This window comes from Saimiri boliviensis, chromosome 5, assembly GCF_048565385.1.
Source record: "Saimiri boliviensis isolate mSaiBol1 chromosome 5, mSaiBol1.pri, whole genome shotgun sequence".
Taxonomy (NCBI): Eukaryota; Metazoa; Chordata; class Mammalia; order Primates; family Cebidae; genus Saimiri; species Saimiri boliviensis.
Genome location: NC_133453.1, coordinates 155,785,058 through 155,857,146, shown reverse-complemented (window position 1 = coordinate 155,857,146; position 72,089 = coordinate 155,785,058).

Genomic DNA, 72,089 nt, shown 5'->3' with positions numbered 1-72,089 from the left:
CAGGTGTCGTCCCTGCTGACTGAAGAGGACTCCCATTTCCCCGCGAACCCAGAGACACAGCAAAAGTAGCTTTCTCTTTGAAGAGCACACAACTTTTTCAAAATACACAGCTAAAACGGTCCCCGCTTTAAGTGCTAAAGCACTTAAAGCAAGGACCGTTTTAGCTGTGTATTCAGAAAAACATGTCTGGCATTCGAAGCACGGACAGTTTTAGCTGTGTATTTTCAAAAAGTTGTCTCTACCTGCCATAGCTCATGAAGACAAAACGAGTGAGCTGTGTCCCCTTGATTTGAGCATTCTTTTAGTAAGAAAGGATTAAGTTCAATTTGAATTTTGGAAAACTGCTTCTCATCTTGTCAATCAGCTGTCAGTTTTGTGTGTTAATTTCTAGGAGATGTAATAGAGTCAATCCAAAACCAAAGGTGTATTCAAGTCCAGATTGACAAGTCAAACCAAGAAAGCAGGCACTGAGCTGGTAGAGGGATCTTTTCCCAGTGGGCGTTAAGGCCCACATAAATCCCTGTGAAGGAATCGGGAATCAGAGACAGAAAGGGACTCGCCTAAGGCTTGTCACATGAAAGTGCCTGGCAGACTGACTGGCAGAGTACTGGAAATCAAATCCAAATCTTCGGACGTGTAATTTCACAGGGGGCACCTCCTCTCCTAGGCCCAATGTGACACTTCAATGGCTTAACAAGGGCTTGACGGGATGGATGTCAACATGAAAAGACATTCGATTCCATCGGACCTGTCTTTGGCCCATTGTCTCTAAGGAGAATGTGCCTGGTTCAAATTCTCACTTTGCTTCTCACCTGAGAGATGTGACCTCAGTGGTCAATGGGAAATGAGCTGGTTTCAGTCACCAACCTCTCACTCATCACCAAGAAAATTTCCTTCAACCATACATGGATTGTGTTTTCAGGAGTGCTGGGCTTCATCCACAGTTGTGAGTAACATGCTAAAAGAGGAAAAAAGATTTGCTGCTCAGGCATGGAGACAGAAATACAGACACACACACCCAGACACACACACACACACACACACAACACAAAAATCAACGAAACACAGGCCGCACACACAACTGCTCGTGTTCAGCAAAATACTTAGTGGTATGAGGTGGGCGTTGAACCCGTCCATGCTCCAAAGGAAGACACACCTTTTGCTATTTCACCCGTCTATTCTCGTAGGGAATGTGAATAATTCTTTCAGACATGGCTCATGATGACAGGGACCACTCTCATTTCACCTTCAGAGGCAGACAAGAGGACTGCAAAGGACTCAGGTGTCGTCCCTGCTGACTGAAGAGGACTCCTATTTCCCCTTGAACCCACAGACACAGCAAAATAGCTTTCTCTTTGAAGAGCACACAACTTTTTCAAAATACACAGCTAAAACGGTCCCGCTTTAAGTGCTAAAGCACTTAAAACTGAAAAACATGTCTAGCATTCAAAGCACGGACAGTTTTAGCTGTGTATTTTCAAAAAGTTGTCTCTACCTGCCATAGCTCATGAAGTCAAAACGAGTGAGCTGTGTCCGCTTGATTTGAGCATTCTTTTAGGAAGAAAGGATTAAGTTCAATTTGAATTTTGGAAAACTGCTTCTCATCTTGTCAATCAGCTGTCAGTTTTGTGTGTTAATTTCTAGGAGAGGTAATAGAGTCAATCCAAAACCAAAGGTGTATTCAAGTCCAGATTGACAAGTCAAACCAAGAAAGCAGGCACTGAGCTGGCAGAGGGATCTTTTCCCAGTGGGCGTTAAGGCCCACATAAATCCCTGTGAAGGAATCGGGAATCAGAGACAGAAAGGGACTCGCCTAAGGCTTGTCACATGAAAGTGCCTGGTAGATTGACTGGCAGAGGGCTGGAAATCAAATCCAAATCTTCGGAGGTGTAATTTCACAGGGGGCACCGCCTCCCCCAGGCCCAATGTGACACTTCAATGACTTAACGAGGGCTTGACGGGATGGATGTCAATATGAAAAGAGATTCGATTCCATTGGACCTGTCTTTGGCCCATTGTCTCTAAGGAGAATGTGCCTGGTTCAAATTCTCACTTTGCTTCTCACCTGAGAGATGTGACCTCAGTGGTCAATGGGAAATGAGCTGGTTTCAGTCACCAACCTCTCACTCATCACCAAGAAAATTTCCTTCAACCATACATGGATTGTGTTTTCAGGAGTGCTGGGCTTCATCCACAGTTGTGAGTAACATGCTAAAAGAGGAAAAAAGATTTGCTGCTCCGGAATGGAGACAGAAATACAGACACACACACACAGACACACACACACACACACATACACACATGACACAAAATACACCCAAACACAGGCCGCACACACAAATGCTCGTGTTCAGCAAAATACTTAGTGGTATGATTTGGGCTTTGAACCCGTCCATGCTCCAAAGGAAGACACACCTTTTGCTATTTCACCCGTCTATTCTCGTAGGGAATGTGAATAATTCTATCAGACATGGCTCATGATGACAGTGACCACTCTCATTTCACCCTCAGAGGCAGACAAGAGGACTGCAAAGGACTCAGGTGTCGTCCCTGCTGACTGAAGAGGACTCCCATTTCCCCTCGAACCCAAAGACACAGCAAAAGTAGCTTTCTCTTTGAAGAGCACACAAATTTTTCAAAATACACAGCTAAAACGGTCCCCGCTTTAAGTGCTTTAGCACTGAAAACGGAGACCGTTTTAGCTGTGTATTCTGAAAAACATGTCTAGCATTCAAAGCACGGACAGTTTTAGCTGTGTATTTTCAAAAAGTTGTCTCTACCTGCCATAGCTCATGAAGTCAAAATGAGTGAGCTGTGTCCCCTTGAGTTGAGCATTCTTTTAGTAAGAAAGTAAATACAACCCCAAGCTGTGTTATTTTCAAAAATACAAATACAACACTTAGCTGTATCTTGGAAAATGATACAAATACACGCCCAAGCTGTGTTATTTTCAAAAACACAAATACAACCCTTAGCTGTATCTTGGAGTATAATACAAATACAAACCCGAGCTGTGTTATTTTCAAAAATACAAATACAACACTTAGCTGTATCTTGGAAAATAATGCAAATACACACCCAAGCTGTGTTATTTTCAAAAACACAAATACAAGCCTTAGCTGTATCTTGGAAAATAATACAAATACACCCCCAAGCTGTGTTATTTTCAAAAATACAAATACAACCCTTATCTTTATCTCAGAAAATAATACAAATACACCCGCAAGCTGTGTTATTTTCAAAAATACAAATACAACCCTTAGCTGTATCTTGGAAAATAATGCAAACAAACCCCCAAGCTGTGTTATTTCCAAAAAAGCAAATACAACCCTTAGCTGTATCTTGGAAAATAATACAAATACACCCCCAATCTCTGTTATTTTCAAAACTACAAATACCATCCTTAGTTGTGTCTTTGAAAATAATACAAATACACCCCCAAGCTTTTTTATTGTCAAAAACACAAATACATACCTTAGTTGTATCTTGGGAAATGATACAAATACACCCCCAAGATACGTTATTTTCTAAAACACAAATACAACCATTTGCTGTATCTTGGAAAATAATACAAATACAACACAAGCTCTGTTATTTTCAAAAATACAAATACAACCCTTAGCTGTATCATGGAAAATAATACAAATACACCCTCAAGCTGTGTTATATTAAAAAACACAAATACAACCCTTAGCTGTAAATTGGAAAATAATGTAAATGCACACCCAAGCTGTGTTATTTTCAAAAACACACATACAAGCTTTAGCTGTATCTTGGAAAATAATACAAATACACCCCAAACCTGGGTTATTTTCAAAACAAAAAATAAAACCCTTAGCTGTATCTTGGAAAATAATACAAATACACCCCCAAGCTGTGTTAGTGTAAAAAATACAAATACAACGAAAAGATGTATCTTGGAAAATAATACAAATACACCACAAGCTGTGTTATTTTCAAAAATACAAATACAAACCTTAGCTATACCTTGGAAAATAATACAAATACCACCACAGGCTTTGTTATTGTCAAAAATACAAATACATCCCTTAGCTGTATTTGTAAAATACTACAAATACACCTTCAAGCTGTGTTATTTTCAAAAATACAAATACAACCCTTAGCTGCATCTGGAAAATAATACAAATACACCCCCTAGCTGTGTTATTTTCAAAAATACAAATACAACCCTTAGCTGTATCTTTGAAAATAATACAAATACAATCCCAAGGTGTGTTATTTTCAAAAATACAAATACAACCATTAGCTGTATCTTGGAAAATAATTCAATTACACCCCCAAGCTGTGTTATTGTCAAAAATACAAATACAACCCTTAGCTGTATCTTGGAAAATAATACAAATACACCCCCGGCTTTGTTTTTGTCAAAAATACAAATACAACCCTTAGCTGTATCTGTAAAATAATACAAATACACTTTCAAGCTGTGTTATTTTCAAAAATACAAATACAACTCTTGGCTGTATCTTGGAAAATAATGCAAATACACACCCAAGCTGTATTATTTTCAAAAACACAAATAGAAGCCTTACCTGTATCTTGGAAAATAATACAAATACACCCCCAAGATGTGTTATTTTCAAAAATACAAATACAACCCTTAGCTTTATCTGGGAAAATAATACAAATACACACCCAATCTGTGTTATTTTCAAAAATACAAATACAACCCTTAGCTGTATCTTGGAAAATCATACAAATACACCCCCAAGCTGTGTTATTTTCAAAAAAGCAAATACAACCCTAAGCTATACCTTGGAAAATAATACAAATGCACCCCCAAGCTGTGTTATTTTCAAAAACACAAATACAACACTTAGCTGTATCTTGGAAAATAATACAAATACAAACCCAAGCTGTGTTATTTTCAAAAATACAAATACAAGCCTTAGCTGTATCTTGGAAAATAATTCAAATACACCACCGGCTTTGTTATTGTCAAGAATACAAATAAAATCCTTAGCTGTATCTTGTAAAATAATTCAAATACACTCCCAAGCTGTGTTTTTTTAAAAAACACAAATACAACCCTTAGCTATATCTCGGAAAATAATACATATACAACCCCAAGCTGTGTTATTTTCAAAAATACAAATACAACCCTTAGCTGTTTCTTGGAAAATAATACAAATACAACCCCAAGCTGTGTTATTTTCAAAAACACAAATACAACCCTTAGCTGTATCTTGCAAAATAATACAAATACACTCACAAAATGTTTTATTTTCAAAAATACAAATACAACCCTTAGCTGTATCTTGGAAAATAATGCAAATGCACACCCAAGCTGTGTTATTTTAAAAAACACAAATACAAGTTTTAGCTGTATCTTGGAAAATAATACAAATACTCCCCAAAGCTGTGTTATTTTCAAAACTAAAAATACAACACTTAGCTGTATCTTGGAAAATAATACAAATAAACCCCCAAGCTGTGTTAGTGTAAAAAATACAAATGCAACTCAAAGATGTATCTTGGAAAGTAATACAAATATACCCCAAGCTGTGTTATTTCCAAAAATACAAATACAAACCTTAGCTATACCTTGGAAAATAATACAAATACACCCACAGGTTTTGTTATTGTCAAAAATACATATACAACCCTTAGCTGTATCTGTAAAATAATACAAATACACCTTCAAGCTGTGTTATTTTCAAAAAGACAAATACAACCATTAGCTGTATCTTGGAAAATAACACAAACACAACCCCAAGCTGTGTTATTTTCAAAAACACAAATAGAACCCTTAGCTGTATTTGGGCAAATAATACAAATACACTCCCAAGCTGGGGTATTTTCAAATATATAAATACAACCCATAGCTGTATATGGCAAAATAATACAAATACAACCCCAAGCTGTGTTATTTTCAAAAATACAAATACAACCCATAGCTTTGTCTTGGAAAATAATATAAATACACCCCCAAGCTGTGTTATTTTTAAAAATACAAATACAACCCTTAGCTGTATCTCAGAAAATAATACAAATACACCCACAAGCTGTGTTATTTTCAAAAATACAAATACAACCCTTAGCTGTATCTCGGAAAAAAATACAAATACTCTTCCAAGCAGTGTTATTTTCAAAAATACAAATACAACCCTTAGGTGTATCTCCGAAAATAATACAAATACAAACCCAAGCTGTGTTATTTTAAAAATTACAAATAAAACCCTTAGCTGTATCCTGGAAAATAATAGAAATACACCACCAAGCTGCGTTATTTTCAAAAATACAAATAAAATCCTTAGCTGTATCTCAGAAAATAATAAAAATACAACCCCAAGCTGTGTTATTTTCAAAAATACCAAAACAACCCATAGCTGAATCTTGGAAAATAATTCAAATACACCACCGGCTTTGTTATTGTCAAAAATACAAATACAACCCTTAGCTGTATCTTGTAAAATAATTCAAAAACAACCCCAAGCTGTGTTTTTTTGAAAAAAATAAAAATTACAACCCTTAGCTGTATCTTGGAAAATAATACAAATACAACCCCAAGCTGTGTTATTTTCAAAAACACAAATACAACCCTTATCTGTATCTTGGAATATAATAAAAATACACCCCCAAGCTGTGTTATTTTAAAAAAGACAAATAAAACCCTTAGATGTATCTCTGAAAATAATACAAATACAACCCCAAGCTGTGTTATTTTCAAAAATACAAATACAACCCTTAGCTGTATCTTCGAAAATAATACAAATACACCCCCAAGCTGTGTTATTTTCAAAAATACAAATACAACCCTAAGCTTTATCTTGCAAAATAATACAAATACAACACCAAGCTGTGTAATTTTCAAAAACACAAATAAAACCCTTAGCTGTATCGTGTAAAATAATACAAATACACCCACAAAATGTGTTATTTTCAAAAATACAAATACAACCCTTAGGTGTATCTTGGAAAATAATGCAAATGCACACCCAAGCTGTGTTGTTTTCAAAAACACAAATACAAGCCTTAGCTGTATCTTGGAAAATAATACAAATACACCCCAAAGCTGTGTTATTTTCAAAACTAAAAATACAACACTTAGCTGTGTCTTTGAAAATAATAAAAATACACCTCCAAGCTGTGTTATTGTCAAAAATACAAATACAACCCTTAGCTGTATCTTGGAAAATAATACAAACACATCGCCAAGCTGTGTTAGCGTCAAAAATACAAATACACCCAAAGATGTATCTTGGAAAATAATACAAATACACCTCAAGCTGTGTTATTTTCAACAATACAAATACAAACATTAGCTATACCTTGGAAAATAATACAAATACACCCACAGGATTTGGTATTGTCAAAAATACAAATACAACCCTTAGCTGTATCTGTAAAATAATACAAATACACCTTCAAGCTGTGTTATTTTCAAAAATACAAATAGAACCCATAGCTTTGTCTTGGAAAATAATATAAATACACCACCAAGCTGTGTTATTTTCAAAAAAAAAATACAATCCTTAGCTGTATCTCAGAAAATAATACAAATACACCCCCAAAACGTGTTATTTTCAAAAATACAAATACAACCCTTAGCTGTATCTCGGAAAAAAATACAAATAGTCTCCCAAGCTGTACTTTTTTCAAAAATACAAATACAACCCTTAGCTGTATCTTGGAAAATAATACAAATACACCCCCAAGCTATGTTATTTTCAAAAACACAAATACAACCCTTAGCTGTATCTTGGAATATAATACAAATACACCCCCAAGCTGTGTTATTTTCAAAAAGACAAATAAAACCCTTAGCTGTATCTCGGAAAATAATACAAATACACCCCCAAGCTGTGCCATTTTCAAAAATACAAATACAACCCATAGCTGTATCTGGCAAAATAATACAAATACAACACCAAGCTGTGTTATTTTGAAAAATACAAATAGAACCCATAGCTTTGTCTTGGAAAATAATATCAATACACCCCCAAGCTGTGTTATTTTCAAAAATACAAATACAACACCTAGCTGTTTCTCAGAAAATAATACAAATACACCCCCAAGCTGTGTTATTTTCAAAAATACAAATACAATCCTTAGCTGTATCTCGGAAAAAAATACCAATACTCTCCCAAGCTGTGTTATTTTCAAAAATACAAATACAACCCTTAGCTTTATCTCGGAAAATAATACAAATACACCCCCAAGCTGTGCTATTTTCAAAAAACAAATACAACCCTTAGCTGTATCTTGGAAAATAATACAAATACAGCCACAAGCTGTGTTATTTTCAAAGAAGCAAACACAACCCTTAGCTGTATCTTGGAAAATAATACAAACACACCCCCAAGCTGTGTTATTTTCAAAAACACAAATACAACCCTTAGCTGTATCTTGGAATATAATACAAATACACACCCAAGCTATGTTATTTTCAAAAAGACAAATAAAACCCTTAGCTGTATCTCGGAAAATAATACAAATACACCTCCAAGCTGTGTTATTTTCAAAAATACAAATACAACCCATAGCTGTATCTGGCAAAATAATACAAATACAACCCCAAGCTGTGTTATTTTCAAAAATACAAATAGAACCCATAGCTTTGTCTTTGAAAATAATATAAATACAGCCCCAAGCTGTGTTATTTTCAAAAAAGCAAATACAAACCTTAGCTGTATCCTGGAAAATAATACAAATACACCCCCAAGCAGTGTTATTTGCAAAAATACAAATACAACACTTAGCTGTATCTTGGAAAATAATTCAAATACACCACCGGCTTTCTTATTGTCAAAAATAAAAATACAACCCCTAGCTGTATCTTGTAAAATAATTCAAATACACCCCCAAGCTGTGTTTTTTTGAAAAAAAAAATACAACCATTAGCTGTATCTTGGAAAATAATACAAATACACCCCCAGCCTGTGTTATTTTAAAAAAGAACAATACAACCCTTAGCTGTATCTCGGAAAATAATACAAATACACCCCCAAGCTGTGTTATTTTCAAAAATACAAACACAGCCCTTAGTTGTATCTAGGAAAATAATACAAATACACCCCCAAGTGCTGTTAGTTTCAAAAATACAAATACAACCCTTAGCTTTATCTTGGAAAATAATACAAATTCAACCCCAAGTGGTGTTATTTTCAAAAATACGAAAATACAGCCCTTAGCCGTAATTCAGAAAATAATACAAATACACACACAAGCTGTGTTATTTTCAAAATACAAATACAACCCTTAGCTGTATCTCGAAAAATAATACAAATACACACCCATGCTGTGTTATTTTCAAAAATACAAATACAACTCTTAGGTGTATCTAGGAAAATAATACAAATACACCCCCAAGCTGTGTTATTTCTCAAAAATACAAATACAAACCATAGCTGTATCTCGAAAAATAATACAAATACACCCCCATGCTGTGTTATTTTCAAAAATACAAATACAATCCTTAGCCTTATATTGGAAAATAATACAAATACAATCCCAAGCTTTGTTATTGTCAAAAATACAAATACAATCCTTAGCTGTATCTTGGAAAGTAATACAAATACACTCCCAAGCTATGTTATTTTCAAAAATACAAATACAACCCTTAGCTGTGTCTTGGATAATAATACAAATACACCCCCAAGCTGTGTTATTTTCGAAAATACAAATACAACCCTTAGCTGTATCTTTGAAAATAATACAAATACACCCAATTGCTGTGTTATTTTCAAAAATAAAAAGACAACCCTTAGCTGTATCTCGGAAAATAATTCAAATAAACCCGCAATCTATGTTATTTTCAAAAATACAAATACAACCCTTAGCTGTATCTTGGAAAATAATACAAATACACCCAAAAGCTGTGTTATTATCAAAAATACAAATACAACCCTTAGCTGTATCTCGGAAAATAATACAAATACAGACCCAAGCTGTGTTATTGTCAAAAATTCAGATACAACCCGAAGCTGTATCTCGGAAAATAATACAAAGACACCCCCAAGCTGTGTTATTTTCAAAACTACAGATAAAACCCTTAGCTTTATCTCGCAAATTAATACAAATACACAAACAAGCTGTTTTATGGTCAAAAATACGTATACAACCCTTAGCTGTAACTCGGAAAATACTACAAATACACCACCAAGCAGTGTTATTTTCAAAAATACAAATACAACCCCTAGCTGTATCTTGGAAAATAATACAAATACAGCCCCAAGATGTTTTATTATGAAAAATACAAATACAACCCTTAGCTGTATTTTGGAAAATAATACAAATACACCCCCTAGCTGAGTTATTGTCAAAAATACAAATACAATCCTTAGCTGTATCTTGGAAAATAATAAAAATACACCCACACGCTGTGTTATTGTCAAAAATACAAATACAACTTTTAGCTGTATCTTGGAAAATAATACAAATACACCCCCGGCTTTGTTATTGTCAAAAATACAAATACAACACTTAGCTGTAACTTTGAAATTAATACAAATACACCCCCAACCTGTGTTATTGTCAAAAATACACATAAATCCCTTAGCTGTATCTTTGAAAATAATACAAATACGCCCCCATGCTGTGTTATTGTCAAAAAAGAAATACAACCCTTAGCTCTATCTTGGAAAATAATACAAATACACCCCCAAGCTGTGTTATTTACAAAAATACAAATACAATCCTTAGCTGTATCTCGGAAAATAATACAAATACGCCACCAAGCTGTGTTATTTTCAAAAATTCAAACAACCCTTAGCTGTATCTCGGAAAATAATACAAATACACCACCAAGCTGTGTAATTTTCTAAAATACAAATACAACCCTTAGCTGTATCTTGGAAAATAATACAAATACAACTCGAAGCTGTGTTATTTTCAAAAATACAAACACAACCCTTAGCTGTATCTCGGAAAATAATACAAATACACCCCCAAGCTGTGTTATTGTCAAAAATACAATTACAACCCTTAGCCGTATGTCAGAATATAATACAAATAAACCCCCAAGCTGTGTTATTTTCAAAAAAACAAATTCAACCCTTAGCTGTATGTCGGAAAATAATACAAATACACCCCCAAGCTGTGTTATTTTCAAAAATACAAATAAAATCCATAGCTGTATCTTTGAAAATAATACAAATACACCCAAAAGTTGTGTTATTTTCAAAAATAAAAATAAAACCCTTAGCTGTATCTCCGAATATAATACAAATACACCCACAAGCTGTGTTATTTTCAAAAATAGAAATACAACCCTTAGCTGTGTCTCGGAAAATAATACAAATACACCCACAAGCCGTGTGATTTTCAAAAATACAAATACAACCTTTAGCTGTATCTCGGAAAATAATACAAATACACCCCTAAGCCGTGTTATTGTCAAAAATACAAATAAAACCCTTAGCTGTATCTCGGAAAATAATACAAATACACCCCCAAGCTGTGTTATTTTCAAAAATACAATTACAACCCTTAGCTGTATCACAGAAAATAATACAAATACACCCCCAAGCGGTGTTATTTTCAAAAATACAAGTACAACCCTTAGCTGTATCAGGAAAATAATACAAATACACCCCCAAGCGCTGTTATTTAAAAAAATACAAAAACAACACTTATCTGTATCTCCGAAAGTAATACAAGTACAACCCCAAGCGGTGTTATTTTCAAAAATACAAATACACCCTTAGCTGTATCTTGGAAAGTAATACAAATACACCCCCAAGCTGTGTTATTTTCAAAAATACAAATACAACCCTTAGCTGTATCTTGGAAAATAATACAAATACACCCCAAAGCTGTGTTATTGTCAAAAATACAAATACAAACCTTAGCTGTATCTTGGAAAGTGATACACATACACTCCCAAGCTGTGTTATTTTCAAAAATACAAACACAACCCTTAGCTGTATCTTTGAAAATAACACAAATACACCCCCAAGTTGTGTTATTTTCAAAAATACAAAAATACAGAACTTAGCTGTAATTCAGAAAATAAGACAAACACACCCCCAAGCTGTGTTAATTTCAAAATACAAATACAACCCTTATCTGTATCTCGGAAAATAATACAAATACATACCCAAGCTGTGTTATTTTCAAAAATACAAATACAACCCTAAGCTATATCTCGGAAAATAATATAAATACACCCCCAAGCAGTGTTATTTTCAAAAATACAAATGCGACCCTTAGCTGTATCTCGGAAAGTAATACAAATACACCCCAAGCTGTGTTATTTTCAAAAATACAAATACAACCCCTAGCTGTATCTCGGAAAATAATACAAATACACCCCCAAGCTGTGTTATTGTCAAAAATACAAATACAACCCTTAGCTCTATCTTGGAAAGCAATACAAATACACCCAAAGCCATCTTATTTTCAAAAATACTAATACAACCCTTTGCTGTATCTTGGAAAGTAATACAAATACACCCGAAATCTGTGTTATTGTGGAAAATACAGATAAAACCCTTGGCTGTATCTTGGAACATAATATAAATACACCTCCAAGCTGTGTTATTTTCAAAAATACAAATAAAACCCTTAGCTGTATATTGGAAAATAATACATATACAGCTACAAGCTGTGTTATTTTCAAGAATACAAATACAACCCTTAGCTGTATCTTGGGAAATAATACATATACACCCCCAAGCTGTGTTATTTTCAAAAATACAAATACAACCCTTAGATGTATCTTGGAAAATAATACAAACACACCCCCGAGCTGTTTTATTTTCAAAAATACAAATACAGTCCTTAGCTGTATCTTTGAAAATGATACAGATACACCCCCAAGCTGTGTTATTTTCAAAAATACAAATACAACCCTTAGCTGTGTCTTGGAATATAATAAAAATACACCCCCAAGCTGTGTTATTTTAAAAAAGACAAATAAAACCCTTAGATGTATCTCTGAAAATAATACAAATACAACCCCAAGCTGTGTTATTTTCAAAAATACAAATACAACCCTTAGCTGTATCTTCGAAAATAATACAAATACACCCCCAAGCTGTGTTATTTTCAAAAATACAAATACAACCCTAAGCTTTATCTTGCAAAATAATACAAATACAACACCAAGCTGTGTAATTTTCAAAAACACAAATAAAACCCTTAGCTGTATCGTGTAAAATAATACAAATACACCCACAAAATGTGTTATTTTCAAAAATACAAATACAACCCTTAGGTGTATCTTGGAAAATAATGCAAATGCACACCCAAGCTGTGTTGTTTTCAAAAACACAAATACAAGCCTTAGCTGTATCTTGGAAAATAATACAAATACACCCCAAAGCTGTGTTATTTTCAAAACTAAAAATACAACACTTAGCTGTGTCTTTGAAAATAATAAAAATACACCTCCAAGCTGTGTTATTGTCAAAAATACAAATACAACCCTTAGCTGTATCTTGGAAAATAATACAAACACATCGCCAAGCTGTGTTAGCGTCAAAAATACAAATACACCCAAAGATGTATCTTGGAAAATAATACAAATACACCTCAAGCTGTGTTATTTTCAACAATACAAATACAAACATTAGCTATACCTTGGAAAATAATACAAATACACCCACAGGATTTGGTATTGTCAAAAATACAAATACAACCCTTAGCTGTATCTGTAAAATAATACAAATACACCTTCAAGCTGTGTTATTTTCAAAAATACAAATAGAACCCATAGCTTTGTCTTGGAAAATAATATAAATACACCACCAAGCTGTGTTATTTTCAAAAAAAAAATACAATCCTTAGCTGTATCTCAGAAAATAATACAAATACACCCCCAAAACGTGTTATTTTCAAAAATACAAATACAACCCTTAGCTGTATCTCGGAAAAAAATACAAATAGTCTCCCAAGCTGTACTTTTTTCAAAAATACAAATACAACCCTTAGCTGTATCTTGGAAAATAATACAAATACACCCCCAAGCTATGTTATTTTCAAAAACACAAATACAACCCTTAGCTGTATCTTGGAATATAATACAAATACACCCCCAAGCTGTGTTATTTTCAAAAAGACAAATAAAACCCTTAGCTGTATCTCGGAAAATAATACAAATACACCCCCAAGCTGTGCCATTTTCAAAAATACAAATACAACCCATAGCTGTATCTGGCAAAATAATACAAATACAACACCAAGCTGTGTTATTTTGAAAAATACAAATAGAACCCATAGCTTTGTCTTGGAAAATAATATCAATACACCCCCAAGCTGTGTTATTTTCAAAAATACAAATACAACACCTAGCTGTTTCTCAGAAAATAATACAAATACACCCCCAAGCTGTGTTATTTTCAAAAATACAAATACAATCCTTAGCTGTATCTCGGAAAAAAATACCAATACTCTCCCAAGCTGTGTTATTTTCAAAAATACAAATACAACCCTTAGCTTTATCTCGGAAAATAATACAAATACACCCCCAAGCTGTGCTATTTTCAAAAAACAAATACAACCCTTAGCTGTATCTTGGAAAATAATACAAATACAGCCACAAGCTGTGTTATTTTCAAAGAAGCAAACACAACCCTTAGCTGTATCTTGGAAAATAATACAAACACACCCCCAAGCTGTGTTATTTTCAAAAACACAAATACAACCCTTAGCTGTATCTTGGAATATAATACAAATACACACCCAAGCTATGTTATTTTCAAAAAGACAAATAAAACCCTTAGCTGTATCTCGGAAAATAATACAAATACACCTCCAAGCTGTGTTATTTTCAAAAATACAAATACAACCCATAGCTGTATCTGGCAAAATAATACAAATACAACCCCAAGCTGTGTTATTTTCAAAAATACAAATAGAACCCATAGCTTTGTCTTTGAAAATAATATAAATACAGCCCCAAGCTGTGTTATTTTCAAAAAAGCAAATACAAACCTTAGCTGTATCCTGGAAAATAATACAAATACACCCCCAAGCAGTGTTATTTGCAAAAATACAAATACAACACTTAGCTGTATCTTGGAAAATAATTCAAATACACCACCGGCTTTCTTATTGTCGAAAATAAAAATACAACCCCTAGCTGTATCTTGTAAAATAATTCAAATACACCCCCAAGCTGTGTTTTTTTGAAAAAAAAAATACAACCATTAGCTGTATCTTGGAAAATAATACAAATACACCCCCAGCCTGTGTTATTTTAAAAAAGAACAATACAACCCTTAGCTGTATCTCGGAAAATAATACAAATACACCCCCAAGCTGTGTTATTTTCAAAAATACAAACACAGCCCTTAGTTGTATCTAGGAAAATAATACAAATACACCCCCAAGTGCTGTTAGTTTCAAAAATACAAATACAACCCTTAGCTTTATCTTGGAAAATAATACAAATTCAACCCCAAGTGGTGTTATTTTCAAAAATACGAAAATACAGCCCTTAGCCGTAATTCAGAAAATAATACAAATACACACACAAGCTGTGTTATTTTCAAAATACAAATACAACCCTTAGCTGTATCTCGAAAAATAATACAAATACACACCCATGCTGTGTTATTTTCAAAAATACAAATACAACTCTTAGGTGTATCTAGGAAAATAATACAAATACACCCCCAAGCTGTGTTATTTCTCAAAAATACAAATACAAACCATAGCTGTATCTCGAAAAATAATACAAATACACCCCCATGCTGTGTTATTTTCAAAAATACAAATACAATCCTTAGCCTTATATTGGAAAATAATACAAATACAATCCCAAGCTTTGTTATTGTCAAAAATACAAATACAATCCTTAGCTGTATCTTGGAAAGTAATACAAATACACTCCCAAGCTATGTTATTTTCAAAAATACAAATACAACCCTTAGCTGTGTCTTGGATAATAATACAAATACACCCCCAAGCTGTGTTATTTTCGAAAATACAAATACAACCCTTAGCTGTATCTTTGAAAATAATACAAATACACCCAATTGCTGTGTTATTTTCAAAAATAAAAAGACAACCCTTAGCTGTATCTCGGAAAATAATTCAAATAAACCCGCAATCTATGTTATTTTCAAAAATACAAATACAACCCTTAGCTGTATCTTGGAAAATAATACAAATACACCCAAAAGCTGTGTTATTATCAAAAATACAAATACAACCCTTAGCTGTATCTCGGAAAATAATACAAATACAGACCCAAGCTGTGTTATTGTCAAAAATTCAGATACAACCCGAAGCTGTATCTCGGAAAATAATACAAAGACACCCCCAAGCTGTGTTATTTTCAAAACTACAGATAAAACCCTTAGCTTTATCTCGCAAATTAATACAAATACACAAACAAGCTGTTTTATGGTCAAAAATACGTATACAACCCTTAGCTGTAACTCGGAAAATACTACAAATACACCACCAAGCAGTGTTATTTTCAAAAATACAAATACAACCCCTAGCTGTATCTTGGAAAATAATACAAATACAGCCCCAAGATGTTTTATTATGAAAAATACAAATACAACCCTTAGCTGTATTTTGGAAAATAATACAAATACACCCCCTAGCTGAGTTATTGTCAAAAATACAAATACAATCCTTAGCTGTATCTTGGAAAATAATAAAAATACACCCACACGCTGTGTTATTGTCAAAAATACAAATACAACTTTTAGCTGTATCTTGGAAAATAATACAAATACACCCCCGGCTTTGTTATTGTCAAAAATACAAATACAACACTTAGCTGTAACTTTGAAATTAATACAAATACACCCCCAACCTGTGTTATTGTCAAAAATACACATAAATCCCTTAGCTGTATCTTTGAAAATAATACAAATACGCCCCCATGCTGTGTTATTGTCAAAAAAGAAATACAACCCTTAGCTCTATCTTGGAAAATAATACAAATACACCCCCAAGCTGTGTTATTTACAAAAATACAAATACAATCCTTAGCTGTATCTCGGAAAATAATACAAATACGCCCCCAAGCTGTGTTATTTTCAAAAATACAAACAACCCTTAGCTGTATCTCGGAAAATAATACAAATACACCACCAAGCTGTGTAATTTTCTAAAATACAAATACAACCCTTAGCTGTATCTTGGAAAATAATACAAATACAAACCGAAGCTGTGTTATTTTCAAAAATACAAACACAACACTTAGCTGTATCTCGGAAAATAATACAAATACACCCCCAAGCTGTGTTATTGTCAAAAATACAATTACAACCCTTAGCCGTATGTCAGAATATAATACAAATAAACCCCCAAGCTGTGTTATTTTCAAAAAAACAAATTCAACCCTTAGCTGTATGTCGGAAAATAATACAAATACACCCCCAAGCTGTGTTATTTTCAAAAATACAAATAAAATCCATAGCTGTATCTTTGAAAATAATACAAATACACCCAAAAGTTGTGTTATTTTCAAAAATAAAAATAAAACCCTTAGCTGTATCTCCGAATATAATACAAATACACCCACAAGCTGTGTTATTTTCAAAAATAGAAATACAACCCTTAGCTGTGTCTCGGAAAATAATACAAATACACCCACAAGCCGTGTGATTTTCAAAAATACAAATACAACCTTTAGCTGTATCTCGGAAAATAATACAAATACACCCCTAAGCCGTGTTATTGTCAAAAATACAAATAAAACCCTTAGCTGTATCTCGGAAAATAATACAAATACACCCCCAAGCTGTGTTATTTTCAAAAATACAATTACAACCCTTAGCTGTATCACAGAAAATAATACAAATACACCCCCAAGCGGTGTTATTTTCAAAAATACAAGTACAACCCTTAGCTGTATCAGGAAAATAATACAAATACACCCCCAAGCGCTGTTATTTAAAAAAATACAAAAACAACACTTATCTGTATCTCCGAAAGTAATACAAGTACAACCCCAAGCGGTGTTATTTTCAAAAATACAAATACACCCTTAGCTGTATCTTGGAAAGTAATACAAATACACCCCCAAGCTGTGTTATTTTCAAAAATACAAATACAACCCTTAGCTGTATCTTGGAAAATAATACAAATACACCCCAAAGCTGTGTTATTGTCAAAAATACAAATACAAACCTTAGCTGTATCTTGGAAAGTGATACACATACACTCCCAAGCTGTGTTATTTTCAAAAATACAAACACAACCCTTAGCTGTATCTTTGAAAATAACACAAATACACCCCCAAGTTGTGTTATTTTCAAAAATACAAAAATACAGAACTTAGCTGTAATTCAGAAAATAAGACAAACACACCCCCAAGCTGTGTTAATTTCAAAATACAAATACAACCCTTATCTGTATCTCGGAAAATAATACAAATACATACCCAAGCTGTGTTATTTTCAAAAATACAAATACAACCCTAAGCTATATCTCGGAAAATAATATAAATACACCCCCAAGCAGTGTTATTTTCAAAAATACAAATGCGACCCTTAGCTGTATCTCGGAAAGTAATACAAATACACCCCAAGCTGTGTTATTTTCAAAAATACAAATACAACCCCTAGCTGTATCTCGGAAAATAATACAAATACACCCCCAAGCTGTGTTATTGTCAAAAATACAAATACAACCCTTAGCTCTATCTTGGAAGGCAATACAAATACACCCAAAGCCATCTTATTTTCAAAAATACTAATACAACCCTTTGCTGTATCTTGGAAAGTAATACAAATACACCCGAAATCTGTGTTATTGTGGAAAATACAGATAAAACCCTTGGCTGTATCTTGGAACATAATATAAATACACCTCCAAGCTGTGTTATTTTCAAAAATACAAATAAAACCCTTAGCTGTATATTGGAAAATAATACATATACAGCTACAAGCTGTGTTATTTTCAAGAATACAAATACAACCCTTAGCTGTATCTTGGGAAATAATACATATACACCCCCAAGCTGTGTTATTTTCAAAAATACAAATACAACCCTTAGATGTATCTTGGAAAATAATACAAACACACCCCCGAGCTGTTTTATTTTCAAAAATACAAATACAGTCCTTAGCTGTATCTTTGAAAATGATACAGATACACCCCCAAGCTGTGTTATTTTCAAAAATACAAATACAACCCTTAGCTGTGTCTTGGAATATAATACAAATACACCCCTAAGCTCTGTTATTTTCAAAAATACAAGTACAACCCTTAGCTGTAACTTTGAAAATAATACAAATACAAACCCAAGCTGTGTTATTGTCAAAAATACAAATACAACCCTTAGCGGTATCTTTGAAAATAACACAAATACACACTCAAGCTGTGTTACTGTCAAAAATACAAATACAACCCTTAGCTGTATCTTTGAAAATAACACAAATACACCCACAAGCTGTGTTATTGTCAAAAATACAAATACAACTCTTAGCTGTATCTTGAAAAATAATACAAATACCCCCCAAAGCTCTGTTATTGTCAAAAATACAAACACAACCCATAACTGTATCTTTGAAACTAATACAAATACAACCCCAAGCTGTGTTATTTTCAAAAATACAAATACAACCCTTAGCTGTATATTGGAAAATAATACAAATACACCCCCAAGCTGTGTTATTTTCCAAAATACAAATAAAACCCATAGATGTATCTTGAAAAATAACACAAATACACCCCCAAGCTGTGTTATTTTCAAAAATACCAATAAAACCCTTAGCTGTATCTTGGAAAATAATGCAAATACACTCACAAGCTCTGTTATTTTCAAAAATACAAATACAACCCATAGCTGTTTCTTGGAAAATAATACAAATAACCCCCCCAAGCTGTATTATTTTCAAAAATACAAATACACCCCTTAGCTGTATATTGAAAAATAATACAAATACACCCAGAAGTTGTGTTATTTTCATAAATACAAATAGAAACCTTAGCTGTATCTTGGAAAATAATTCAAATACACACCCAAGCTGTGTTATTCTCAAAAATTCAAATACAACCCTTAGCTGTATTTTGAAAATAATTCAAATACACTCCAAAGCTCTGTTACTGTCAAAAATACAATTACAACCCTTAGCTGTATCTTTGAAAATAGCACAAATACACCCACAATCTGTGTTATTGTCAAAAATACAAACACAACCCTTAGCTCTATCGTGTAAAATAATACAAATACCCCTCCAAGCTCTGTGATTGTTAAAAATACAAATACAACCCATAACTGTAATTTTGAAAATAATACAAATACACCCCATAGCTGTGTTATTTTCAAAAATACAAATACATCCCTTAGCTGTATCTTGGAATATAATACAAATAAACCCCCAAGCCGTGTTATTTTCCAAAATACAAGTACTACCCTTAGCAGTATCTTGGGAGAAAACACAAATACACCCACAATCTGTGTAATTTTCAAAAATAACAATAAAACCCCTAGCTCTATCGTGGAAAATAATGCAAATACAACCCTAAGCTGTGTTATTTTCAAAAATACAAATACAACTCTGAGCTGTATCTTGGAAAATAATACAAATACAACCACAAGCTGTGTTATTTTCAAAAATACAAATACAATCCTTACCTGTATCTTTGAAAATAATACAAATACCACCCAAGCTGAGTTATTGTCAAAAATACAAATACAACCCTTAGCTGTATCTTTGAAAATAATACAAATACACCCCCAAGCCGCGTTATTGTGAAAAATACAAATACAACCCTTAGTTGTATCTTTGAAAATAATACAAATACACCCCCATGCTGTGTTATTTTCAAAAATACAAATACAACACTTAGCTATATCTTTGAAAAAAATACAAATAGAAGCCCAAGCTGTGTTATTTCCAAAAATACAAATACAACCCTTAGCTGTATCTTGGATAATAATACAAGTACATCACCAAGCTGTGTTATTTTCAAAAATACAGAACTTAGCCGTAATTCAGAAAATAAGACAAATACACTCCAATCTGTGTTAATTTCAAAAATACAAATACAACCCTTAGCTGTACCTTGGAAAATAATACAAATACAACCCCAAGCTGTGTTATTTTCAAAAATACCAATACAATCCTTAGCTGTATCTTGCAAAATACTACAAAAATCCCCCCAAGCTCTGTGATTGTCAAAAATACAAATACAACCCATAACTATATTTTTGAAAATAATACAAATACACACCAAATCTGTGTTATTTTCAAAACTGCAAATACAACCCTCAGCTGTATCTTGGAAAATAATAGAAATACACCCCCAAGCCGTGTTATTTTCCAAAATACAAGTACAGCCGTTAGCTGTATCTTGGAAAAAAACACAAATACACCCCCAAGCTGTGTAATTTTCAAAAATACCAATACAACCCTTAGCTGTATCCTGGAAAATAATGCAAATACAACCCCAAGCTATGTTATTTTCAAAAATACAAATACAACCCTTAGCTGTACCTTGATAAATAATACAAATACACCCCCAAGATGTGTTATTTTCAAAAAAACAAATACAACCCTTAGCTGTATCTTTGAAAATAATACAAATACACCCCAATCTGAGTTACTGTCAAAAATACAAATACAACCCTTAGCTGTATCTTTGAAAATAATACAAATACACTCCCAAGCTGCGTTATTGTGAAAAATACAAATAAAACCCTTAGTTGTATCTTTGAAAATAATACAAATACACCCCAATGCTGTGTTATTTTCAAAAACACAAATACAACCCTTAGCTCTATCTTTGAAAATAATACAAATACAACCTCAAGTTGTGTTATTTTCAAAAATACATACCAAACCCTTAGCTGTATCTTGGAAAATAATACAAATACACCCCCCCCCAGCTGTGTTATTGTCAAAAATACAAACACAACACTTAGCTCTATCTTGGAAAGTAATACAAATACACCACAAAGCCGTCTTATTTTCAAAAATACAAATACAAACGTTAGCTGTATCTTGGAAAGTAATACAAATACACCCCAAAGCTGTGTTATTTTCAAAAATACATATACAACTCTTAGCTGTATCTTGGAAAGTAATACAAATACACCCCAAAGCTGTGTTATTGTCAAAAACACAGATATAATTCATAGCCTTATCTTGGAAAATAATACAAATACACCCCCAAGCTGTGTTATTTGCAAAAATACAAAGAGAACCCTTAGCTGTATCTTGGAAAATGATGGAAATACAGCCACAAGCTGTGTTGTTTTCAAAAATACAAATACAAACCTTAGCTGTATCTTGGAAAATAATACAAATACAACCCCAAGCTGTGTTATTTTCAAAGATACAAATACAACCCTTAGCTGTATCTATGAAAATAATACAAATACACCCACAAGCTGTGTTATTTTCAAAAGTACAAATACAATCCTTAGCTGTATCTTTGAAAATGATACAAGTACACCCCCAAGCTGTGTTATTTTCAAAAATACAAATACGACACTTAGCTGTATCTTGGAAAATAATACAAATACACCCCCAAGCTGTGTTATTTTCAAAAATACAAATACGAACCTTAGCTCTATCTTGGAATATAATACAATTACATCCCCAAGCCGTGTTATTTTCCAAAATACAAGTACAACCCTTAGCTGTATCTTGGAGAAAAACACAAATACACCATCAGGCTGTGTTATTTTCAAAAAGACAAATACAACCCTTAGCTGTATCTTGGAAAATAATACAAATACGTCCCCAAGCTGTATTATTTTCAGAAATACAAATACAACCCTTATCTCTATCTTGGAAAATAATACAGATACACCCCCAAGCTGTGTTATTGTCAAAAATACAAATACAACACTTAGCTGTATCTTTGAAAATAATACAAATACACAGCCAAGCTGCATTATTTTCAAAAATACAAATACAACCCTTAGCTGTATCTTGGAAAATAACAGAAATACACCGCCAAGCTGTGTTATTTTCAAAAATACAAATACAAACCTTAGCTGTACCTTGGAAAATAATACAAATACACCCCCAAGCTGTGTTATTTTCAAGAATACAAATAAAACCCTTAGCTGTATCTTGGAAAATAATACAAATTCACCCACATGCTGTGTTATTTTCAAAAATACCAATAAAACCCTTAGCTGTATCTTGGAAAATAATACAAATACACCCCCAAGCTGTGTTATTTTCAAAAATACAAATACAACTCTTAGCTGTATCTTGTAAAATAATACAAATACACCCCCAAGCTGTGTTAGTGTAAAAAATACAAATGCAACCCAAAGATGTGTCTTGGAAATTAATACAAATATACCCCAAGCTGTGTTATTTTCAAAAATGCAAATACAACCCTTAGCTGTATCTTGGAAAATAATACAAATACACCCTCAAGCTGTGTTATTGTCAAAAATACAAATACAACCCTTAGCTGTATCTTGGAAAGTAATACAAATACACTCCCAAGCTGTGTTATTTTCAAAAATACAAATACAACCCTTAGCTGTATGTTGGAAAATAATACAAATACACCCCCAAGCTGTGTTATTTTCAAAAATATAAAAATACAGAACTTAGCCGTAATTCAGAAAATAAGACAAATACACTACCAAGCTGTGTTAATTTCAAAAATACAAATACAACCCTTAGCTGTATCTTGGAAAATAATACAAATACAACCCCAAGATGTGTTATTTTCAAAAATACAAATACAACCCTTAGCCGTATATTGGAAAATAATACAAATACACACCCAAGCTGTGTTATTGTCAAAAATACAAATACAACCCTTAGATGTATCTTGTAAAGTAATACAAATACACTCCCAAGCTGTGTTATTATCAAAAATACAAATACAACCCTTAGCTGTATCTTGGAAAATAATACAAATACACCCCCAAGCTGTGTTATTGTCAAAAATACAAATACAACCCTTAGCTGTATCTTGGAAAGTAATACAAATACACTCCAAAGCTGTGTTATTTTCAAAAATACAAATACAAACCTCAGCTCTATCTCGGAAAATAATACAAATACACCGCCAAGCTGTGTTATTGTCAAAAATACAAATACAACCCTTAGCTGTATCTAGGAAAATAATACAAATCACCTCCAAGATTTGTTATTTCCAAAAATACAAATACAACCATTAGCTATATCTCGGAAAATAATACAAATACACACCCAAGCTGTGTTATTTTCAAAAATATAAATACAACCCTTAGCTCTATCGCAGAAAACAATACAAATACACCCACAAGCGGTGTTATTTTCAAAAATACAAGTACAACCGTTTGCTGTATTTCGGAAAATAATATAAATACACCCCCAAGCTGTGTTATTTTCAAAAATACAAACACAGCCCTTAGCTGTATCTAGGAAAATAATACAAATACACCCCCAAGTGCTGTTATTTTCATAAATGCAAATACAACACTTAGCTTTATCTTGGAAAATAATACAAATTCAACCCGAAGCAGTATTATTTTTAAAAATACAAAAATACAGCCCTTAGATGTAATTCAGAATACAATACAAATACACACACAAGCTGTGTTATTTTCAAAATACAAACACAACCCTTAGCTGTATCTTGGAAAATAATACAAATACACCCCCAAGCAGTGTTATTTTCAAAAATATGTAAATACAGCCCTTAGCCTTAATTCAGAAAATAATACAAATACACCCACAAGCTGTGGTATTTTCAAAAATACAAATAAAACCCTTAGCTGTATCTCGGAAAATAATACAGATACACACCAAAGTTGTGTTATTTTCAAAAATAAAAATACAACCCTTAGCTGTATCTTGGAAAATAATACAAATACACCCCCAAGCTGTGTTATTTTCAAAAATATGAAAATACAGCCCTTAGCTTTAATTCAGAAAATAATACAAATACACCCACAAGCTGTGGTATTTTCAAAAATACAAATAAAACCCATAGCTGTATCTCGGAAAATAATACAGATACACACCAAAGCTGTGTTATTTTCAAAAATAAAAATACAACCCTTAGCTGTATCTTGGAAAATAATACAAATACACCCCCAAGCTGTGTTATTTTCAAAAATACATATACAGCCCTTAGCTCTATCTCCGAAAATAATACAAATACACACACAAGCTGAGTTATTTTGAAAAATTCAAAGACAACCCTTAGCTCTATCTTGGAAAATAATACAAACACACCCCCAAGCTGTGTTATTTTCAAAAATACAAACACAACCCTTAGCTGTATCTTGGAAAATAATACAAATACACCCCCAAGCGGTGTTATTTTCAAAAACACAAACACAACCCTTAGCTGTATCTCGGAAAATAATACAAATACACCCACAAGCTGTGTTATTTTCAAAAACAAAAATACAACCCTTAGCTGTATCTCGGAAAATAATACAAATAAACCCGCAAGCTGTGTTATTGTCAAAAATACAAATGCAACACTTAGCTGTATCTTTGTATATAATACAAATACACAGCCAAGCTGTGTTATTGTCAAAAATACAAATACAACCCTTACCTGTATCTTTGAAAATAATACAAATATACCCACAAGCTGTGTTATTTCTCAAAAATACAAATGCAACCCTTAGCTGTATCTCGGAAAATAATACAAATACACCCGCAAGCTGTGATATTGTCAAAAATACAAATACAACCCTTAGCTGTAACTTGGAAAATAATACAAATACACACACAAGCTGTGCTGTTTTCAAAAATACAAATACAAACCTTAGCTGTATCTTGGAAAATAATACAAATACAAACCGAAGCTGTGTTATTTTCAAAAATACAAACACAACACTTAGCTGTATCTCGGAAAATAATACAAATACACCCCCAAGCTGTGTTATTGTCAAAAATACAATTACAACCCTTAGCCGTATGTCAGAATATAATACAAATAAACCCCCAAGCTGTGTTATTTTCAAAAAAACAAATTCAACCCTTAGCTGTATGTCGGAAAATAATACAAATACACCCCCAAGCTGTGTTATTTTCAAAAATACAAATAAAATCCATAGCTGTATCTTTGAAAATAATACAAATACACCCAAAAGTTGTGTTATTTTCAAAAATAAAAATAAAACCCTTAGCTGTATCTCCGAATATAATACAAATACACCCACAAGCTGTGTTATTTTCAAAAATAGAAATACAACCCTTAGCTGTGTCTCGGAAAATAATACAAATACACCCACAAGCCGTGTGATTTTCAAAAATACAAATACAACCTTTAGCTGTATCTCGGAAAATAATACAAATACACCCCTAAGCCGTGTTATTGTCAAAAATACAAATAAAACCCTTAGCTGTATCTCGGAAAATAATACAAATACACCCCCAAGCTGTGTTATTTTCAAAAATACAATTACAACCCTTAGCTGTATCACAGAAAATAATACAAATACACCCCCAAGCGGTGTTATTTTCAAAAATACAAGTACAACCCTTAGCTGTATCAGGAAAATAATACAAATACACCCCCAAGCGCTGTTATTTAAAAAAATACAAAAACAACACTTATCTGTATCTCCGAAAGTAATACAAGTACAACCCCAAGCGGTGTTATTTTCAAAAATACAAATACACCCTTAGCTGTATCTTGGAAAGTAATACAAATACACCCCCAAGCTGTGTTATTTTCAAAAATACAAATACAACCCTTAGCTGTATCTTGGAAAATAATACAAATACACCCCAAAGCTGTGTTATTGTCAAAAATACAAATACAACCCTTACCTGTATCTTTGAAAATAATACAAATATACCCACAAGCTGTGTTATTTCTCAAAAATACAAATGCAACCCTTAGCTGTATCTCGGAAAATAATACAAATACACCCGCAAGCTGTGATATTGTCAAAAATACAAATACAACCCTTAGCTGTAACTTGGAAAATAATACAAATACACACACAAGCTGTGCTGTTTTCAAAAATACAAATACAAACCTTAGCTGTATCTTGGAAAATAATACAAATACAAACCGAAGCTGTGTTATTTTCAAAAATACAAACACAACACTTAGCTGTATCTCGGAAAATAATACAAATACACCCCCAAGCTGTGTTATTGTCAAAAATACAATTACAACCCTTAGCCGTATGTCAGAATATAATACAAATAAACCCCCAAGCTGTGTTATTTTCAAAAAAACAAATTCAACCCTTAGCTGTATGTCGGAAAATAATACAAATACACCCCCAAGCTGTGTTATTTTCAAAAATACAAATAAAATCCATAGCTGTATCTTTGAAAATAATACAAATACACCCAAAAGTTGTGTTATTTTCAAAAATAAAAATAAAACCCTTAGCTGTATCTCCGAATATAATACAAATACACCCACAAGCTGTGTTATTTTCAAAAATAGAAATACAACCCTTAGCTGTGTCTCGGAAAATAATACAAATACACCCACAAGCCGTGTGATTTTCAAAAATACAAATACAACCTTTAGCTGTATCTCGGAAAATAATACAAATACACCCCTAAGCCGTGTTATTGTCAAAAATACAAATAAAACCCTTAGCTGTATCTCGGAAAATAATACAAATACACCCCCAAGCTGTGTTATTTTCAAAAATACAATTACAACCCTTAGCTGTATCACAGAAAATAATACAAATACACCCCCAAGCGGTGTTATTTTCAAAAATACAAGTACAACCCTTAGCTGTATCAGGAAAATAATACAAATACACCCCCAAGCGCTGTTATTTAAAAAAATACAAAAACAACACTTATCTGTATCTCCGAAAGTAATACAAGTACAACCCCAAGCGGTGTTATTTTCAAAAATACAAATACACCCTTAGCTGTATCTTGGAAAGTAATACAAATACACCCCCAAGCTGTGTTATTTTCAAAAATACAAATACAACCCTTAGCTGTATCTTGGAAAATAATACAAATACACCCCAAAGCTGTGTTATTGTCAAAAATACAAATACAAACCTTAGCTGTATCTTGGAAAGTGATACACATACACTCCCAAGCTGTGTTATTTTCAAAAATACAAACACAACCCTTAGCTGTATCTTTGAAAATAACACAAATACACCCCCAAGTTGTGTTATTTTCAAAAATACAAAAATACAGAACTTAGCTGTAATTCAGAAAATAAGACAAACACACCCCCAAGCTGTGTTAATTTCAAAATACAAATACAACCCTTATCTGTATCTCGGAAAATAATACAAATACATACCCAAGCTGTGTTATTTTCAAAAATACAAATACAACCCTAAGCTATATCTCGGAAAATAATATAAATACACCCCCAAGCAGTGTTATTTTCAAAAATACAAATGCGACCCTTAGCTGTATCTCGGAAAGTAATACAAATACACCCCAAGCTGTGTTATTTTCAAAAATACAAATACAACCCCTAGCTGTATCTCGGAAAATAATACAAATACACCCCCAAGCTGTGTTATTGTCAAAAATACAAATACAACCCTTAGCTCTATCTTGGAAAGCAATACAAATACACCCAAAGCCATCTTATTTTCAAAAATACTAATACAACCCTTTGCTGTATCTTGGAAAGTAATACAAATACACCCGAAATCTGTGTTATTGTGGAAAATACAGATAAAACCCTTGGCTGTATCTTGGAACATAATATAAATACACCTCCAAGCTGTGTTATTTTCAAAAATACAAATAAAACCCTTAGCTGTATATTGGAAAATAATACATATACAGCTACAAGCTGTGTTATTTTCAAGAATACAAATACAACCCTTAGCTGTATCTTGGGAAATAATACATATACACCCCCAAGCTGTGTTATTTTCAAAAATACAAATACAACCCTTAGATGTATCTTGGAAAATAATACAAACACACCCCCGAGCTGTTTTATTTTCAAAAATACAAATACAGTCCTTAGCTGTATCTTTGAAAATGATACAGATACACCCCCAAGCTGTGTTATTTTCAAAAATACAAATACAACCCTTAGCTGTGTCTTGGAATATAATACAAATACACCCCTAAGCTCTGTTATTTTCAAAAATACAAGTACAACCCTTAGCTGTAACTTTGAAAATAATACAAATACAAACCCAAGCTGTGTTATTGTCAAAAATACAAATACAACCCTTAGCGGTATCTTTGAAAATAACACAAATACACACTCAAGCTGTGTTACTGTCAAAAATACAAATACAACCCTTAGCTGTATCTTTGAAAATAACACAAATACACCCACAAGCTGTGTTATTGTCAAAAATACAAATACAACTCTTAGCTGTATCTTGAAAAATAATACAAATACCCCCCAAAGCTCTGTTATTGTCAAAAATACAAACACAACCCATAACTGTATCTTTGAAACTAATACAAATACAACCCCAAGCTGTGTTATTTTCAAAAATACAAATACAACCCTTAGCTGTATATTGGAAAATAATACAAATACACCCCCAAGCTGTGTTATTTTCCAAAATACAAATAAAACCCATAGATGTATCTTGAAAAATAACACAAATACACCCCCAAGCTGTGTTATTTTCAAAAATACCAATAAAACCCTTAGCTGTATCTTGGAAAATAATGCAAATACACTCACAAGCTCTGTTATTTTCAAAAATACAAATACAACCCATAGCTGTTTCTTGGAAAATAATACAAATAACCCCCCCAAGCTGTATTATTTTCAAAAATACAAATACACCCCTTAGCTGTATATTGAAAAATAATACAAATACACCCAGAAGTTGTGTTATTTTCATAAATACAAATAGAAACCTTAGCTGTATCTTGGAAAATAATTCAAATACACACCCAAGCTGTGTTATTCTCAAAAATTCAAATACAACCCTTAGCTGTATTTTGAAAATAATTCAAATACACTCCAAAGCTCTGTTACTGTCAAAAATACAATTACAACCCTTAGCTGTATCTTTGAAAATAGCACAAATACACCCACAATCTGTGTTATTGTCAAAAATACAAACACAACCCTTAGCTCTATCGTGTAAAATAATACAAATACCCCTCCAAGCTCTGTGATTGTTAAAAATACAAATACAACCCATAACTGTAATTTTGAAAATAATACAAATACACCCCATAGCTGTGTTATTTTCAAAAATACAAATACATCCCTTAGCTGTATCTTGGAATATAATACAAATAAACCCCCAAGCCGTGTTATTTTCCAAAATACAAGTACTACCCTTAGCAGTATCTTGGGAGAAAACACAAATACACCCACAATCTGTGTAATTTTCAAAAATAACAATAAAACCCCTAGCTCTATCGTGGAAAATAATGCAAATACAACCCTAAGCTGTGTTATTTTCAAAAATACAAATACAACTCTGAGCTGTATCTTGGAAAATAATACAAATACAACCACAAGCTGTGTTATTTTCAAAAATACAAATACAATCCTTACCTGTATCTTTGAAAATAATACAAATACCACCCAAGCTGAGTTATTGTCAAAAATACAAATACAACCCTTAGCTGTATCTTTGAAAATAATACAAATACACCCCCAAGCCGCGTTATTGTGAAAAATACAAATACAACCCTTAGTTGTATCTTTGAAAATAATACAAATACACCCCCATGCTGTGTTATTTTCAAAAATACAAATACAACACTTAGCTATATCTTTGAAAAAAATACAAATAGAAGCCCAAGCTGTGTTATTTCCAAAAATACAAATACAACCCTTAGCTGTATCTTGGATAATAATACAAGTACATCACCAAGCTGTGTTATTTTCAAAAATACAGAACTTAGCCGTAATTCAGAAAATAAGACAAATACACTCCAATCTGTGTTAATTTCAAAAATACAAATACAACCCTTAGCTGTACCTTGGAAAATAATACAAATACAACCCCAAGCTGTGTTATTTTCAAAAATACCAATACAATCCTTAGCTGTATCTTGCAAAATACTACAAAAATCCCCCCAAGCTCTGTGATTGTCAAAAATACAAATACAACCCATAACTATATTTTTGAAAATAATACAAATACACACCAAATCTGTGTTATTTTCAAAACTGCAAATACAACCCTCAGCTGTATCTTGGAAAATAATAGAAATACACCCCCAAGCCGTGTTATTTTCCAAAATACAAGTACAGCCGTTAGCTGTATCTTGGAAAAAAACACAAATACACCCCCAAGCTGTGTAATTTTCAAAAATACCAATACAACCCTTAGCTGTATCCTGGAAAATAATGCAAATACAACCCAAAGCTATGTTATTTTCAAAAATACAAATACAACCCTTAGCTGTACCTTGATAAATAATACAAATACACCCCCAAGATGTGTTATTTTCAAAAAAACAAATACAACCCTTAGCTGTATCTTTGAAAATAATACAAATACACCCCAATCTGAGTTACTGTCAAAAATACAAATACAACCCTTAGCTGTATCTTTGAAAATAATACAAATACACTCCCAAGCTGCGTTATTGTGAAAAATACAAATAAAACCCTTAGTTGTATCTTTGAAAATAATACAAATACACCCCAATGCTGTGTTATTTTCAAAAACACAAATACAACCCTTAGCTCTATCTTTGAAAATAATACAAATACAACCTCAAGTTGTGTTATTTTCAAAAATACATACCAAACCCTTAGCTGTATCTTGGAAAATAATACAAATACACCCCCAAGCAGTGTTATTTTCAAAAATATGTAAATACAGCCCTTAGCCTTAATTCAGAAAATAATACAAATACACCCACAAGCTGTGGTATTTTCAAAAATACAAATAAAACCCTTAGCTGTATCTCGGAAAATAATACAGATACACACCAAAGTTGTGTTATTTTCAAAAATAAAAATACAACCCTTAGCTGTATCTTGGAAAATAATACAAATACACCCCCAAGCTGTGTTATTTTCAAAAATATGAAAATACAGCCCTTAGCTTTAATTCAGAAAATAATACAAATACACCCACAAGCTGTGGTATTTTCAAAAATACAAATAAAACCCATAGCTGTATCTCGGAAAATAATACAGATACACACCAAAGCTGTGTTATTTTCAAAAATAAAAATACAACCCTTAGCTGTATCTTGGAAAATAATACAAATACACCCCCAAGCTGTGTTATTTTCAAAAATACATATACAGCCCTTAGCTCTATCTCCGAAAATAATACAAATACACACACAAGCTGAGTTATTTTGAAAAATTCAAAGACAACCCTTAGCTCTATCTTGGAAAATAATACAAACACACCCCCAAGCTGTGTTATTTTCAAAAATACAAACACAACCCTTAGCTGTATCTTGGAAAATAATACAAATACACCCCCAAGCGGTGTTATTTTCAAAAACACAAACACAACCCTTAGCTGTATCTCGGAAAATAATACAAATACACCCACAAGCTGTGTTATTTTCAAAAACAAAAATACAACCCTTAGCTGTATCTCGGAAAATAATACAAATAAACCCGCAAGCTGTGTTATTGTCAAAAATACAAATGCAACACTTAGCTGTATCTTTGTATATAATACAAATACACAGCCAAGCTGTGTTATTGTCAAAAATACAAATACAACCCTTACCTGTATCTTTGAAAATAATACAAATATACCCACAAGCTGTGTTATTTCTCAAAAATACAAATGCAACCCTTAGCTGTATCTCGGAATATAATACAAATACACCCGCAAGCTGTGATATTGTCAAAAATACAAATACAACCCTTAGCTGTAACTTGGAAAATAATACAAATACACACACAAGCTGTGTTGTTTTCAAAAATACAAATACAAACCTTAGCTGTATCTTTGAAAATAATACAAATACACCCCCAAGCTGTGTTATTTTCAAAAATACAAATACAACAATTTGCTCTATCTTGGAAAATAATACAAATACACCCGCAAGCTGTGTTATTTCCAAAAATACAAATACAACCCTTAGCAGTATTTTGGAAAATAATACAAATACACCCCCAAGCTGTGTTATTCACCAAAATACAAATACAACCCTTAGAAGTATCCTGGAAAATAATACATATACAACCCCAATCTGTGTTATTTTCAAAACTACAAATACAACCCTTAGCTGCATCTTGGAAAATAAAACAAATACACACGAAAGCTGTGTTATTTTCAAAAATACAAAAACAACCCTTAGTTGTATCTTGAAAAATAATACAAATACACCACCAAACTGTGTTATTTTCAAAAATACAAATACAACCCTTAGCAGTATCTTGGAAAATAATACAAATAAACCCCCAAGCTGTGTTTTTTTCAAAAATACAAATATATCCCTTAGCTGTATCTTGGAAAATAATACATATACACCCGAAACTGTGTTATTTTCATAAATATAACACTTACCTTTATCTTGGAAAGTAATACATATACACCAAAAAGCTGTGTTATTTTCAAAAATACAAATAAAACTCTTAGCTCTACCTTGGCAAATAATACAAATACACAATCAATCTTTGTTATTTTAAAAAATACAAATAAAACTCTTTGCTGTATCTTCGAAAATAATACAAATACATCCCCAAGCTGTGTTATTTTCGAAAATACAAATACAACCCTTAGCCGTATCTTTGAAAATCATACAAATACTCCCCCAAGCTGTGTTATTTTCAAAAATAAATATACAACCCTTTGCTGTATCTAGAAAAATGATAGAAATACACCCCCAAACTGTGTTATTTTCAAAAATACAAATACAACCCTTAGCAGTATCTTGTAAAATAATACAAATACACCCCCAAGGTGTGTTATTTTAAAAAATACAAATACAACACTTATCTCTATCTAGGAAAATAATACAAATACACCCCAAAGCTGTGTTATTTTCCAAAATACCAATACAACCCTTAGCTGTATCTTGGAAAATAATACAAATACATCCCCAAGCTGTGTTATTTTCAAAAATACAAATACAACCCTTATTTGTATGTTGGAAAATAATACAAATACACCCACAAGTTGTGTTTTTTTAAAAAATACAAATACAACCCTTAGCTATATATTGAAATTAATTCAAATACAACCACAAGCTGTGTTATTGTCAAAAATACAAATACAACCCTTAGCTGTATCTTGTAAAGTAATACAAATACACTCCGAAGCGGTGTTATTTTCAAAAATACAAATACAATCCTTAGCAATATCTTGGAAAATAATACAAATACCCCCCCAAGCTGTGTTATTGTCAAAAATACAAATACAACCCTTAGCTGTATCTTGGAAAGTAATACAAATACACTCCAAAGCTGTGTTATTTTCAAAAATACAAATACAACCCTTAGCTGTATCTTAGAAAATAATAAAAGACACCCCCAAGCTGTGTTATTTTCAAAAATACACACAACACTTAGCTGTATCTCGGAAAATAATACAAATACACCACCAAGCTGTTTAATTTTCAAAAAACAAATACAACCCTTAGCTGTATCTTGGAGAATAATACAAATACAACCCGAAGCTGTGTTATTTTCAAAAATACAAATACAAACCTTAGCTGTATCTCGGAAAATAATACAAATACACCCACAAGCTGTGTTATTGTCAAAAATACAAATACAACCCTTAGCTGTATCTCGGAAAATAATACAAATACACCCCCAAGCTGTGTTATTTTCAAAAATACAAATACAACACTTAGCTGTATCTAGGAAAATAATACAAATCACCTCCAAGCTTTGTTATTTCCAAAAATACAAATGCAACCCTTAGCTATATTTGGAAAATAATACAAATACACCCCAAGCTGTGTTATTTTCAAAAATACAAATACAACCCTTAGCTCTATCGCAGAAAACAGTACAAATACACCCACAAGCGGTGTTATTTTCAAAAATACAAGTACAAGAGTTTGCTGTATGTCGGAAAATAATATAAATACACCCCCAAGCTGTGTTATTTTCAAAAATACAAATACAACCCTTAGCTGTATCTCGGAAAATAGTACAAATACACCCCCAAGCTCTGTTATTTTCAAAAATACAAAAATACAGAACTTAACCGTAATTCAGAAAATAAGACAAATACACCCCCAAGCTGTGTTAATTTCAAAAATACAAATACAACCCTTAGCTGTATCTCGGAAAATAATACAAATACACCCCCAGTCTGTGTTATTTTCAAAAATACAAATACAACCCTTAGCTCTATCTTGGAATATAATACAAATACAACCCGAAGCTGTGTTATTTTCAAAAATACAAATACAACCCTTAGCTGTATTTCGGAAAATAATACAAACACACACCCAAGCGGTGTTATTTCCAAAAATACAACACTTAGCTGTATCAGGAGAAATAATGCAAATACACCCCCAAGCTCTGTTATTGTCAAAAATACAAAAACAACAATTAACTGTATCTTGGAAAAGAATACAAATACAACCCCAAGGTGTGTTGTTTTCAAAAACACAAATATAACCCTTAGCTGTATCTCAGAAAATAATACAAATACACCCCCAAAAGGTGTTATTTTCAAAAATACAAATACATCCCTTAGTTGAATGTCAGAAAATAATACAAATACACCCCCAAGTTGTGTTATTTTCAAAAATACAAATACAACCCTTAGCGGTATCTCGGAAAACAATACAAATACACCCCCAAACGGTGTTATTTTCAAAAATACAAATACAACCCTAAGCTATATCTAGGAACATAGTACAAATACACCCCCAAGCTGTGTTATTTTCAAAAATACAAATACAACCCTTAGCTGTATCTCGGAAAATAATACACATACACACCAAAGCTGTGTTATTTTCAAAAATAAAAATACACCCCTTAGCTGTATCTTTGAAAATAATACAAAGACACCCCCAAGCTGTATTATTTTCAAAAATAAAAATACAACCCTTAGCTCTAACTTGGAAAATAATACAAATACACCCCCAAGATGTGTTATTTTCAAAAATAAAAATACAACCCTTAGCTGTATCTCGGAAAATAATACAAATACACCCACAATCTCTGTTATTTTCCAAAATACAAATACAACCCTTAGTTCTATCTCGGAAAATAATACAAATACAACCCCAAGCGGTGTTATTTTCAAAAATACAAATACAACCCTTAGCTGTATCTCGGAAAGTAATACAAATACACCCCCAAGCTGTGTTATTGTCAAAAATACAAATACAACCCTTAGCTTTAACTAGGAATATAATACAAATACACCCCCAAGCTGTGTTATTTTCAAAAATACAGATACAACCCTTAGCTGTATCTCGCAAAACAATACAAATACACACCCAAGCTGTTTTATAGTCAAAAATACATATACAACATTTATCTGTAACTCGGAAAATAATACAAATTCACCCCCAAGCTGTGTTATTTCCAAAAATACAAATACAACACTTAGCTGTATCTCGGAAAATAATGCAAATACACCCCCAAGCTCTGTTATTGTCAAAAATACAAATACAACAATTAACTGTATCTTGGAAAAGAATACAAATACAACCCCAAGGTGTGTTATTTTCAAAAACACAAATACGACCCTTAGCTGTATCTCAGAAAATAATACAAATACACCACCAAACGGTGTTATTTTCAAAAATACAAATACAACCCTTAGCTTAATCTCGGAAAATAATACAAATAAACCCCCAAGTTGTGTTATTTTCAAAAATTCAAATACAACCCTTAGCGGTATCTCGGAAAATAATAAAAATACACCCCCAAGGTGTGATATTTCAAAAATACAAAAACAATCCTTAGCTGTATCTCGGAAAATAATACAAATACACCCCAAAGCTGTGTCATTTTCAAAAATAAAAATACAACCCTTAGCTGTATCTTTGAAAATAATACAAAGACACCCCCAAGCTGTGTTATTTTCAAAAATAAAAATACAACCCTTAGCTCTAACTTGGAAAATAATACAAATACACCCCCAAGCTGTGTTATTTTCAAAAATACAAATACAACCCTTAGCTGTATGTCAGAAAATATTACAAATACACCCTAAAGCTGTGGTATTTTCAAAAATACAAATTCAACCCTTAGCTGTATCTCGAAAAATAATACAAATACACCCCCAAGCTGTGTTATTTTCCAAAAGACAAATACAACCCTTACCTGTATGTTTCAAAATAATACAAATACACACTCTAGCTGTGTTATTTTCAAAAATAAAAATAGAACCCTTAGCTGTATCTCGGAAAATAATACAAATAAACCCCCAAGCTGTGTTATTTTCAAAAATACAAATACAACCCTTATCTGTATCTCGGAAAATAATACAAAAACACCCACAAGCTGTGTTATTTTCAGAAATACAAATTCAAACCTTAGCTGTATCTCGCAAAAAAATACAAATACGCACCCAAGCTCTTTTATAGTCAAAAATACATACACAACCTTTAGCTGTAACTCTGAAAATAATACAAATACACACGCAAGCTGTGTTATTGTCAGAAATACAGATAAAACCCTAAGCTGTATCTCGGAAAATTATACAAATACACCCCCAAGCTGTGTTATTTTCAAAAATACAGATACAACCCTTAGCTATATCTCGCAAAATAATAAAAATACACACCCAAGCTGTTTTACAGTCAAAAATACATATACAACCTTTTTCTATAACTAGGAAAATAATACAAATACACACCCAAGCTGTGTTATTGTCAAAAATACAGATACAACCCTTAGCTGTATCTCGTAAAATAATACAAATAAACCCCCAAACTGTGTTATTGTCAAAAATACAAATACAACAATTAGCTGTATCTCGTAAAGTAATACAAATACACACCCAAGCTGTGTTACTGTCAAAAATACAGATACAACCCTTAGCTGCATCTCGGAAAATAATTCAAAAACACACCCAATCACTGTTATTTTCAAAAATACAAGTACAACCCTTAGCTGTATCTCGGAAAATAACACAAATACACACCCAAGCGGTGTTATTTTCAAAAATACAAATATAACCCTTAGCTGTATCTCAGAAAATAATACAAATACACACCCAAGCTGTGTTATTTTCAAAAATTCATATACGACCCTTAGCACTATCTCGGAAAATAATACAAATACCCCCCCAAGCTGTGTTATTTTCAAAAATACAAATACAACCCTTAGCTGTATCTCAGAAAATAATACAAATACACCCCCAAGCTGTGTTATTTTCAAAAATACAAATACAACCCTTAGCTGTATCGTGGAAAATAATACAAATACAACCGCACGGTGTCTTATTTTCAAATATACCAATACAACCCTTAGCTGTATCTCGGAAAATAATACAAACACACACCCAAGCTGTGTTATTTTCAAAAATAAAAATAAAAACCTTAGCTGTATCTCGGAAAATAATACAAATACACCCCCAAGCTGTGTTATTTTCAAAAACACAAATACAACCCTTAGCTGTATCTCGGAAAATAATACAAATACACACACAAGCTGTGTTATTTTCAAAAATACAAATACAACCCTTAGCTGTATCTCGGAAAATAATACAAATACACCCCCAAGCTGTGTTATTGTCAAAAATACAAATACAACAATTAGCTGTATCTCGTAAAGTAATACAAATACACACCCAAGCTGTGTTACTGTCAAAAATACAGATACAACACTTAGCTGCATCTCGGAAAATAATTCAAAAACACACCCAATCACTGTTATTTTCAAAAATACAAGTACAACCCTTAGCTATATCTCGGAAAATAACACAAATACACACCCAAGCGGTGTTATTTTCAAAAATACGAATATAACCCTTAGCTGTATCTCAGAAAATAATACAAATACACACCCAAGCTGTGTTATTTTCAAAAATTCATATACGACCCTTAGCACTATCTCGGAAAATAATACAAATACCCCCCCAAGCTGTGTTATTTTCAAAAATAAAAATAAAAACCTTAGCTGTATATCGGAAAATAATACAAATACACCCCCAAGCTGTGTTATTTTCAAAAACACAAATACAACCCTTAGCTGTATCTCGGAAAATAATACAAATACACCCACAAGCTGTGTTATTTTCAAAAATACAAACAACCCTTAGCTGTATCTCGGAAAATAATACAAATACACCACCAAGCTGTTTAATTTTCAAAAAACAAATACAACCCTTAGCTGTATCTTGGAAAATAATACAAATACAACCCGAAGCTGTGTTTTTTTCAAAAATACAAATACAAACCTTAGCTGTATCTCGGAAAATAATACAAATACACACACAAGCTGTGTTATTTTCAAAAATACAAATACAACCCTTAGCTGTATCTAGGAAAATAATACAAATCACCTTCAAGCTTTGTTATTTCCAAAAATACAAATGCAACCCTTAGCTATATTCGGAAAATAATACAAATACACCCCAAGCTGTGTTATTTTCAAAAATACAAATACAACCCTTAGCTCTTTCGCAGAAAACAATACAAATACACCCACAAGCGGTGTTATTTTCAAAAATACAAGTACAACAGTTTGCTGTATATCGGAAAATAATATAAATACACCCCCAGGCTGTGTTATTTTCAAAAATACAAATACAACCCTTAGCTGTATCTCAGAAAATAGTACAAATACACCGCCAAGCTGTGTTATTTTCAAAAATACAAAAAAACAGAACTTAGCCGTAATTCAGAAAATAAGACAAATACACCCCCAAGCTGTGTTAATTTCAAAAATACAAATACAACCCTTAGCTGTATCTCGGAAAATAATACAAATACACCCCCAGTCTGTGTTATTTTCAAAAATACAAATACAACCCTTAGCTGTATCTTGGAATATAATACAAATACAACCCAAAGCTGTGTTATTTTCAAAAATACAAATACAACCCTTAGCTGTATTTCGGAAAATAATACAAACACACACCCAAGCGGTGTTATTTCCAAAAATACAAATAAAACACTTAGCTGTATCACGGAAAATAATGAAAATACACCCCCAAGCTCTGTTATTGTCAAAAATACAAAAACAACAATTAACTGTATCTTGGAAAAGAATACAAATACAACCCAAAGGTGTGTTGTTTTCAAAAACACAAATATAACCCTTAGCTGTATCTCAGAAAATAATACAAATACACCCCCAAACGGTGTTATTTTCAAAAATACAAATACATCCCTTAGCTGAATGTCGGAAAATAATACAAATACACCCCCAAGTTGTGTTATTTTCAAAAATACAAATACAACCCTTAGCTATATCTAGGAATATAATACAAATACACCCCCAAGCTGTGTTATTTTCAAAAATACAAATACAAACCTTAGCTGTATCTCGGAAAATAATACAAATACACCCACAATCTCTGTTATTTTCCAAAATACAAATACAACCCTTAGTTCTATCTCGGAAAATAATACAAATACACACCCAAGCTGTGTTATTTTCAAAAATACAAATACAACCCATAGCTGTATCTCAGAAAATAATACAAATACACCCCCAAACGGTTTTATAGTCAAAAATACAAATACAACCCTTAGCTTTAACTAGGAATATAATACAAATACACCCCCAAGCTGTGTTATTTTCAAAAATACAAATGCAACCCTTAGCTGTATGTCAGAAAATATTACAAATACACCCTCAAACTATGGTATTTTCAAAAATACAAATTCAACCCTTAGCTGTATCTCGTAAAATAATACAAATACACCCCCAAGCTGTGTTATTTTCAAAAATACAGATACAACCCTTAGCTGTATCTCGCAAAACAATACAAATACACACCCAAGCTGTTTTATAGTCAAAAATACATATACAACATTTATCTGTAACTCGGAAAATAATACAAATTCACCCCCAAGCTGTGTTATTTCCAAAAATACAAATACAACACTTAGCTGTATCTCGGAAAATAATGCAAATACACCCCCAAGCTCTGTTATTGTCAAAAATACAAATACAACAATTAACTGTATCTTGGAAAAGAATACAAATACAACCCCAAGGTGTGTTATTTTCAAAAACACAAATACGACCCTTAGCTGTATCTCAGAAAATAATACAAATACACCACCAAACGGTGTTATTTTCAAAAATACAAATACAACCCTTAGCTTAATCTCGGAAAATAATACAAATAAACCCCCAAGTTGTGTTATTTTCAAAAATTCAAATACAACCCTTAGCGGTATCTCGGAAAATAATAAAAATACACCCCCAAGGTGTGATATTTCAAAAATACAAAAACAATCCTTAGCTGTATCTCGGAAAATAATACAAATACACCCCAAAGCTGTGTCATTTTCAAAAATAAAAATACAACCCTTAGCTGTATCTTTGAAAATAATACAAAGACACCCCCAAGCTGTGTTATTTTCAAAAATAAAAATACAACCCTTAGCTCTAACTTGGAAAATAATACAAATACACCCCCAAGCTGTGTTATTTTCAAAAATACAAATACAACCCTTAGCTGTATGTCAGAAAATATTACAAATACACCCTAAAGCTGTGGTATTTTCAAAAATACAAATTCAACCCTTAGCTGTATCTCGAAAAATAATACAAATACACCCCCAAGCTGTGTTATTTTCCAAAAGACAAATACAACCCTTACCTGTATGTTTCAAAATAATACAAATACACACTCTAGCTGTGTTATTTTCAAAAATAAAAATAGAACCCTTAGCTGTATCTCGGAAAATAATACAAATAAACCCCCAAGCTGTGTTATTTTCAAAAATACAAATACAACCCTTATCTGTATCTCGGAAAATAATACAAAAACACCCACAAGCTGTGTTATTTTCAGAAATACAAATTCAAACCTTAGCTGTATCTCGCAAAAAAATACAAATACGCACCCAAGCTCTTTTATAGTCAAAAATACATACACAACCTTTAGCTGTAACTCTGAAAATAATACAAATACACACGCAAGCTGTGTTATTGTCAGAAATACAGATAAAACCCTAAGCTGTATCTCGGAAAATTATACAAATACACCCCCAAGCTGTGTTATTTTCAAAAATACAGATACAACCCTTAGCTATATCTCGCAAAATAATAAAAATACACACCCAAGCTGTTTTACAGTCAAAAATACATATACAACCTTTTTCTATAACTAGGAAAATAATACAAATACACACCCAAGCTGTGTTATTGTCAAAAATACAGATACAACCCTTAGCTGTATCTCGTAAAATAATACAAATAAACCCCCAAACTGTGTTATTGTCAAAAATACAAATACAACAATTAGCTGTATCTCGTAAAGTAATACAAATACACACCCAAGCTGTGTTACTGTCAAAAATACAGATACAACCCTTAGCTGCATCTCGGAAAATAATTCAAAAACACACCCAATCACTGTTATTTTCAAAAATACAAGTACAACCCTTAGCTGTATCTCGGAAAATAACACAAATACACACCCAAGCGGTGTTATTTTCAAAAATACAAATATAACCCTTAGCTGTATCTCAGAAAATAATACAAATACACACCCAAGCTGTGTTATTTTCAAAAATTCATATACGACCCTTAGCACTATCTCGGAAAATAATACAAATACCCCCCCAAGCTGTGTTATTTTCAAAAATACAAATACAACCCTTAGCTGTATCTCAGAAAATAATACAAATACACCCCCAAGCTGTGTTATTTTCAAAAATACAAATACAACCCTTAGCTGTATCGTGGAAAATAATACAAATACAACCGCACGGTGTCTTATTTTCAAATATACCAATACAACCCTTAGCTGTATCTCGGAAAATAATACAAACACACACCCAAGCTGTGTTATTTTCAAAAATAAAAATAAAAACCTTAGCTGTATCTCGGAAAATAATACAAATACACCCCCAAGCTGTGTTATTTTCAAAAACACAAATACAACCCTTAGCTGTATCTCGGAAAATAATACAAATACACACACAAGCTGTGTTATTTTCAAAAATACAAATACAACCCTTAGCTGTATCTCGGAAAATAATACAAATACACCCCCAAGCTGTGTTATTGTCAAAAATACAAATACAACAATTAGCTGTATCTCGTAAAGTAATACAAATACACACCCAAGCTGTGTTACTGTCAAAAATACAGATACAACACTTAGCTGCATCTCGGAAAATAATTCAAAAACACACCCAATCACTGTTATTTTCAAAAATACAAGTACAACCCTTAGCTATATCTCGGAAAATAACACAAATACACACCCAAGCGGTGTTATTTTCAAAAATACGAATATAACCCTTAGCTGTATCTCAGAAAATAATACAAATACACACCCAAGCTGTGTTATTTTCAAAAATTCATATACGACCCTTAGCACTATCTCGGAAAATAATACAAATACCCCCCCAAGCTGTGTTATTTTCAAAAATAAAAATAAAAACCTTAGCTGTATATCGGAAAATAATACAAATACACCCCCAAGCTGTGTTATTTTCAAAAACACAAATACAACCCTTAGCTGTATCTCGGAATATAATACAAATACACCCACAAGCTGTGTTATTTTCAAAAATACAAACAACCCTTAGCTGTATCTCGGAAAATAATACAAATACACCACCAAGCTGTTTAATTTTCAAAAAACAAATACAACCCTTAGCTGTATCTTGGAAAATAATACAAATACAACCCGAAGCTGTGTTTTTTTCAAAAATACAAATACAAACCTTAGCTGTATCTCGGAAAATAATACAAATACACACACAAGCTGTGTTATTTTCAAAAATACAAATACAACCCTTAGCTGTATCTAGGAAAATAATACAAATCACCTTCAAGCTTTGTTATTTCCAAAAATACAAATGCAACCCTTAGCTATATTCGGAAAATAATACAAATACACCCCAAGCTGTGTTATTTTCAAAAATACAAATACAACCCTTAGCTCTTTCGCAGAAAACAATACAAATACACCCACAAGCGGTGTTATTTTCAAAAATACAAGTACAACAGTTTGCTGTATATCGGAAAATAATATAAATACACCCCCAGGCTGTGTTATTTTCAAAAATACAAATACAACCCTTAGCTGTATCTCAGAAAATAGTACAAATACACCGCCAAGCTGTGTTATTTTCAAAAATACAAAAAAACAGAACTTAGCCGTAATTCAGAAAATAAGACAAATACACCCCCAAGCTGTGTTAATTTCAAAAATACAAATACAACCCTTAGCTGTATCTCGGAAAATAATACAAATACACCCCCAGTCTGTGTTATTTTCAAAAATACAAATACAACCCTTAGCTGTATCTTGGAATATAATACAAATACAACCCAAAGCTGTGTTATTTTCAAAAATACAAATACAACCCTTAGCTGTATTTCGGAAAATAATACAAACACACACCCAAGCGGTGTTATTTCCAAAAATACAAATAAAACACTTAGCTGTATCACGGAAAATAATGAAAATACACCCCCAAGCTCTGTTATTGTCAAAAATACAAAAACAACAATTAACTGTATCTTGGAAAAGAATACAAATACAACCCAAAGGTGTGTTGTTTTCAAAAACACAAATATAACCCTTAGCTGTATCTCAGAAAATAATACAAATACACCCCCAAACGGTGTTATTTTCAAAAATACAAATACATCCCTTAGCTGAATGTCGGAAAATAATACAAATACACCCCCAAGTTGTGTTATTTTCAAAAATACAAATACAACCCTTAGCTATATCTAGGAATATAATACAAATACACCCCCAAGCTGTGTTATTTTCAAAAATACAAATACAAACCTTAGCTGTATCTCGGAAAATAATACACATACTCACCAAAGCTGTGTTATTTTCAAAAATAAAAATACACCCCTTAGCTGTATCTTTGAAAATAATACAAAGACACCCCCAACTGTATTATTTTCAAAAATAAAAATACAACCCTTAGCTCTAACTTGAAAAATAATACAAATACACCCCCAAGCTGTGTTATTTTCAAAAATAAAAATACAACCCTTAGCTGTATCTCGGAAAATAATACAAATACACCCACAAGCTCTGTTATTTTCCAAAATACAAATACAACCCTTAGTTCTATCTCGGAAAATAATACAAATAAACACCCAAGCTGTGTTATTTTCAAAAATACAAATACAACCCATAGCTGAATCTCAGAAAATAATACAAATACACCCCCAAACGGTTTTATAGTCAAAAATACAAATACAACCCTTAGCTGTATCTAGGAATATAATACAAATACACCCCCAAGCTGTGTTATTTTCAAAAATACAAATGCAACCCTTAGCTGTATGTCAGAAAATATTACAAATACACCCTCAAACTATGGTATTTTCAAAAATACAAATTCAACCCTTAGCTGTATCTCGTAAAATAATACAAATACACCCCCAAGCTGTGTTATTTTCAAAAATACAGATACAACCCTTAGCTGTATCTCGCAAAATATTACAAATACACACCCAAGCTGTTTTATAGTCAAAAATACATATACAACATTTATCTGTAAGTCGGAAAATAATACAAATTCACCCCCAAGCTGTGTTATTTCCAAAAATACAAATACAACACTTAGCTGTATCTCGGAAAATAATGCAAATACACTCCCAAGCTCTGTTATTGTCAAAAATACAAATACAACAATTAACTGTATCTTGGAAAAGAATACAAATACAACCCCAAGGTGTGTTATTTTCAAAAACACAAACACAACCCTTAGCTGTATCTCAGAAAATAATACAAATACACCACCAAACGGTGTTATTTTCAAAAATACAAATACAACCCTTAGCTTAATCTCGGAAAATAATACAAATAAACCCCCAAGTTGTGTTATTTTCAAAAATTCAAATACAACCCTTAGCGGTATCTCGGAAAATAATAAAAATACACCCCCAAGGTTTGATATTTCAAAAATACAAAAACAACCCTTAGCTGTATCTCGGAAAATAATACAAATACACCCCAAAGCTGTGTCATTTTCAAAAATAAAAATACAACCCTTAGCTGTATCTTTGAAAATAATACAAAGACACCCCCAAGCTGTGTTATTTTCAAAAATAAAAATACAACCATTAGCTCTAACTTGGAAAATAATACAAATACACCCCCAAGCTGTGTTATTTTCAAAAATACAAATACAACCCTTAGCTGTATGTCAGAAAATATTACAAATACACCCTAAAGCTGTTGTATTTTCAAAAATACAAATTCAACCCTTAGCTGTATCTTGGAAAATAATACAAATACACCCCCAAGCTGTGTTATTTTCACAAAGACAAATACAACCCTTACCTGTATGTTTCAAAATAATACAAATACACACTCTAGCTGTGTTATTTTCAAAAATAAAAATAGAACCCTTAGCTGTATCTCGGAAAATAATACAAATAAACCCCCAAGCTGTGTTATTTTCAAAAATACAAATACAACCCTTAGCTGTATCTCGGAAAATAATACAAAAACACCCACAAGCTGTGTTATTTTCAGAAATACAAATTCAACCCTTAGCTGTATCTCGAAAAAAATACAAATACGCACCCTAGCTCTTTTATAGTCAAAAATACATATACACCTTTAGCTGTAACTCTGAAAATAATACAAATACACACGCAAGCTGTGTTATTGTCAGAAAAACAGATAAAACCCTAAGCTGTATCTCGAAAAATTATACAAATACACCCCCAAGCTGTGTTATTTTCAAAAATACAGATACAACCCTTAGCTGTATCTCGCAAAATAATACAAATACACACTCAAGCTGTTTTACAGTCAAAAATACATATACAACCTTTATCTATAACTCGGAAAATAATACAAATACACACCCAAGCTGTGTTATTGTCAAAAATACAGATACAACCCTTAGCTGTATCTCGTAAAATAATACAAATAAACCCCCAAACTGTGTTATTGTCAAAAATACAAATACAACAATTAGATGTATCTCGTAAAGTAATACAAATACACACCCAAGCTGTGTTACTGTCAAAAATACAGATACAACACTTAGCTGCATCTCGGAAAATAATTCAAAAACACACCCAATCACTGTTATTTTCAAAAATACAAGTACAACCCTTAGCTGTATCTCGGAAAATAACACAAATACACACCCAAGCGGTGTTATTTTCAAAAATACAAATATAACCCTTAGCTGTATCTCAGAAAATAATACAAATACAAACCCAAGCTGTGTTATTTTCAAAAATTCATATACGACCCTTAGCACTATCTCGGAAAATAATACAAATACCCCCCCCAAGCTGTGTTATTTTCAAAAATACAAATACAACCCTTAGCTGTATCTCAGAAAATAATACAAATACACCCCCAAGCTGTTTTTTTTCAAAAATACAAATACAACCCTTAGCTGTATCATGGAAAATAATACAAATACAACCGCACGGTGTCTTATTTTCAAAAATACAAATACAACCCTTAGCTGTATCTCAGAAAATAATACAAACACACACCCAAGCTGTGTTATTTTCAAAAATAAAAATAAAAACCTTAGCTGTATCTCGGAAAATAATACAAATACACCCCCAAGCTGTGTTATTTTCAAAAACACAAATACAACCCTTAGCTGTATCTCGGAAAATAATACAAATACACGCCCAAACTGTGTTATTGTCAAAAATACATATACAACCCTTATCTCTATCTCTGAAAATAATACACATAAACCCCAAGTTTTGTTATTGTCAAAAATACAGATAGAACCCATAGTTGTATCTTTGAAAATAATACTAATACAACCCAAAGCTGTGTTATTGTCAGGAATACAAATACATCCCTTAGCTGTATCTTGGAAAATAATACAAATACACCCCCAAGCTTGGTTATTGTCAAAAATACAAATACAAACATTAGCTGTATCTTGAAAAATAATTCAAATACACCCACAAGCTGTGTTATGGTCACAAATACAAATAAAACCCATAGCTGTATCTTGGAAAATAATACAAATACACCCCCAAGCTGTGTTATTGTCAAAAATACAAAGAGAATCCTTAGCTGTATCTTGGAAAATAATATAAATACACCCCCTAGCTGTGTTATTGTCAAAAATACAAATACAACCCTTAGCTGTATCTTGGAAAATAATACAAATACACCCCCACGCTGTGATATTGTCAAAAATACAAATACAACGATTAACTGTATGTTGGAAAATAATACAAAAACACTCACAAGCTGTGTTATTGTCAAAAATACAAATACTACCCTTAGCTCTATCTCTGAAAACAATACACATACACCTCCAAGCTGTGTTATTGTCAAAAATACAGATACAACCCTTAGCTGTATCTTTGAAAATAATACAAATACACCCCAAAGTTGTGTTTTTGTCAGGAATACAAATACATCACTTAGCTGTATCTTGGAAAATAATACAGATACACCCCCAAACAGTGTTATTTTGAAAAATACAAATACAACTCATAACTGTTTTTTGGAAAATAATACAAATACTCCCCCAAGATTGGTTATTGTGAAAAATACAAATACAACGCTTAGCTGTGTCTAGAAAAGTAATACAAATAGACTCCCAAGCTGTGTTATTTTCAAAAATACAAAAATTCAGCCCTTAGCCGTAATTCGGAAAATAATACAAATACACCCACAAGCTGTGTTATTTTCAAAAATACAAATACATCCCTTAGCTCTATCTTGGAACATAATACAAATACACCCCCAAGCTGTGCTTGTCAATAATACAAATACAATCCTTAGCTGTATCTTGGAAAATAATAGAAATACACCCCCAAGCTCTGTTATTGTCAAAAATACAAATACAACAATTAACTGTATCTTGGAAAAGAATACAAATACAACCCCAAGGTGTGTTATTTTCAAAAACACAAATACAACCCTTAGCTGTATCTCAGAAAATAATACAAATACACCACCAAACGGTGTTATTTTCAAAAATACAAATACAACCCTTAGCTTAATCTCGGAAAAAAATACAAATAAACTTTCAAGTTGTGTTATTTTCAAAAATTCAAATACAACACTTAGCGGTATCTCGGAAAATAATAAAAATACACCCCCAAGGTGTGATATTTCAAAAATACAAAAACAACCCTTAGCTGTATCTCGGAAAATAATACAAATACACCCCAAAGCTGTGTCATTTTCAAAAATAAAAATACAACCCTTAGCTGTATCTTTGAAAATAATACAAAGACACCCCCAAGCTGTGTTATTTTCAAAAATAAAAATACAACCCTTAGCTCTAACTTGGAAAATAATACAAATACACCCCCAAGCTGTGTTATTTTCAAAAATACAAATACAACCCTTAGCTGTATGTCAGAAAATATTACAAATACACCCTAAAGCTGTGGTATTTTCAAAAATACAAATTCAACCCTTAGCTGTATCTCGGAAAATAATACAAATACACCCCCAAGCTGTGTTATTTTCCAAAAGACAAATACAACCCTTACCTGTATGTTTCAAAATAATACAAATACACACTCTAGCTGTGTTATTTTCAAAAATAAAAATAGAACCCTTAGCTGTATCTCGGAAAATAATACAAATAAACCCCCAAGCTGTGTTATTTTCAAAAATACAAATACAACCCTTAGCTGTATCTCGGAAAATAATACAAAAACACCCACAAGCTGTGTTATTTTCAGAAATACAAATTCAACCCTTAGCTGTATCTCGCAAAAAAATACATATACGCACCCAAGCTCTTTTATAGTCAAAAATACATACACAACCTTTAGCTGTAACTCGGAAAATAATACAAATACACACGCAAGCTGTGTTATTGTCAGAAATACAGATAAAACCCTAAGCTGTATCTCGGAAAATTATACAAATACACCCCCAAGCTGTGTTATTTTCAAAAATACAGATACAACCCTTAGCTATATCTCGCAAAATAATACAAATACACACCCAAGCTGTTTTACAGTCAAAAATACATATACAACCTTTATCTATAACTAGGAAAATAATACAAATACACACCCAAGCTGTGTTATTGTCAAAAATACAGATACAACCCTTAGCTGTATCTCGTAAAATAATACAAATAAACCCCCAAACTGTGTTATTGTCAAAAATACAAATACAACAATTAGCTGTATCTCGTAAAGTAATACAAATACACACCCAAGCTGTGTTACTGTCAAAACTACAGATACAACCCTTAGCTGCATCTCGGAAAATAATTCAAAAACACACCCAATCACTGTTATTTTCAAAAATACAAGTACAACCCTTAGCTGTATCTTGGAAAATAACACAAATACACACCCAAGCGGTGTTATTTTCAAAAATACAAATATAACCCTTAGCTGTATCTCAGAAAATAATACAAATACACACCCAAGCTGTGTAATTTTCAAAAATTAATATACGACCCTTAGCACTATCTCGGAAAATAATACAAATACCCCCCCAAGCTGTGTTATTTTCAAAAATACAAATACAACCCTTAGCTGTATCTCAGAAAATAATACAAATACACCCCCAAGCTGTGTTATTTTCAAAAATACAAATACAACCCTTAGCTGTATCGTGGAAAATAATACAAATACAACCGCACGGTGTCTTATTTTCAAATATACCAATACAACCCTTAGCTGTATCTCGGAAAATAATACAAACACACACCCAAGCTGTGTTATTTTCAAAAATAAAAATAAAAACCTTAGCTGTATCTCGGAAAATAATACAAATACACCCCCAAGCTGTGTTATTTTCAAAAACACAAATACAACCCTTAGCTGTATCTCGGAAAATAATACAAATACACCCACAAGCTGTGTTATTTTCAAAAATAAAAATATAACCCTTAGCTGTATATCGGAAAATAATACAAATACACGCCCAAACTGTGTTATTGTCAAAAATACATATACAACCCTTATCTCTATCTCCGAAAATAATACACATAAACCCCCAAGTTTTGTTATTGTCAAAAATACAGATAGAACCCTTAGTTGTATCTTTGAAAATAATACTAATACAACCCAAAGCTGTGTTATTGTCAGGAATACAAATACATCCCTTAGCTGTATCTTGGAAAATAATACAAATACACCCCCAAGCTGGGTTATTGTCAAAAATACAAATACAACCATTAGCTGTATCTTGAAAAATAATTCAAATACACCCACAAGCTGTGTTATTGTCACAAATACAAATAAAACCCATAGCTGTATCTTGGAAAATAATACAAATACACCCCCAAGCTGTGTTATTGTCAAAAATACAAAGAGAATCCTTAGCTGTATCTTGGAAAATAATATAAATACACCCCCTAGCTGTGTTATTGTCAAAAATACAAATACAACGATTAACTGTATGTTGGAAAATAATACAAAAACACTCACAAGCTGTGTTATTGTCAAAAATACAAATACTACCCTTAGCTCTATCTCTGAAAACAATACACATACACCTCCAAGCTGTGTTATTGTCAAAAATACAGATACAACCCTTTGCCGTATCTTTGAAAATAATACAAATACACCCCAAAGCTGTGTTTTTGTCAGGAATACAAATATATCACTTAGCTGTATCTTGGAAAATAATTCAAATACACCCCCAAACTGTGTTATTTTGAAAAATACAAATACAAATCTTAACTGTTTTTTGGAAAATAATACAAACACTCCCCCAAGATTTGTTATTGTGAAAAATACAAATACAACGCTTAGCTGTGTCTAGAAAAGTAATACAAATAGACTCCCAAGCTGTGTTATTTTCAAAAATACAAAAATTCAGCCCTTAGCCGTAATTCGGAAAATAATACAAATACACCCACAAGCTGTGTTATTTTCAAAAATACAAATACATCCCTTAGCTCTATCTTGGAACATAATACAAATACACCCCCAAGCTGTGTTATTGTCAAAAATACAAATACAATCCTTAGCTGTATCTTGGAAAATAATAGAAATACACCCCCAAGCTCTGTTATTGTCAAAAATACAAATACAACTTTTAGCTGTATCTTGGAAAATAATAAAAATACACCCCCAAGCTTTCTTATTGTCAAAAATACAAATATAAGCCTTAGCTGTAACTTTGAAATTAATACAAATACACCCCGAAGCTGTGTTATTGTCAAAAATACAAATACAAAGCTTAGCTGTATCTTTGAAAATAATACAAATACGCCACCAAGCTGTGTTACTGTCAAAAATAAAAATGCACCCCTTAGCTGTATCTTGGAAAATAATACAAATACGCCCCCATGCTGTGTTATTTTCAAAAATACAAAATACATCCCTTAGCTGTATCTCGGAAAATAATACAAACACACGCCCAAGGTGTCTTATTTTCAAAAATACAAATACAACCCTTAGCTCTATGTCGGAAAATAATACAAATACATCAACAAGGTGTGTTATTTTCAAAAATGCAAACACAACCCTTAGCTGTATCTCGGAAAATAATACAAATACACACCCATCGGTGTTATTTTCAAAAATACAAATATAACCCTTAGCTGTATCTCGGAAAATAATACAAATACACCACCAAGATGTGTTATTTTCAAAAATAGAAATAAAACCCTTAGCTGTATCTCGGAAAATAATACAAATACACTTCCAAGCTGTGTGATTTTCAAAAATACAAATACAACCCTTAGCTGTATCTGGGAAAATAATACAAATACACCCCCAAGCAGTGTTATTCTCAAAAATACAAAAAAAAAACCCTTAGCTGTATCTCGGAAAATAATACAAATACATCCCCAAGCTGTGTTATTTTCAAAAATACAAATACAACCCTTAGCTGTATCTAGGAAAATAATACAAATACACCTCCAAGCTGTGTTATTTCCAAAAATACAAATACAACCCTTAGCGGTATCGCAGAAAATGATAAAAAATATACCCCCAAGCAGTTTTATTTTCAAAAATACAAATACAACCCTTAGCTGTATCGCAGAAAATAATACAAATACACCCCCAGGTAGTGTTATTTTCAAAAATAAAAGTACAACCCTTAGCTGTATGTCGGAAAATAATACAAATACACCCCCAAACAGTGTTATTTTAAAAAATACAAACAAAACCCTTAGCTGTATCTAGGAAAATAATACAAATACACCCCGAAGCGCTGTTATTTTAAAAAATACAAATACAACACTTAGCTGTATCTCGGAAAATAATACAAATACAACCCTAAGCGGTGTTATTTTCAAAAATACAAATACAACCCTTAGCTGTATCTTGGAGAGTAATACAAATACACCCGCAAGCTGCGTTGTTTTCAAAAATACAAATACAACCCTTAGCTGTATCTTGGAAAATAATACAAATAAACCCCCAAGCCGTGTTATTGTCAAAAATACAAATACAACCTTAAGCTGTATCTTGGAAAGTAATACAAATACACTCCCAAGCTGTGTTATTTTCAAAAATACAAATACAACCCTTAGCTGTATCTTGGAAAATAATACAAACACACCCCCAAGCTGTGTTATTTTTAAAAATACAAAAATACAGAACTTAGCCGTAATTCAGAAAATAAGACAAATACACCCCCAAGCTGTATTAATTTCAAAATATAAATACTACCCTTAGCTGTACCTCGGAAAATAATACAAATACACCCACAGGCTGTGTTATTTTCAAATATACAAATACAACCCTTAGCTGTGTCTTGGCAAATAATACAAATACAACACCAAGCTGTGTTATTTTCAAAAATATAAATACAACCCTTAGCTTTATCTAGGAAAATAATACAAATACACCTCGATACTGTTTTATTTCCAAAAATACAAATACAACCCTTAGCTGTATCGCAGAAAATAATACAAATACACCCCCAAGCGGTGTTATTTTCAAAAACACAAGTACAACACTTAGCTGTATGTCGGAAAATAATACAAATACACACCCAAGCTGTGTTATTTTCAAAAATACAAACACAACCCTTAGCTGCATGTAGGAAAATAATACAAATACACCCCCAAGCGCTGTTATTTTAAAAAATACAAATACAACACCTAGCTGTATCTCGGAAAATAATACAAATACAACCCCAAGCGGTGTTATTTTCAAAAATACAAATACAACCCTTAGCTGTATCTCGGAAAGTAATACAAATACACCCCCAAGCTGTGTTATTGTCAAAAATACAAATACAACCCTTAGCTGTATCTTGGAAAGTAATACAAATACACTCCCAAGCTGTGTTATTTTCAAAAATACAAATACAAACCTTAGCTGTATCTTGGAAAATAATACAAATACACCCCCAAGCTGTGTTATTTTCAAAAATACAGAAATACAGAACTTAGCCGTAATTCACAAAATAAGACTAATACACACCCAAGCTGTGTTAATTTCAAAAATACAAACACAACCCTTAGCTCTGTCTCGGAAAATAATACAAATACACCCCCAAGCTGTGTTAATTTCAAAAATACAAATACAACCCTTAGCTGTATCTCGGAAAATAATACAAATACACCCCTAAGCTGTGTTATTTTCAAAAATACAAATAGAACCCTTAGCTGTATCTCGGAAAATAATACAAATACTCCCCCAAGCTGTATTATTTTCAAAAATACAAATACAACCCTTAGCTCTATGTTAGGAAATAATACAAACACACCCCCAAGCTGTGTTATTTTCAAAAATATAAATTCAAACCTGAGCTGTATCTCAGAAAATAATACAAATACACCCCCAAGCTGTGTTATTTTGAAAAATACAAATACAACTCTTAACTGTTTTTTGGAAAATAATACAAATACTCCCCAAGATTTGTTATTGTCAAAAATACAAATACAACGCTTAGCTGTGTCTTGAAATGTAATACAAATACACTCCCAAGTTGTCTTATTTTTAAAAATATAAAAATACAGCCCTTAGCCGTAATTCAGAAAATAACACAAATACACCCACAAGCTGTGTTATTTTCAAAAATACAAATACATCCCTTAGCTCTATCTTGGAACATAATACAAATACACCCCAAAGCTGTGTTATTGTCAAAAATACAAATACAATCCCTAGCAGTATCTTGGAAAATAATAGAAATACACCCCCAAGTTGTGTTATTGTCAAAAATACAAATACAACTTTTAGCTGTATCTTGCAAAATAATAAAAATACACCCCCAAGCTTTCTTATTGTCAAAAATACAAATACAACCCTTAGCTGTACCTTTGAAATTGATACAAATACACCCCGAAGCTGTGTTATTGTGAAAAATACAAATACAAACCTTAGCTATATCTTTGAAAATAATACAAATACGCCACCAAGCTGTGTTATTTTCAAAAATGCAAACACAACCCTTAGCTGTATCTCGGAAAATAATACAAATACACACCCAAGCGTTGTTATTTTCAAAAATACAAATATAACCCTTAGCTGTATCTCGGAAAATACTACAAATACACCCACAAAGTGTGTTATTTTCAAAAATACCTATACAACCCTTAGCTGTATCTCGGAAAATAATACAAATAAACCCGCAAGCTGTGTTATTTTTAAAAATACAAATACAACCATTAGCTGTATCTTGGAAAGTAATACAAATACACCCCCAAGCTGGGTTATTGTCAAAAATAAAAATACATCCCTTAGCTGTATCTCGGAAAGTAATAAAAATACACACCCAAACAGTGTTATTTTCAAAAATACAAATACAACCCTTAGCTGTATCTTGGAAAACAATACAAATACAACCTCAAGCTGTGTTATTTTCAAAAACACAAATAAAACCCTTAGCTGTCTCTTGGAACATAATACAAATACACACACAAGCTGTGTTATTGTCAAAAATACAAATACCACCCTTAGCTGTATCTTGGAAAATAATACAAATACACCCCCAATCTGTGTTATTATTAAAAATACAAATACAACCCTTAGCTGTATCTTGTAAAATAATAGAAATAAACCCCCAAGATGTGTTCTTATCAAAAATAAAAATACAACCCTTAGTTGTATCTTGGAAAATAATACAAATACACCCCGAAGCTGTGTTACTGTCAAAAATACAAATACAACCCTTAGCTGTATATTGGAAATTAATACAAAAATATACCCAAGCTGTGTTATTGTCCAAAATACAAATACAACCCGTAGCTGTAACTTGGAAAATAATACAAACACACCCCCAACCTGTGTTATTTTCAGAAATACAAATACAACCCTTAGCTGTATCTTGGAAAATAATACAAATACAACCCCAAACTGTGTTGTTGTCAAAAATACAAATACAACCCTTAGCTCTATCTTGGAAAGCAATACAAATAAACACAGAAGCCGTCTTATTTTCAAAAATACAAATACAACCCTTAGCTTTATCTTGGAAAATAAAAGAAATACACCGCCAAGCTGTGTTATTTTAAAAAATACAAATAGAACCCTTAGCTGTATCTTGGAAAATAATTCAAATACAAACCCAAGCTGTGTTATTGTCAAAAATACAAATACAAACTTTAGTTTTATCTTTGAAAATAACACAACTACACCCACAAGCTCTGTTATTTTCAAGAGTACAAATACAACCCTTAGCTGTATCTTGGAAAATAATACAAATACACCCACAAGCTGTGTTATTTTCAAGAATACAAATACTACCCTTAGCTGTATCTTGGAAAATAATACAAATTCACCCACAAGCTGTGTTATTTTCAAAAATGCAAATACAACCCTTAGCTGTATCTTGGAAAATAAGACAAATACACCCACAAGCTGTGTTATTTTCAAAAATACAAATATATCCCTTAGCTGTATCTTGGAAAATAGTAAAAATACACCCCCAAGCTGTGTTATTTTCAAGAATACAAATACAACCCTTAGCTGTATCTTGGAAGATAATACAAATTCACCCACAAGCTGTGTTATTTTCAAAAATACAAATACAACCCTTAGCTGTATCTTGGAAGATAATACAAATACACCCACAAGCTGTGTTATTTTCAAAAATACAAATACAATCCTTAGCTGTATCTTAGAAAATAATACAAATACACCCACAAGCTGTGTGATTTTCAAAGATACAAATACAACCCTTAGCTGTATTTTGGAAAATAATACATATACACCCACAAGCTGTGTTATATTCAAAAATACAAATAAAACCCTAAGAGATATCTTGGAAAATAATACAAATACACCCCCATGCTGTGTTATTTTCAAAAATACAAATAAAACTCTTAGCTGTATCTTGGAAAATAATACAAATACACCCCCAAGCTGTGTTATTTTCAAGAATACATATAAAACACTTAGGTGTATCATCGAAACTAATACAAATACACAAACAAGATGTGTGATTTTCAAAAATAAAAGTACAACCCGTAGATGTATCTTGGAAAGTAATACAAATACATCCCCAAGCTGTGTTATTTTCAAAAATACAAACACAACCCTTAGCTGTATTTTGAAAATAATCCAAATACATGCCCAAGCTGTGTTATTGTCAAAAATAAAAATACAACCCTTAGCTGTATCTTTGAAAATAATACAAATACACACACAAGCTGTGTTATTTTCAAAAATACAAATACAACCTTTAGCTGTATCTTGGAAAATAATACAAATACACCCACAAGCTGTGTTATTTTCAAAAATACAAATATATCCCTTAGCTGTATGTTGGAAAATAATACAAATACACCCCCAAGCTGTGTTATTTTCAAAAATACAAATAAAACCCTTAGCTGTATCTAAGAAAATAATACAAATACACCCCCAAGCTGTGTTATTTTCAGAAATACAAATACAACCCTTAGCTGTATTTTGGATATAATTAAAATACAAGCCCAAGCTGTGTTATTGTTAAAAATGCAAATAGATCACTTAGCTCTATCTTTGAAAGTAATACAACTACAACCCCAAGCTGTGTTAATGTCAAAAATACAAATACAACCCTTAGTTGTATGTTGGAAAATAATACAAATACACCCCCAAGCTGTGTTAGTATCAAAAATTCAATAACAACCCTTAGCTGTATCTTGGAAAATAATACATATACACCAACAAGCTGTGTTATTTTCAAAAATACAAATATATCCCTTAGCTCTATCTTGGAAAATAATACAAATACACACACAAGCTGTGTTATTTTCAAAAATACAAATACAACCCTTAGCCGTATCTTTGAAAATGATACAAATACTCCCCCAAGCTGTGTTATTTTCAAAAATAAAAATACAACCCTTCGCTGTATCTAGAAAAATGATACAAATACACACACAAGGTGTGTTATTTTCAAAAATACAAATACGACCCTTAGCTGTATCTTGTAAAATAATACAAATAAACCCCCAAGGTGTGTTATTTTAAAAAATACAAACACAGCACTTATCTGTATTTTGGAAAATAATACAAATACACCCCGAAGCTGTGTTATTTTCCAAAATACCAATACAACCCTTAGCTGTATCATGGAAAATAATACAAATACATCCACAAGCTGTGTTATTTTAAAAAATAACAAGACATCCCTTAGAGGTATCTTGGAAAATAATACAAATACACCCCCAAGCTCTGTTATTTTCAAAAATACAAATACAACCCTTAGCTGTATCTTGGAAAATAATACAAATACACCCCCAAGCTGTGTTATTTTCAAAAATACAAAATACATCCCTTAGCTGTATCTCGGGAAATAATACAAACACACGCCCAAGGTGTGTTATTTTCAAAAATACAAATACAACCCTTAGCCCTATGTCAGAAAATAATACAAATACATCCACAAGCTGTGTTATTTTCAAAAATGCAAACACAACCCTTAGCTGTGTCTCGGAAAATAATACAAATACACACCCAAGCGTTGTTATTTTCAAAAATACAAATAATTCCCTTAGCTGTATCTTGGAAAATAATACAAAGACACCCCCAAACTGTTTTATTTTCAAAAATACAAATACAACCCTTAGCTGTATCTTGGAAAATAATACAAATACACACACAAGTTCTGTTACTATAAAAAATACAAATACAACCCTTAGCTGTATTTGAAAATAATTCAAATACAACCCCAAGCTGTGTTATTGTCAAAAAAACAAATACAACCCTTAGCTGTATCTTTGAAAATAATACAAATACACCCCCAAGCTGTTTTATTGTCAAAAATACAAATAGAACTCTTAGCTGTATATTTGAAAATAACACAAAAACACCCACAAGCTGTGTTATTGTCAAAAATACAAATGCAACACTTAGCTGTATCTTTGAATATAATACAAATACACCCCCAAGTTGTGTTATTGTCAAAAATACAAATACAACCCTTAGCTGTATCTTGGAAAATAATACAATACACCCCCACGCTGTGTTATTTTAAAAAATACAAATAGAACCCTTAGCTGTATCTTTGAAAATAACATAAATACACCCCCAAGCTGTGTTAATTTCAAAAATACAAATACAACCCTTAGCTGTATCTCGGAAAATAATACAAATACACCCCTAAGCTGTGTTATTTTCAAAAATACAAATAGAACCCTTAGCTGTATCTCGGAAAATAATACAAATACTCCCCCAATCAGTATTATTTTCAAAAATACAAATACAACCCTTAGCTCTATGTTAGGAAATAATACAAACACACCCCCAAGCTGTGTTATTTTCAAAAATATAAATTCAAACCTGAGCTGTATCTCAGAAAATAATACAAATACACCCCCAAGCTGTGTTATTTTGAAAAATACAAATACAACTCTTAACTGTTTTTTGGAAAATAATACAAATACTCCCCAAGATTTGTTATTGTCAAAAATACAAATACAACGCTTAGCTGTGTCTTGAAATGTAATACAAATACACTCCCAAGTTGTCTTATTTTTAAAAATATAAAAATACAGCCCTTAGCCGTAATTCAGAAAATAACACAAATACACCCACAAGCTGTGTTATTTTCAAAAATACAAATACATCCCTTAGCTCTATCTTGGAACATAATACAAATACACCCCAAAGCTGTGTTATTGTCAAAAATACAAATACAATCCCTAGCAGTATCTTGGAAAATAATAGAAATACACCCCCAAGTTGTGTTATTGTCAAAAATACAAATACAACTTTTAGCTGTATCTTGCAAAATAATAAAAATACACCCCCAAGCTTTCTTATTGTCAAAAATACAAATACAACCCTTAGCTGTACCTTTGAAATTGATACAAATACACCCCGAAGCTGTGTTATTGTGAAAAATACAAATACAAACCTTAGCTATATCTTTGAAAATAATACAAATACGCCACCAAGCTGTGTTATTTTCAAAAATGCAAACACAACCCTTAGCTGTATCTCGGAAAATAATACAAATACACACCCAAGCGTTGTTATTTTCAAAAATACAAATATAACCCTTAGCTGTATCTCGGAAAATACTACAAATACACCCACAAAGTGTGTTATTTTCAAAAATACCTATACAACCCTTAGCTGTATCTCGGAAAATAATACAAATAAACCCGCAAGCTGTGTTATTTTCAAAAATACAAATACAACCATTACCTGTATCTTGGAAAGTAACACAAATACACCCCCAAGCTGGGTTATTGTCAAAAATAAAAATACATCCCTTAGCTGTATCTCGGAAAGTAATAAAAATACACACCCAAACAGTGTTATTATCAAAAATACAAATACAACCCTTAGCTGTATCTTGGAAAACAATACAAATACAACCTCAAGCTGTGTTATTTTCAAAAACACAAATAAAACCCTTAGCTGTCTCTTGGAACATAATACAAATACACACACAAGCTGTGTTATTGTCAAAAATACAAATACCACCCTTAGCTGTATCTTGGAAAATAATACAAATACACCCCCAATCTGTGTTATTATTAAAAATACAAATACAACCCTTAGCTGTATCTTGTAAAATAATAGAAATAAACCCCCAAGATGTGTTCTTATCAAAAATAAAAATACAACCCTTAGTTGTATCTTGGAAAATAATACAAATACACCCCGAAGCTGTGTTACTGTCAAAAATACAAATACAACCCTTAGCTGTATATTTTAAATTAATACAAAAATATACCCAAGCTGTGTTATTGTCCAAAATACAAATACAACCCGTAGCTGTAACTTGGAAAATAATACAAACACACCCCCAACCTGTGTTATTTTCAGAAATACAAATACAACCCTTAGCTGTATCTTGGAAAATAATACAAATACAACCCCAAACTGTGTTGTTGTCAAAAATACAAATACAACCCTTAGCTCTATCTTGGAAAGCAATACAAATAAACACAGAAGCCGTCTTATTTTCAAAAATACAAATACAACCCTTAGCTTTATCTTGGAAAATAAAAGAAATACACCGCCAAGCTGTGTTATTTTAAAAAATACAAATAGAACCCTTAGCTGTATCTTGGAAAATAATTCAAATACAAACCCAAGCTGTGTTATTGTCAAAAATACAAATACAAACTTTAGTTTTATCTTTGAAAATAACACAACTACACCCACAAGCTCTGTTATTTTCAAGAGTACAAATACAACCCTTAGCTGTATCTTGGAAAATAATACAAATACACCCACAAGCTGTGTTATTTTCAAGAATACAAATACTACCCTTAGCTGTATCTTGGAAAATAATACAAATACACCCACAAGCTGTGTTATTTTCAAAAATACAAATACAATCCTTAGCTGTATCTTAGAAAATAATACAAATACACCCACAAGCTGTGTGATTTTCAAAGATACAAATACAACCCTTAGCTGTATTTTGGAAAATAATACATATACACCCACAAGCTGTGTTATATTCAAAAATACAAATAAAACCCTAAGAGATATCTTGGAAAATAATACAAATACACCCCCATGCTGTGTTATTTTCAAAAATACAAATAAAACTCTTAGCTGTATCTTGGAAAATAATACAAATACACCCCCAAGCTGTGTTATTTTCAAGAATACATATAAAACACTTAGGTGTATCATCGAAACTAATACAAATACACAAACAAGATGTGTGATTTTCAAAAATAAAAGTACAACCCGTAGATGTATCTTGGAAAGTAATACAAATACATCCCCAAGCTGTGTTATTTTCAAAAATACAAACACAACCCTTAGCTGTATTTTGAAAATAATCCAAATACATGCCCAAGCTGTGTTATTGTCAAAAATAAAAATACAACCCTTAGCTGTATCTTTGAAAATAATACAAATACACACACAAGCTGTGTTATTTTCAAAAATACAAATACAACCTTTAGCTGTATCTTGGAAAATAATACAAATACACCCACAAGCTGTGTTATTTTCAAAAATACAAATATATCCCTTAGCTGTATGTTGGAAAATAATACAAATACACCCCCAAGCTGTGTTATTTTCAAAAATACAAATAAAACCCTTAGCTGTATCTAAGAAAATAATACAAATACACCCCCAAGCTGTGTTATTTTCAGAAATACAAATAGAACCCTTAGCTGTATTTTGGATATAATTAAAATACAAGCCCAAGCTGTGTTATTGTCAAAAATGCAAATAGATCACTTAGCTCTATCTTTGAAAGTAATACAACTACAACCCCAAGCTGTGTTAATGTCAAAAATACAAATACAACCCTTAGTTGTATGTTGGAAAATAATACAAATACACCCCCAAGCTGTGTTAGTATCAAAAATTCAATAACAACCCTTAGCTGTATCTTGGAAAATAATACATATACACCAACAAGCTGTGTTATTTTCAAAAATACAAATATATCCCTTAGCTCTATCTTGGAAAATAATACAAATACACACACAAGCTGTGTTATTTTCAAAAATACAAATACAACCCTTAGCCGTATCTTTGAAAATGATACAAATACTCCCCCAAGCTGTGTTATTTTCAAAAATAAAAATACAACCCTTCGCTGTATCTAGAAAAATGATACAAATACACACACAAGGTGTGTTATTTTCAAAAATACAAATACGACCCTTAGCTGTATCTTGTAAAATAATACAAATAAACCCCCAAGGTGTGTTATTTTAAAAAATACAAACACAGCACTTATCTGTATTTTGGAAAATAATACAAATACACCCCGAAGCTGTGTTATTTTCCAAAATACCAATACAACCCTTAGCTGTATCATGGAAAATAATACAAATACATCCACAAGCTGTGTTATTTTAAAAAATAACAAGACATCCCTTAGAGGTATCTTGGAAAATAATACAAATACACCCCCAAGCTCTGTTATTTTCAAAAATACAAATACAACCCTTAGCTGTATCTTGGAAAATAATACAAATACACCCCCAAGCTGTGTTATTTTCAAAAATACAAAATACATCCCTTAGCTGTATCTCGGGAAATAATACAAACACACGCCCAAGGTGTGTTATTTTCAAAAATACAAATACAACCCTTAGCCCTATGTCAGAAAATAATACAAATACATCCACAAGCTGTGTTATTTTCAAAAATGCAAACACAACCCTTAGCTGTATCTCGGAAAATAATACAAATACACACCCAAGCGTTGTTATTTTCAAAAATACAAATAATTCCCTTAGCTGTATCTTGGAAAATAATACAAAGACACCCCCAAACTGTTTTATTTTCAAAAATACAAATACAACCCTTAGCTGTATCTTGGAAAATAATACAAATACACACACAAGTTCTGTTACTATAAACAATACAAATACAACCCTTAGCTGTATTTGAAAATAATTCAAATACAACCCCAAGCTGTGTTATTGTCAAAAAAACAAATACAACCCTTAGCTGTATCTTTGAAAATAATACAAATACACCCCCAAGCTGTTTTATTGTCAAAAATACAAATAGAACTCTTAGCTGTATATTTGAAAATAACACAAAAACACCCACAAGCTGTGTTATTGTCAAAAATACAAATGCAACACTTAGCTGTATCTTTGAATATAATACAAATACACCCCCAAGTTGTGTTATTGTCAAAAATACAAATACAACCCTTAGCTGTATCTTGGAAAATAATACAATACACCCCCACGCTGTGTTATTTTAAAAAATACAAATAGAACCCTTAGCTGTATCTTTGAAAATAACATAAATACACCCCCAAGCTGTGTTATTTTCAAAAATACAAATAGAACCCTTAGCTGTATCTCGGAAAATAATACAAATACTCCCCCAAGCTGTATTATTTTTAAAAATACAAATACAACCCTTAGCTCTATGTTAGGAAATAATACAAACACACCCCCAAGCTGTGTTATTTTCAAAAATATAAATTCAAACCTGAGCTGTATCTCAGAAAATAATACAAATACACCCCCAAGCTGTGTTATTTTGAAAAATACAAATACAACTCTTAACTGTTTTTTGGAAAATAATACAAATACTCCCCAAGATTTGTTATTGTCAAAAATACAAATACAACGCTTAGCTGTGTCTTGAAATGTAATACAAATACACTCCCAAGTTGTCTTATTTTTAAAAATATAAAAATACAGCCCTTAGCCGTAATTCAGAAAATAACACAAATACACCCACAAGCTGTGTTATTTTCAAAAATACAAATACATCCCTTAGCTCTATCTTGGAACATAATACAAATACACCCCAAAGCTGTGTTATTGTCAAAAATACAAATACAATCCCTAGCAGTATCTTGGAAAATAATAGAAATACACCCCCAAGTTGTGTTATTGTCAAAAATACAAATACAACTTTTAGCTGTATCTTGCAAAATAATAAAAATACACCCCCAAGCTTTCTTATTGTCAAAAATACAAATACAACCCTTAGCTGTACCTTTGAAATTGATACAAATACACCCCGAAGCTGTGTTATTGTGAAAAATACAAATACAAACCTTAGCTATATCTTTGAAAATAATACAAATACGCCACCAAGCTGTGTTATTTTCAAAAATGCAAACACAACCCTTAGCTGTATCTCGGAAAATAATACAAATACACACCCAAGCGTTGTTATTTTCAAAAATACAAATATAACCCTTAGCTGTATCTCGGAAAATACTACAAATACACCCACAAAGTGTGTTATTTTCAAAAATACCTATACAACCCTTAGCTGTATCTCGGAAAATAATACAAATAAACCCGCAAGCTGTGTTATTTTCAAAAATACAAATACAACCATTACCTGTATCTTGGAAAGTAACACAAATACACCCCCAAGCTGGGTTATTGTCAAAAATAAAAATACATCCCTTAGCTGTATCTCGGAAAGTAATAAAAATACACACCCAAACAGTGTTATTATCAAAAATACAAATACAACCCTTAGCTGTATCTTGGAAAACAATACAAATACAACCTCAAGCTGTGTTATTTTCAAAAACACAAATAAAACCCTTAGCTGTCTCTTGGAACATAATACAAATACACACACAAGCTGTGTTATTGTCAAAAATACAAATACCACCCTTAGCTGTATCTTGGAAAATAATACAAATACACCCCCAATCTGTGTTATTATTAAAAATACAAATACAACCCTTAGCTGTATCTTGTAAAATAATAGAAATAAACCCCCAAGATGTGTTCTTATCAAAAATAAAAATACAACCCTTAGTTGTATCTTGGAAAATAATACAAATACACCCCGAAGCTGTGTTACTGTCAAAAATACAAATACAACCCTTAGCTGTATATTTTAAATTAATACAAAAATATACCCAAGCTGTGTTATTGTCCAAAATACAAATACAACCCGTAGCTGTAACTTGGAAAATAATACAAACACACCCCCAACCTGTGTTATTTTCAGAAATACAAATACAACCCTTAGCTGTATCTTGGAAAATAATACAAATACACCCCCAAACTGTGTTGTTGTCAAAAATACAAATACAACCCTTAGCTCTATCTTGGAAAGCAATACAAATAAACACAGAAGCCGTCTTATTTTCAAAAATACAAATACAACCCTTAGCTTTATCTTGGAAAATAAAAGAAATACACCGCCAAGCTGTGTTATTTTAAAAAATACAAATAGAACCCTTAGCTGTATCTTGGAAAATAATTCAAATACAAACCCAAGCTGTGTTATTGTCAAAAATACAAATACAAACTTTAGTTTTATCTTTGAAAATAACACAACTACACCCACAAGCTCTGTTATTTTCAAGAGTACAAATACAACCCTTAGCTGTATCTTGGAAAATAATACAAATACACCCACAAGCTGTGTTATTTTCAGGAATACAAATACTACCCTTAGCTGTATCTTGGAAAATAATACAAATTCACCCACAAGCTGTGTTATTTTCAAAAATACAAATACAACCCTTAGCTGTATCTTGGAAAATAATACAAATACACCCACAAGCTGTGTTATTTTAAAAAATACAAATATATCCCTTAGCTGTATCTTGGAAAATAGTAAAAATACACCCCCAAGCTGTGTTATTTTCAAGAATACAAATACAACCCTTAGCTGTATCTTGGAAGATAATACAAATACACCCACAAGCTGTGTTATTTTCAAAAATACAAATACAACCCTTAGCTGTATCTTGGAAGATAATACAAATACACCCACAAGCTGTGTTATTTTCAAAAATACAAATACAATCCTTAGCTGTATCTTAGAAAATAATACAAATACACCCACAAGCTGTGTGATTTTCAAAGATACAAATACAACCCTTAGCTGAATTTTGGAAAATAATACAAATACACCCACAAGCTGTGTTATATTCAAAAATACAAATAAAACCCTAAGAGATATCTTGGAAAATAATACAAATACACCCCCATGCTGTGTTATTTTCAAAAATACAAATAAAACTCTTAGCTGTATCTTGGAAAATAATACAAATACACCCCCAAGCTGTGTTATTTTCAAGAATACATATAAAACACTTAGGTGTATCATCGAAACTAATACAAATACACAAACAAGATGTGTGATTTTCAAAAATAAAAGTACAACCCGTAGATGTATCTTGGAAAGTAATACAAATACATCCCCAAGCTGTGTTATTTTCAAAAATACAAACACAACCCTTAGCTGTATTTTGAAAATAATCCAAATACATGCCCAAGCTGTGTTATTGTCAAAAATAAAAATACAACCCTTAGCTGTATCTTTGAAAATAATACAAATACACACACAAGCTGTGTTATTTTCAAAAATACAAATACAACCTTTAGCTGTATCTTGGAAAATAATACAAATACACCCACAAGCTGTGTTATTTTCAAAAATACAAATATATCCCTTAGCTGTATGTTGGAAAATAATACAAATACACCCCCAAGCTGTGTTATTTTCAAAAATACAAATAAAACCCTTAGCTGTATCTAAGAAAATAATACAAATACACCCCCAAGCTGTGTTATTTTCAGAAATACAAATAGAACCCTTAGCTGTATTTTGGATATAATTAAAATACAAGCCCAAGCTGTGTTATTGTCAAAAATGCAAATAGATCACTTAGCTCTATCTTTGAAAGTAATACAACTACAACCCCAAGCTGTGTTAATGTCAAAAATACAAATACAACCCTTAGTTGTATGTTGGAAAATAATACAAATACACCCCCAAGCTGTGTTAGTATCAAAAATTCAATAACAACCCTTAGCTGTATCTTGGAAAATAATACATATACACCAACAAGCTGTGTTATTTTCAAAAATACAAATATATCCCTTAGCTCTATCTTGGAAAATAATACAAATACACACACAAGCTGTGTTATTTTCAAAAATACAAATACAACCCTTAGCCGTATCTTTGAAAATGATACAAATACTCCCCCAAGCTGTGTTATTTTCAAAAATAAAAATACAACCCTTCGCTGTATCTAGAAAAATGATACAAATACACACACAAGGTGTGTTATTTTCAAAAATACAAATACGACCCTTAGCTGTATCTTGTAAAATAATACAAATAAACCCCCAAGGTGTGTTATTTTAAAAAATACAAACACAGCACTTATCTGTATTTTGGAAAATAATACAAATACACCCCGAAGCTGTGTTATTTTCCAAAATACCAATACAACCCTTAGCTGTATCATGGAAAATAATACAAATACATCCACAAGCTGTGTTATTTTAAAAAATAACAAGACATCCCTTAGAGGTATCTTGGAAAATAATACAAATACACCCCCAAGCTCTGTTATTTTCAAAAATACAAATACAACCCTTAGCTGTATCTTGGAAAATAATACAAATACACCCCCAAGCTGTGTTATTTTCAAAAATACAAAATACATCCCTTAGCTGTATCTCGGGAAATAATACAAACACACGCCCAAGGTGTGTTATTTTCAAAAATACAAATACAACCCTTAGCCCTATGTCAGAAAATAATACAAATACATCCACAAGCTGTGTTATTTTCAAAAATGCAAACACAACCCTTAGCTGTATCTCGGAAAATAATACAAATACACACCCAAGCGTTGTTATTTTCAAAAATACAAATAATTCCCTTAGCTGTATCTTGGAAAATAATACAAAGACACCCCCAAACTGTTTTATTTTCAAAAATACAAATACAACCCTTAGCTGTATCTTGGAAAATAATACAAATACACACACAAGTTCTGTTACTATAAACAATACAAATACAACCCTTAGCTGTATTTGAAAATAATTCAAATACAACCCCAAGCTGTGTTATTGTCAAAAAAACAAATACAACCCTTAGCTGTATCTTTGAAAATAATACAAATACACCCCCAAGCTGTTTTATTGTCAAAAATACAAATAGAACTCTTAGCTGTATATTTGAAAATAACACAAAAACACCCACAAGCTGTGTTATTGTCAAAAATACAAATGCAACACTTAGCTGTATCTTTGAATATAATACAAATACACCCCCAAGTTGTGTTATTGTCAAAAATACAAATACAACCCTTAGCTGTATCTTGGAAAATAATACAATACACCCCCACGCTGTGTTATTTTAAAAAATACAAATAGAACCCTTAGCTGTATCTTTGAAAATAACATAAATACACCCCCAAGCTGTGTTATTTTCAAAAATACAAATAGAACCCTTAGCTGTATCTCGGAAAATAATACAAATACTCCCCCAAGCTGTATTATTTTTAAAAATACAAATACAACCCTTAGCTCTATGTTAGGAAATAATACAAACACACCCCCAAGCTGTGTTATTTTCAAAAATATAAATTCAAACCTGAGCTGTATCTCAGAAAATAATACAAATACACCCCCAAGCTGTGTTATTTTGAAAAATACAAATACAACTCTTAACTGTTTTTTGGAAAATAATACAAATACTCCCCAAGATTTGTTATTGTCAAAAATACAAATACAACGCTTAGCTGTGTCTTGAAATGTAATACAAATACACTCCCAAGTTGTCTTATTTTTAAAAATATAAAAATACAGCCCTTAGCCGTAATTCAGAAAATAACACAAATACACCCACAAGCTGTGTTATTTTCAAAAATACAAATACATCCCTTAGCTCTATCTTGGAACATAATACAAATACACCCCAAAGCTGTGTTATTGTCAAAAATACAAATACAATCCCTAGCAGTATCTTGGAAAATAATAGAAATACACCCCCAAGTTGTGTTATTGTCAAAAATACAAATACAACTTTTAGCTGTATCTTGCAAAATAATAAAAATACACCCCCAAGCTTTCTTATTGTCAAAAATACAAATACAACCCTTAGCTGTACCTTTGAAATTGATACAAATACACCCCGAAGCTGTGTTATTGTGAAAAATACAAATACAAACCTTAGCTATATCTTTGAAAATAATACAAATACGCCACCAAGCTGTGTTATTTTCAAAAATGCAAACACAACCCTTAGCTGTATCTCGGAAAATAATACAAATACACACCCAAGCGTTGTTATTTTCAAAAATACAAATATAACCCTTAGCTGTATCTCGGAAAATACTACAAATACACCCACAAAGTGTGTTATTTTCAAAAATACCTATACAACCCTTAGCTGTATCTCGGAAAATAATACAAATAAACCCGCAAGCTGTGTTATTTTCAAAAATACAAATACAACCATTACCTGTATCTTGGAAAGTAACACAAATACACCCCCAAGCTGGGTTATTGTCAAAAATAAAAATACATCCCTTAGCTGTATCTCGGAAAGTAATAAAAATACACACCCAAACAGTGTTATTATCAAAAATACAAATACAACCCTTAGCTGTATCTTGGAAAACAATACAAATACAACCTCAAGCTGTGTTATTTTCAAAAACACAAATAAAACCCTTAGCTGTCTCTTGGAACATAATACAAATACACACACAAGCTGTGTTATTGTCAAAAATACAAATACCACCCTTAGCTGTATCTTGGAAAATAATACAAATACACCCCCAATCTGTGTTATTATTAAAAATACAAATACAACCCTTAGCTGTATCTTGTAAAATAATAGAAATAAACCCCCAAGATGTGTTCTTATCAAAAATAAAAATACAACCCTTAGTTGTATCTTGGAAAATAATACAAATACACCCCGAAGCTGTGTTACTGTCAAAAATACAAATACAACCCTTAGCTGTATATTTTAAATTAATACAAAAATATACCCAAGCTGTGTTATTGTCCAAAATACAAATACAACCCGTAGCTGTAACTTGGAAAATAATACAAACACACCCCCAACCTGTGTTATTTTCAGAAATACAAATACAACCCTTAGCTGTATCTTGGAAAATAATACAAATACACCCCCAAACTGTGTTGTTGTCAAAAATACAAATACAACCCTTAGCTCTATCTTGGAAAGCAATACAAATAAACACAGAAGCCGTCTTATTTTCAAAAATACAAATACAACCCTTAGCTTTATCTTGGAAAATAAAAGAAATACACCGCCAAGCTGTGTTATTTTAAAAAATACAAATAGAACCCTTAGCTGTATCTTGGAAAATAATTCAAATACAAACCCAAGCTGTGTTATTGTCAAAAATACAAATACAAACTTTAGTTTTATCTTTGAAAATAACACAACTACACCCACAAGCTCTGTTATTTTCAAGAGTACAAATACAACCCTTAGCTGTATCTTGGAAAATAATACAAATACACCCACAAGCTGTGTTATTTTCAAGAATACAAATACTACCCTTAGCTGTATCTTGGAAAATAATACAAATTCACCCACAAGCTGTGTTATTTTCAAAAATACAAATACAATCCTTAGCTGTATCTTAGAAAATAATACAAATACACCCACAAGCTGTGTGATTTTCAAAGATACAAATACAACCCTTAGCTGTATTTTGGAAAATAATACATATACACCCACAAGCTGTGTTATATTCAAAAATACAAATAAAACCCTAAGAGATATCTTGGAAAATACTACAAATACACCCCCATGCTGTGTTATTTTCAAAAATACAAATAAAACTCTTAGCTGTATCTTGGAAAATAATACAAATACACCCCCAAGCTGTGTTATTTTCAAGAATACATATAAAACACTTAGGTGTATCATCGAAACTAATACAAATACACAAACAAGATGTGTGATTTTCAAAAATAAAAGTACAACCCGTAGATGTATCTTGGAAAGTAATACAAATACATCCCCAAGCTGTGTTATTTTCAAAAATACAAACACAACCCTTAGCTGTATTTTGAAAATAATCCAAATACATGCCCAAGCTGTGTTATTGTCAAAAATAAAAATACAACCCTTAGCTGTATCTTTGAAAATAATACAAATACACACACAAGCTGTGTTATTTTCAAAAATACAAATACAACCTTTAGCTGTATCTTGGAAAATAATACAAATACACCCACAAGCTGTGTTATTTTCAAAAATACAAATATATCCCTTAGCTGTATGTTGGAAAATAATACAAATACACCCCCAAGCTGTGTTATTTTCAAAAATACAAATAAAACCCTTAGCTGTATCTAAGAAAATAATACAAATACACCCCCAAGCTGTGTTACTTTCAGAAATACAAATAGAACCCTTAGCTGTATTTTGGATATAATTAAAATACAAGCCCAAGCTGTGTTATTGTCAAAAATGCAAATAGATCACTTAGCTCTATCTTTGAAAGTAATACAACTACAACCCCAAGCTGTGTTAATGTCAAAAATACAAATACAACCCTTAGTTGTATGTTGGAAAATAATACAAATACACCCCCAAGCTGTGTTAGTATCAAAAATTCAATAACAACCCTTAGCTGTATCTTGGAAAATAATACATATACACCAACAAGCTGTGTTATTTTCAAAAATACAAATATATCCCTTAGCTCTATCTTGGAAAATAATACAAATACACACACAAGCTGTGTTATTTTCAAAAATACAAATACAACCCTT